This window comes from Pinus tabuliformis, chromosome 2_1 (genome assembly GCF_031772625.1).
Source record: "Pinus tabuliformis cultivar Carrire ecotype Pingquan chromosome 2_1, CPIR1, whole genome shotgun sequence".
In the NCBI taxonomy this organism is placed as follows: Eukaryota; Viridiplantae; Streptophyta; class Pinopsida; order Pinales; family Pinaceae; genus Pinus; species Pinus tabuliformis.
Window position 1 is genome coordinate 683,568,866 of NC_142299.1, and position 72,089 is coordinate 683,640,954.

At 38.3% G+C, this 72,089-nt stretch overlaps 1 protein-coding gene and 1 pseudogene across 1 annotated transcript; one reads left to right on the forward strand and one right to left on the reverse strand.

Moving 5' to 3' along the window:
* Positions 1-917: 917 nt before the first annotated feature.
* On the reverse strand, positions 918-33,078 carry LOC149202448 (protein STICHEL-like 3; annotated as a pseudogene).
* Positions 33,079-50,373: 17,295 nt separating this feature from the next.
* Positions 50,374-54,543, forward strand: LOC149202449 (uncharacterized). Its single transcript, XM_089401592.1, has 2 exons — positions 50,374-51,737; positions 52,485-54,543. Exons 1-2 carry the CDS (start codon positions 50,374-50,376, stop codon positions 54,541-54,543), a joined length of 3,423 nt encoding a protein of 1,140 aa, XP_089257718.1.
* Positions 54,544-72,089: the final 17,546 nt, after the last annotated feature.

The following is a 72,089-nucleotide window of genomic DNA, read 5'->3' on the forward strand; positions in this document are numbered from 1 at the left end:
CCAAAATAAAACACATCACCTATAAAAGTCGAGCCTTTTAGGGGTGGTTTTTGCAAACTGCCCCCAAAAAGCGGCCACTTGTGGGGGCGAAGTGGCCGCTTTGGAACCCACCTTGAAAAGTGACTTTTAGGGGCAATTCTTTAACTCTCCCCCCCCCCCTCCCCCCCAAAAAAAAAACACTCTAAAAGTCAAGCCTTTTAGGGGTAGTTTTTGAAGAGATTTGAATCCCCCTCATAAGAACTTTTGTGGGGATTAGGAAGCCCCCCTCATAGTAACTTTCAGAGGCATTAGGAGCCCCCCTCGTAGCAACTTATAAGGGGGTTTAGAACCCCCTTCTAGCACATTTGGGGACATTAGGAGCCCCCTTGTAGCAACTTACAAGGGGGGTTTAGAACCCCCTTCGTACCAAATTTTTGGTGTGTTAAGAGCCCCCTCATAACAACTTACGAGGGGGCTTTATAACCCCCTTTATAGTAACTGTCAATGTCAGTTACAAAACCCCCTTCTTGAATGTAAGTGCAAGTCCTAGGCGCCTTTGACGGGATAGACACCCCTGCAAGGCTCGGCAAAAAAGTCTGATCGAATGCTCCAAGTTAGCTACACTAATTGAGGCAAACTTGCCACATTAGGATAAAAGAAAGCTAGTAACATACAAAAAGAAAAATGAAACTAACAATATTAAGAAGCTTTGAACTGAATTTGTATACAATTAAGACAACGCTCAAGGAAATACATACACACTGAAGAAATATTGGAGGCTTTAATATTATGATTCTTAACTTATACAACTTAGTCCCCATTACATATCTCTAATTAATATGCAACAGATAATATTCCTACCATAAGGTACCCTTATCATACAATTAAGACAATGCTCAAGGAAATGCATGCACATTATACATGGGTTGGTTAGATTAGTGTTCAAAACAAAATTATGGCTGATATTCTGTGCTTTACACACAAGTTCATCAAAGCAAGTTCTCTAATAATCCTACCAAGAGCTCAAGCGTACTTGGACTGGTGTGGACAAATTGCCTTCTGCGTGCCTTACAGAGCCCATCAGAATAAATGGACGGATATAATGGCAAGTCTTTATCACCAGTCATTGTGGTGTCCATGCAATCACCCAGTGATAGCGAGATTTTATTTCCTGCCAGAACTGGTAAAGGCTGACTCTTAGTCACCCTACCAAAAATAGTGGGATGAACTAGATTCCCTCAATATCTTGGCAGGAATACTCTCTTTCATGCTAGAAACAGTAATTTAAAGAATAGGAGAGCCTTTTGCACATTGCATAGCCTCAGAATGCTTATCCAGATTGTTCCATTTAATACCCATTGTTTCTTGGTCTACATTTTCCTTTTCCCTACAGGTGAATGACACTAGTACATGAAGAAGAATTATGAAATGCATGCAATGGATCTGGAGCAAGTTGAAGCATGGCAGCTGTCAGCCATGCTTTTCTATCATTTGATAATAGAAGCTGTTTCTCAGCCGCAGACAGAGTTCTGAGAGCCTGACGCAACCGATCCATCTCTCCTTTAGATACTGCCAACATAAACAAGACTAATATCACTATAAAGTCAATATGCTTTGATGTTTAAAAGAGAAAGCAATATAGTTGTAAGCACAACAACATAAATGCAAAGTACTTTGCCTTTTAGGGAGCAACTGTATATACCCAATGCACTCCATCTAATGAATATGGTGTAAGGTAATGTGGTTGTCTATATCTGTTATATAGGTTGAAGCATTGATATGAAACCCAACAGAATAAATACTTGTCATTAAAAAATCACTCACATATCTGTTTATGACAAAACATTCTTTTGTTTCTTTCTCGATGCAGCTTGTAACTTCCTGCAAGAATATCAGTTATTAATGTCACAAGCGGTGACATGAAGCATAATGGTTCCACCCCTGCTTCTATGAGTTCCCTTAAACTCTTCACTGTATTTACAGTATCTGCAGACAAAGCTAAATCAAGCAACTCTACCAACTTCTCATCTGGAATCATCCCAACCTGAATGGCAGCAGCACATACACCTTGTTAGAGGTCCAGTTGTCATGGAAAAGTTCTTTTAAATGTATATAAAATCTTTCTTTGCAAACTAAAAATAAAAGTATAATTCAGTATCCATTCAAAACCAAAAGGTGTTGGCAGCTCAAACAAACAAGCTCGAGGTGAAAGTACCGAAAATCAAGGAAATTTATCTACGGTTAATAAATATGCGATAGAACCCTTTTTATTTGCAATATCATATATATCATCATTAAGTGGAGAAAACATGTATTTGATTAGGGTATTGTAATCAAGCCAACTTTTGTAATACCATAACCACCATAACTTACACTTCTGTTGTCTTACTGATAAATTAAATGTGCTCAGTCAACTCTCCAGGTTTCTTTCAGAGAAGATTGCCAAGTAACTATACGAACCACCAGATTTCTAAAAGGGTACCTTGGTCTCATAGGGGTACAGATTTCTTTTGAATACAAATTCAAATTCTCAGCAGGAAACAAGAGTAAATCTGAAAAAGAACACCAGATAGAGGATGTCTAATTGCAATAGACTGAAAAATGGGTAAATACAGCAAGATAAATGATGGTAGACAATCAGTCAACTAGAATCCAATCAAGGATAGCATCTTTTGTCAATCTGACAAAGAACCTTATATTATTATTGCTTCCAAACTATAATTTTTTGTAAGAGTATGTACTCCCCTGTTTCCTCATAATTTGCTCCAAATTTTAAATTCTTAATCAGATAAATGCTGATGGGCACACACAAATCTGCTGTTATGCTGAAATATATTGGCTGAAACTGCTAAGATAAGCTCAGGAATTTTTTCTAACATGTGAAAAATATATACAGGGCCAAACACAACAGTTGAATTTTCCCAAATGTCTGAAATCTGAAATGAGATTTGAATTCTATAATCGAATCTGGAAATTTTGATGAGGAAGACAGCACTGAAATATTCCCAGAAAACTGTCAAACAGAAACTTAATATTGGCTTTAAATAAGTTTCAGTGTGGTTTCTCGAGGTATGGACACCAACTCAAGTCCAAGAATCTCCAACAGCAGTATGGATGCTGCAGTTGGCCAAGTTGTCCAGCTCTCTTATATTAACTGCAACAGTCAGTTCTCAAAAACATGTTCTGTAACCTGTTATAAGGCTTAAAAGTTAAAAGCCTATTTAAAGCTTTCATTTTCATTTTTGCCCTATGGTATCCCTTCTAACTCCATTCTGGGATTCCATAATTCATTTACAACATCTATTTTCACCTGGGAGCGACAGCATCATCTTTAAGCATCATGACACCACAGTGGACTTGAGGCTCCCAATGTACTCTCCTTTCTCTTATAACAGTTAACTGCAAAATGTGTTACGAGTTGGCCTTCAGCAAAAGTAAAGATAGGTTAGCTCAAAGGTTGAAGCTGTATGCTTTGAGCAAACTTAGAGGGAAGGAGGTAGAAAGGTGGATAATTAGCTAGCCTGATATTTACATTAAAATTAGTGAGAAGCACATAACAGCATGTCGGCAAAGTCTATATATTTATATCATTTATTCATGCATACAATTTAGTTAGTGTGTCCAACAAATTAGCCAATAGGAGATGGCCTGAAAACAAAGAGTCATAATCATGAACGGTTTACCCATACAAAGTAGAAATAAATGGATAATGCAACAAGAAATAACTGGTATCTTCAAATTGCTCACTGAATTTACCTTTTGTAAAAAAAATTGTTGGATTTAAACTGCCACTGGCAATGAAGGTGCTAAAGATCTAATGGCAGACAGCAACCTAACTTTGGAACAACCTTTGGATGCATATCACATACATTCCAAGGCTGAAAAAAAAAACATTTTTTTGTCTTGGACGGGCATTGACATCAATTTGAAACCACCATATTCACTATGAATTCTGATTTGCTAGGAAAGGCAATGTCAACTTTCAATGATCAAAAAATTCAATGAATATTTGCATGGATTGGAGATGCAGCTTTTAAAGGTGGATAATATGTAAAATGATTCTTCCTTTGTCAACTTGCTTTTAGTCATCAGAATGACATCTGTATTCAATTCTCAAAACTGTAGGTCAGATATTTTTTATATAAAACATTATGCTGAGACCTAAATTTATCATTTAGCAGAAGAACGATGAAGAAATGGGAACCAACAAAAAATTCCACTTCAGATTGCCATTCCAGCTTTGTAATCTAAACTAAGTTTTAATTGTTCAAAATAGTAGCGAAAAAGGTCCTTCTTTGACTTGTACCTTAGTATGCACAAGTTTCTAAGCATGCCAAGTTCCTAAAAGTTAGGATGAACTCCTAAAAATTAGGGCGAGTTCCTAGAAGTTAGGACAGTTCATGAAGCAGTTTGACTGATATGCAGGAGTGGAAGGCTCATTTGTCTTCTAGCATGAGTTATCTTTGGAAAAAGACCAGTGATTGAGTCTCAAGTTCTAAATTGAGACTAGATGGGTTGCATGAATTAGTTGGACTAGTTAACTCATCAATCACTAGTTAGACTTTCCAAAAATACAACTTGCCAGATTTAGCCTATTCGAAAAGCTTATGAGGAGGACCAAGGCACAATTATTCAATTGTTTTGTGAGCACGAGTTGGTGAGACAAAGCAATAGAGAGCACATGTTTGTCTATGAGAGCTTGTGAGAGGAAGAGTGATCCGGATTTAAACAGGAACGCAACAAATTACAGAGATAACCATATACACAAAGATGCAGCGGAAATAATACTTCATTTCATTAATGGAAAATACTGAAATATGCTTACAACCAGAAATGGAAATAAACCAGCTAGGGCGATGGTAGCTTATCTCTGAGAAGAGATGTGGTGGCTACATGCCTCTGAACTGTTCCGAACTGAGTTACAATGAGGCTCGAAGGCCTATTTATTGTTGAGAAACAATGGAAAACCCTTCACATTCCAAAACCTAACCCTAGAAGATGAAACGCCAAATTGTGGGCCCCGTTTGGGTAAATTGGTACATCAATTTCCCGGGGTCGTAACTTTGGCATACGATCTCCGTTTGACGCGCACGATAGCTCGTTAGAAAGATCTATCCGAGTACTACCATGTTGCCCTAGATTCCCAAAAAAACGTCGTTTAGGGCCTCAAAACGGCTCTGGAAGTTCAGGACCCAAAAAACTGCTAAAAATAGTAAACTGTGCTACAATTTAGGAAACTGAAAGAGCTGTAAGAGATAGTTGTGGGGGTCCAAATGGGATAGGTGGGTGGCCACCAACATCCACCTGGATCATTCCTCCCCCCTTAGGAAGCAATGGTCCCCATTGCGTTGAGTTCCTCCTTGAGATGAGGAAGCTTCTGCTGAGCTGGGTCTCTGGTGAGTTGTTTTGCACTCTCTGATGTGACCAGAAATGGTGGGAAGCATGGTCGACGACGGTCCACATTGAACACTCGGTGCAAGCCAAGGAATGGAGGAATGCTGTGCTTCGAAGCATTGTTGCCCGTAGCCTTGGTACTGGTGTAAGGACCATGTCGGAGTTGCCTGAGTTTCTGATGGGTTCTGGTAAGGCGTTCTCTCTGCAGATGTAACCAAACTTTGTCGCCCACCTGAAACTTGTGTGGTACCCCTGTGGGTGAGGAGAAGTTGTTCCTGTGTTCTGTCATGACCGTATCCCTTTGCTGCTGCTGCTGCGTGGAGGAACCCTTTGCAGGGGTCATGGATGTAGCAACGATCTTCCCCTTACTTTGGGAGTGAACCAGACAAATGAATTTCCTGGTCTGTGATATGAGCTTGTTGCCTTTCTTGGTAGTAATCAAAGATGTGGCGGTAGGTGGGGCTACCTCCGGTATCCTGTATAATGAATTATTCAAAGAAATAATGACAGCACGAGGCCTGGACTCATACACAGCATGTCGCCTCCACAAGTATGGCTGGCCTAATAATACATCACAAACATCCAGAGGTGTAACATCACATAATACCTCGTCGGTGAAGGGCTTGATGTTGTAGGGAAGGCGGCACTGCTGGCGAACTTTGAGATCTCGTCCTTCATGAAGCCACCCAATACTGTATGGCTGCGGGTGTGGTGTAGTCGGTAGGCCCAACCGCTTCACGACCTTTGCTGAAACTAGGTTCTTTTGGCTACCACTGTCGACAATGAATCGCAGCGGTGAACCCTTCACCCACATCTGTGAGTGGAAAAGACGCTCCCCCTCCTCTGGATCTTCTGGCTCATTTTTCTTGATCTTGGCGGTGGCAACAGTGGCACTGGGATCCGCATCAATGATCTGCTTCCCTTTTCCATTCCCCTTGTCAGGTTCTGGCTCAGGGTCGGAACATGCACCTAATTCAGAAGCCTTCAATTCGACCACCAACGACTGCTTGGTTCGGCACTCACTTGTGTTATGAGTGGGACTCTTGTGGAACTCACACCACTTCCCTGTGTCCTTCTTTGGCTTCGTGGTGTTGTTCTTTTCTTGCGGCTTCGAGGGGTTGTCTTGGGTCACCCCGCCTTGGCTTGGTCCTTTGGGCTTCGGATTTGCAGATCCAAAGTCTCGCTTCTTCTGTTTGAACTTTTGCTCGATTTTGACAGCGTATCGGTATGTTGTGCCGAGTGAGGGGATGTTCAAGAACCCCATCTCTTCCTGGATGTATTTGTGTAGGCAGTCGCGGTATTTGAGTACCAGATGCAGCTCAGAATCTTTGATACCCAACTGTGTGCGAAGGGTATGAAAAATGTTTGTGAACTCCGGCACATCTTGGTCTCGGCCCTGCCGCAGTGTGGTCCATTTGATGTATTTGTCCTCGTAGCTTCCGACAGGGTAGTATTGCTCCTTGATGGCATCCCGGAAGTCATTCCAAGTGGGTGCGGCTGAAAATAGTGAGCCTGTACTTTCATCCTTCTGCTCGCAGTAGGTTTCCCACCAGTCCTTGACGTGGGGGGCTGCTTTGAGAAGAGCGAAAACAATCTTTTCCCGACTTGAAAATTCGTGAACAGAAAAATACCCATCTAGCAGATTTAACCATTTATCTACGGCATCTGCGTCTATTTGACCCTCGAATATGGGGATTTCAAAATTAACTTGTACCTTGAAGGGTGTGGCATTTCCAGAGTCGCTGTTGGAAGTCGATGCGTCGCCTCTGGGTAGCCGCTGAAGAATCTGCGCAAAGCTATCCATCATCGCGTTCCTTTGCCGCTCGAGCGCTTCTTCGAGCAAGATTTTGATAGGATCTCCTGCCCCCTCGTCTTTCTTCTCATCCGCCATGGGAGGCCGTCGGGATTTGCGAGGCTGGTCTTGCAAAGGTTCGACCAGTTCAAGCCCTAACTCCTTATATCCCGACCTCGTTGGGGACATGCAAAGAAAAACAGAGAAAAAGCAGACCGCTCTGATACCACTGATCCGGATTTAAACAGGAACGCAACAAATTACAGAGATAACCATATACACAAAGACGCAGCGGAAATAATACTTCATTTCATTAATGGAAAATACTGAAATATGCTTACAACCAGAAAAGGAAATAAACCAGCTAGGGCGATGGTAGCTTATCTCTTAGAAGAGATGTGGTGGCTACATGCCTCTAAACTATTCTGAACTGAGTTACAATGAGGCTCGAAGGCCTATTTATTGTTGAGAAACAATGGAAAACCCTTCACATTCCAAAACCTAACCCTAGAAAATGAAACGCCAAATTGTGGGCCCCGCTTGGGTAAATTGGTACATCAATTTCCCGGGGTCGTAACTTTGGCATACGATCTCCGTTTGACGCGCACGATAGCTCGTTAGAAAGATCTATCCGAGTACTACCACTTTGGGAGGCAACATGGGTCCATGGTCCATGGACCCATGTTGCCCCAAATTCCCAAAAAAAACGTCGTTTAGGGCCTCAAAACGGCTCCGGAAGTTCAGGACCCAAAAAACTGCTAAAAATAGTAAATTGTGCTACAATTTAGGAAACTGAAAGAGCTGTAAGAGATAGTTGTGGGGGTCCAAATGGGATAGGTGGGTGGCCACCAACATCCACCTGGATCAAAGAGTGAAGAGTGTGCAAGAGAAGCTTGTGCACGGAATGATAGAGGAGAATTCCTTGAGGAATGCGCTAGAATTTAGGAGTAATTCCTAAATAATACGAGCCTCTATTGTGCCAGGATTTTGGAGAAATCAGCCCAAGAAAATAGGAGCTCAGCAAGGCAAGGAAAGGAAGAAGTGGGTTGAACATTCTTGCAAGGTGTTTCAAGCTTGTCGGAAAATCAAGTTTTTTGTAGATTAATATTGATTCTCCTTTACATGATAAGTAATTGTGATATTTGTTGACATTTTATTATTTTGTTTTTACTTCTTCATCAAGCAAATATCAAAACATGAAGATCACAAAGCACAAAGAACACAAGATATAGGCTCCATGCCAGGGCAAAAACCCCACAACTAGGCAAAACCCAAACAATCCTCTTCTTATAGAATCAAATCAAAATGAGACTTCCAAGACCCAAAGACCCAGACCTCCTCCAAGCATCAAGTCAGCCCTTCCAAAACTTTCTTCAATCAAGTCAAAGTTTCACCAAGTCAAAGATGGTCAATTTGCTCCAAGTCAAGATTTCCGTCTTGCAACTATCTACAACTCGTCCTTCAAACTTCGGCCCTGCAATTGCAGGTCTGCAACTCATCCTTCAGTCTTCAGCCCTACAACAACTGCAGAAACCCTAGCCTATTCCCACATGTGAGCAAAATAAGTCAACAATTCGGGTATCTTTCTTCTTCCTCAAGATTCTCTTCTCTTCTAGGCCTTTGCTCTACTTTTCTTCTTGTCATATACACAGATCGAACTTACTTATGTTCTCTCCAAATAAGGACGAAGTCTGCCCTATATATAGCCATCTAGAAGAGCGAAAGTGTGCGGCCCCCAACAGAACCGACTTATCAAGGTAGGGCCGACTTGGTGTTTGGAGGACACAATGACACAAAAAATAATATTTTCATTTTGTTACAAAGTGTCCAAATGGGACTTTAATGAATGATAAATATTCTTCTACAACAATCCCTAAAGCATGAAGAACATGCTTAACCTAGACTTGAGCATGAAACCCATTGCTTAAACAAATAAAAAATATTTTTCTTCATTTACATAAAATACAAATTAATATGAAGACTGAACCTAGTTACTTTTCCAACACTCCCTCTTAACTAGGGAGGTATTCATAATGACTCAACAGGTCTATCTCAAGTTGAAATATTCTCATAAGAAGGGATCCAGATTGATAAGCATCAATGATCATCATAGTCAGCATTGTCACATTACCAAGGCCTTGACAGGTACATTCTATCTCTCACAAGATTAGAGTAAAATGCTAGGAGGCATTCCATGTGACACCACGCCGCCTCACAGAGGTACATACTCCACCTAGGATACCCAGAGTATATCTTTCACCAAACAATTTCCCTCAAGGAAATGTCTATCCATCAAACCATTCTTATCCAAGTCCATGTACTTGACTTAGGATCTTCATCCTAATCCATCACAGTACATGACTCAAGAATGTTAGTCCAAGATGCTTATGCAATCCACCATTCTCCTTATCCATATCCATATACTTGACATAGGATATCAGTCCTAATCTGTCACAGTGCCTGACACAAGGAGAACCATGCTAATTCAAACCATCATTCTCCATATCGTGATGCATGCACTAGACTTACGGTGGTTAGTCCTAGCTTAATACATGACACAGGAAGAACCAACGTCCAACGTTACTCCCTCTCAACCTAAGAGTAGAAGTCCATGCTCACTCCCTCTCAAACAAGGATAATTCATCAACAAGCCTATGCTTGTGTCGGCTTCCCCTACATCAACTACCTGCAATTGTTGTAGCTTCTTCAACTAGCCCTCTTATCACTGAGTTTGCTCATCTTGCAACTTCCTGAACTAGGGCTCCAAATCTGCCTCCTAATAGTCCACTATACTTGAGGTCTTCACCAACTGCATCCAGAACTGTGTCCAACACTACTTCTTGCATTGCTTCTTGTCTTGAAGATAATACATCGCACCGTTCTGATAATCACAATACTAGGTTAGCCAATCCATTGTTTCATCAACTTGGCTAGCAACGCAGCTCTATAGTCTCAAATAATCCTGCCCCCTAGCGTTATTTTCATCTTTTCAAAGTAGCCAACTCTTAGGGTCTTTAAATAAATCTTCTAGCCAATCTAGCCTCTAAGATGATTGTCCTCAAGGTTTTTGGACACAACCCTCAAATTGACAGTCCTTAGGGCACCAATCAAATTGCTTTCCAGTATCTCCAAGATTTCTATCATAATGTCTTCCAAACACAACCGACTTGATAGTGAATGTCCACTACTTAATTGTCCTTAGGTTTTTCATAAATCTTCCCACACAATAGCCAACTCTTGCACTTACTTTACGAAGAGATTCTTCAAATCTGCCCTCTAAACATCTTTTAGACTTTACAGAAAGACTGCTTCTTAGGACTTCTCTAGAAGTTAATGAACATATAGCCCACTTGATGTGACAAGTCTGCCACTTGTCCATAACACTTAAGCCTTATCAATTAGCGACTTACAGTCCTCCAATCATTGTACATAGGTTGCTTCTATAATTGTCCAAAATCAGATCTTTCTTCCTTCACTATGCAAGTCCTACCTAGCTGCCCATCTGCTCTTACTACAGTACATTCTCCGAGGTTGAATATGGCCCACTTGAAGATCGGGATTCCCTCAAAACAATGTGATCATACCTCTCTTCATTTAGGGTCTCGACCTCCCATTCAATGCACTTGTTCACAGAGTTTAGGACAACGCATCATTTGAATGAGCCCTCAACTAGGGCACAACAAAGACACCTTCTTGTTGCCCTTCTAGTAGCCTTAAGATGCTCCAACAATAATTGTCCTAAACTAGGACCTTATATCTACAGTGAAGCATAAAGGTATGTGATTTGGTATCCTCAAGATGTCTTGTTGCTTATCAATCCATCTCAACCATACCAATCTTCTTCAAAGGTCCCTTCTCCAGTTGCAGCCTTCTTTCCTCTTCAAGCTCCTTCCCTTCATTGGTTACTAGACTTCTTCTAGCACCTGTTTAGGCCTTACGGCCCCCTTCAAGCCTAAGGTACAAGGTTCGGCCCTCTTTCCCTAGACAGAATTCGACCTAATTTCAAAGAGATATGCCCATAAAAATCTCGCACAATATTGCCCAAAACTTCCTCAAACACTTGGCCTGCTCCTTATTTGAATCTGCCCAACCAATCACAGAATAACCAAGACGTGGTCTCCTTTTTCTCCTTCGCTGAGCTCCAAATGCCCGTAGCCTATTTTAGAGGTATCCTCCTTATGTTTGTTGCACATTGGATGTTTCATTGCAAGAACAAGTCCTCCATGAACATGACTTAAGTTCAACCTTCTCATGGACTACATCTTCTTGAGGTTTGCTTTGTCATACTTGTATCACAATAATGGGAAATATGACACTATAATGGTGTCATCGATCTTAGAGATACACCGATAAGTAATTTACAAAGGATTTGCTCTTCATTGATTAGCTCTGGTTAGTATTTGAAGACTTGTTTCCAATCGATGACAACTCAGAAATTTTTCGAATGCTTTGAATAAGTGTTGAGGTTGCCTTGATGTCATCATGGATGCTTGTTCAAACTTCTCCTTTTAGATTCCCCCTTTGTTATGCTTGTGGCTTGCCATAGAGATGTATATTCAATGAATTGTCTCCATAGTAAGGTCAGAAGATCTGGTTATATATATGATTTTTCCTTCACTGAATTTCATCAAGCCACTACAAATTTGGATGAGTGCTTTAGAACCTCCTATTTCAATTGTATCTTAGAGGAGGTGACTTGAAAGACTTTTGCATTTGTTGTCATGTGATGAAGAAAGTTTTCCGCAGAAAATTATATTTTGATCTTTCTATTATATATGCTTAGGAGTAAATGTCACAATTCTCTGTATGGATACATTTTAATACATCAAGTACCTTCTTGAATTCAGAAAACTTCATTTAATAGATCGCCAACAGTTTGTATCTGATCTCCTTGAAGGATGACTTCAAACTTCCAAGACTAAACCAATAGTAAGTGATATGAACTCGAACTCCACAAGGATTTCAAAGAAGACTTCAAACATAGTTGCCAATAGAAAGTGATCATCAATTCTCCTTTTACCGACCTTAGCTCTAAAACCATGTTGGAAAATCAAGAATTTTGTAGATTAATATTGATTCTCCTTTACATGATAATTACTTGTGATATTTGTTGGCATTTTATTATTTTGTTTTTACTTCTTCATCAAGCAATTATCAAAACATGAAGATCAAAAGCACAAAGAACACAAGATATAGGCTCCACGCCGGGGAAAAACCCCACAGCTAGGGAAAACCCAAGCAATCCTCTTCTTATAGAATCAGATCAAAACAAGACCTCCAAGACTCAAAGACCTAGACCTCCTCCAAGCACCAAGTCAGCCCTTCCAAAACTTTCTCCAATCAAGTAAACGATGGTCAACTTTCTCCAAGTCAAAATTTTGGTCTTGCAACTATCTGCAACTCATCCTTAAAATCTTCAGCCCTACAGTTGCAGGTTTGCAACTCATCCTTGAATCTTCGACCCTGCAACAGCTGCAGAAACCCTAGCCTATTCCCACATGTGAGCAAAATAAGTCAACAATTCAGGTATCTTTCTTCTTCCTCGAGATTCTCTTCTCTTTTAGGCCTTCGCTCTACTTTTCTTCTTGTCATATGCACACATCAAACTTACTTATGCTCGCTCCAAACAAGGACGAAGTCTGCCCTATATATAGCCATCTAGAAGAGCGAAAATGTGCAGCCCCCAACAGAACCAACTTATCATGGCAGAGCCAACTTGGTGTTTGGAGGACACAATGACACAAAAATTAATATTTGTATTTTGTTACAAAGTGTCCAAATGGGACATTAATGAATGAAAAATATTTTTCTACAACAATCCCTAAAGCATGAAGAACATGCTTAACCTAGACTTGAGCATGAAACCCAAGCTTGAACAAACAAAATTCATTTTTCTTCATTTACATAAAAATACAAATTAATATGAAGACCAAACCTAGTTACTTTTCCAACAAAGATAAGGACTAGCAGGGAGAATAAGTTGTTTTCTCTAATGAAATAAGACTATGTTGTAAGCAATCCATTGCTCTAAATTTTTATCAATATGTTGTAGCCGCTACAACACCCTCCAAAATTTTGGCTTGCATCCAAATTTCAGAGCCTTCCTTTATTTTTCCTTTGATTGTTGCAAACACTCGAGCTCACCCCATGAGCTCTTGTGAAGTCTTTTCCAAGTTTTGCTTGTTTGACCGGAGGTCGTCTTTTGGCATGTTGATTGCTATGTCATGCTTGCAATCTTATTTTGGCGAGTTTGAAGGTTTGTCTTTGTGTGTTTGGGTTGTCTTCACTCTGTAAACAATCACCGTACTCACACACAAAGTTGTAAGCATTATTGTGCAAATGTCGTCACAATCGTCCGAAGGTCTATCACAAGTGTCACGCTTGTTGCTCTCAGCTCTAAGACAGTCTCATCAAGGGCATGTTTTGTCTTGTTGTCATGGTGGTCTATGTTGTCCCGTCATCAAGTATGTTAAGTGTATGATCACAATGTCAGTCTGCACAAGTTCACTTGCTTTTGACACTTAGCCATTTTCCTAAAAATTTGACCGACCGAACAACCCTCTTTGACCGGACCCTGACAGAGCTGCATTGCACAGTCTCAACCTTCAGTGACCATGCTCTACTACTCGGAACTGCGTAGTGTTTCAGATTGTCCTCCAAGACAGCGGCATTGTGCAACCCTGGAGGTGAGCAGTCAGTCTGCCTCCCAGAATTGCGCAAAGACTGCCTCCATGACCAAACTCAACTACGCATTTCTCAAGCACAGTCATCATGCATCCTTGCCTGCCGGAAGCTTGCACTGCTCTTAGACCTGGGTCTGCACTTTTCTCCAAAACTGAACAGACATGCCCAACTGACCCTTGTTGCCTTGCTCTACATTACCTTCAGAAATTGCGCAGACATGTCTAGCAGTTCCCCTGTTGCCTGTCCTACATTGTTCCCAGAAATTGCACAGAAGTGCCCAACAGCCCCTCTGCAGCTCTGCTTTTTCTTCCCTCAGGAAACTACGCAGAACTGCCCAACAGTCCCTTTGCAGCTCCGCTCTGTCTTCCCTCTGGAAACTATGTAGAACTGCCCAACAGTCCCTCTGCATCTCCGCTATGTCTTCCCTCTGGAAACTGCACAGAGGTACCCCCCCCAGGGTCCCACCTTGCAGCTGACACTGGTGACTTTCACTGCGCAATTCTGCCTCCTAGTGGTCACTACGCAATTTTTCCTGACAATGCAGGTTGTCCTCCCGGAATTCCTCATTCCAGCCTGAGTTGCGTTGTGCGTTGTCTTAGTGAGTTGTCCTCCCTCCCTGTCACCCAAAGCACGAGAACATTGCATCATGCTAGACTAGGAGGTTTTGGATTTGATGTTGTCCCATCATGAGTGAATTGCAGGAATAGGTACACTGATAGCTCATGGCGAGACGACGAACGGGATGAAGAAGGAATGCATATGCTAGAAGACTTGCTTGCAGTTGGACAGATGTACCAAACACATCAAGCAACAAGAAAAGGAACATATGCATTGAACCATCATGCAAGACCAAGACCATAGAAGACCCCATTGCACTATGCCATGCGGAGGAGAAGACAAAGCACACCAAGAGTACATACATCACTCAACAGCGCAGCAACTTGACATGGACGCCACAGTCAGGTAGTACATGTCAGCATTGTCATGTCGAGTTGTGTCATGAGTTGCCTTGGCCACATCACTACCATGGGCCATATCCGTTGTAACTCAATGTAATGTAAAGTGAAATCCAATGGACGAACATAAGAAGTTGAAGAGTCATGTCAGTTGAAAAGTCATAGGAAGTTGAATGGTCATGAGGGTAGTCCAAGAGTCACAAGGGTCAAGCATCACCCTTGGTTATATATATCCCCTCATTGTATGAGCAAAGGACTTTTCACCTTGGCTCCTCCCACATAGCCTTGAGAGTCTGTAGTTTGTTCTTTGAGGAGCGAGGAGCGAGGAGTGGCTCCAATGTCCCACTACTATGACTAGTGATGTATGGTGTACAAATGTGTCTTGGGACTTTTGCTTAATTCAGAAGACCGTTAAGGCCAGCACGTTTTCACACATGTTTTGTAGATGTTTGTAAGACTACTCTATAAACATTTGTAAGGCATGTTTGTTTGACATGTACTAAGATAGTTGAACTACTTTGGTTATTTTAGTACTTAAATTGTTGAAGATGTGTTGTATTGTTTATCACTATTGTCTCGTCCGTGTGGATTACTCCACAGGACATTAGACAGACCATCCTTGTTTACTAGTTATAACGATCGTCACGTTCGTGTGGACTACTTTGCTAGATGGTGTACGTGTTTTCCCTTGCACCTCGATTTTAACGACTGTCGCGTCCGCTGGATGCTGGACAAACCCCTTTTGGTTCGCATGTGTCTCTTCCTGGGTGGTACTACTACCTCTCATTTAGAGGCTCACTTTACTCTCCCCCTTTGTAGTAAGAGAACCTTGACACAGTTACATTACACACTCACCAAGCACACGTACCTTACTGTTTGAAGATACCAACGTAACACTCTCATGTGCTGACAGCTAGAGCCAAGGCAGATCTCTAAGTATATGGAAACCGAGCCTTCATACCAGATGGGACTCCTACACCAAACAGTGTGAGGTCTAGTTGGGACTTCACATTAGGGAGATCCCCTTTATTGGCAGGTCGAGCACAGTCAACACAATAAAATTCTCAATCAAGCATAGGGTTTTCCCAGTTGGGTTCCTATGCGACTATGTTATTTCTGTTCCTATTCCGCTACAAATAAGTAGAGAAAATTTGTATCCTAATGAAAAGAAACTAGCTTTCAGTTTGTTCATTAGAGCAGTTGCATATTTTCAAGGATTTTCTACATGGTATTAGAGCAAGGTACAAAATAAAGACCAACACAAGTTCTGGGCATATTTCCTCTGTGTAGCAGGTTGCATAAGTTTTGGTTTTAAGAAGAGGTCCAAGGCCTATAAGCAATGTATTGAAGGGTTGTAAGGCCTAGTTTCTTTGTTCTTTCAAGACAAAAGTATACGTCTTGAAGAGGTAAGGGATTTTCATTCCAAGTTGATCGTTGCAAAGTGATGGAGGGATGTCAATTAGGGAAATTGGAAGCATATTATCATACCCTAGTTCAGTCATCTTGTCCTGACGATGAACCACACTTGTTGGTTCGAAACACGTCCACAAATGAATTTTGATGTGATTATCACCAAAAACCTATCTCAAAAAACTTGATATGGATCATAGAAGCCTCAATTGAACATCTAAAGGTTGTTAGAAGATTGATATGTGGGCAATCCTTGATGCCCTAGTTGAGACTTATCTCCTATGCAAGAATAGTTCCATAAGACAGTCTCTATGCAGTCTAGTTCAAAGATGAAAAGAGGCCAAGACCTAGTTCATATTGTGGAAAGAACAGTGGGTGTTGGGACTGTAGGTTGAAATGTCTTGAAATGGAGATTAGTGGGCAAAATCAAGGAAACGATGAAGGTTTGTTGATAGGTGATGAAAAGTAGTGCTTAGCAACCCTAGATCAGTTAAGGTGTTGACTGTGTATGGGTAGTTTTGGAGGCCTAAGAAGAGTGACAAAGGAGTTGATGTGTCACAGTGAAAGGTCAGGTTTGCAAGCCCTAGGATTGTCATTCTTGGAGCAGCCAAGAGACAACAAGAGGGCAGTTTGTTGAAGCCCTAATTCAATGAATGCAAGGAGGCATCTCACTGATAAGAGGGCAGTTTGACAAAGACCCTAAAAACGTGATCCTTTGGAGTAGCAAAGGACATTTTTAGTGGGTAGCTTGGAAGTCCCGAAGAGCTAATGATCTTGAAGGAGCAGGAGAGCAGATAGTGGGTAATTTGAGTAGCCTATGTTCAATATTCTTAGAGCAGCCAAGAGAGAATGATAGTGGCAGATTTGACAACTAGAGATGCAAGCATTCTAAAGTAGTAGAAGTTGAAGTGACTAGTAGAAGAGGAGGCAAAGTACCTACCAGATGTGTTTTAGGAGCATCCTTCCACATGACAAGGAGTAAGAAGTATTTTAGCCACCTGAGGGAGAAGGACATGCAGTTTCAAATTGAGCTTAGCTAGGAGATGATGACATGTATGAGACTCAAGGAGTTAGTACTATCAGTTTTCAAAGGGATTCAGGTAATCCTCTTCATCTCAGAGATGTTCTCTATGTTCTGGGATTGAGGCAGTATCTTGTTTCAGCAGCTACCCTTGAGGAAAACAGATACGATATCATCTTCAGCAAAGGTAAGGCATACCTCCAACACTTAGCTTCCGGATGTAAGAGCAGATAGGTGTGAGGGTGAAGAATCTCTACAATTTGCAGGTAGAGACAAATGCAACTTTGAGTAGCAAGGCAGGGAGAGCTCAGAGTAGAAAAGTGGTGGTCGAGCGAGAGCAGGAGAGAACTCTCAAGATGGAGCCTCAGTCGATATCCCAATTTGAGTCTAAGCTAGTTGGCAGTTGGACTGACCAACAGAATTATTTGGAGCATAGCCTAGGGCAAGTGGAGGCAACGACTCGGTCAGAGCCTCCCAGTATAGGGAGAGTTTGAGCCAAGTGGGCAAAGGATTTGTTTAAGGGAGATCAGGAGAGAATTGGATCTTCCAATATCACCTTCAGTGAACGGAAGCAACCACAGAGGTGCATAGGGTACCTAGCACTTATGACTGGAGTGGAGGACTCGCAGATGGTGGGAAAGAATGGGTCTTCAGATCAGGTTTTGCGAAGGAAAGTAGGGAAGTCTTCTAGTTCAGAAGGAGCAGTTGTAGTAGCAGAGAACGTAGTCTTGGGGACAAATCCAAGTTAAGGTTCTTCCAGAAGCACCTTCCTCACTAAGAGAGACTATTGAAAATAGTAGCAAGAACGGTCCTTCTTTAACTTGTGCCTTAGTCAAAGAGACCAAGAAACAATTTTCCTTAGCATGCATGAGTTCCTAAAATTTAGGACAAATTCCTAAAAAATAGGCCAAGTTCCTAGAAATTAGGATAGTTCATGAAGCAGTATGACTGATATGCAAGAGTGGAAGGCTCAGTTGTTGTCTTCCAGTGCGAGTTATCTTTGGAAAAAGACTAGTGATTGAGTCTCAAGTTCTAAATTGAGACTAGACAAGTTGCATTAGTTAGTTGGACTAGTTAACTTATCAATCACTCATTAGACTTTCCAAAACTACAACTTGCCAGATTTAGCCTATTCGAAAAGCTTATAAGGAAGACCAAGGCATAGAATTATTCAATTGTTTTTGTGAAAATTTCGTCTATCACAGCAATTGGAAATTATTTTCCTAATTATTAATTTATTTAACAATTTATTTGAAGTTTGCTACAACAAATACCAAATTATTCACACTGTGATTTTCACAAATAAATACTGCGGAAGAAAAATAGCGCTTGAATCTGAGAAAATCTAGCACACAAAAACAATAAAAATAACAATTATTTTTGGACAAATGTTCCCGAAAAAACCCAATGAGGTAAAATTTATGCAGCAACTAAGGGTTTTATTATTATGCAGCAGTGAAATCTAACTACAATAATCTGGATGCCAAAACTGGCTATCCTACAAAGAAAAATATTGGCAAAAATCTAGTGAGGAATTTTCCTCACCCCATAGGAAAATTTGGCACTAAAGACTTGCCTCTGAAACCCTCTACATCTTTCTTTGCGTAACCCTTTGCATGGGCTCCGCGCAGGCACAAATCCGTATGGCCTAGATCTCACACTAAGTTGCCTCTTCTGCTTGCCACTGACTCTGGAAACGTTTCTCTCGGACTCTGCTCCAGAACTCTGAAATGAATTCCCGAATCTGCAAATCGAACTGCGTCTAGAGGCTACTACACAATCCCTGCATCAGCCTCACGGTGGCTCTTCTACCTCTCTGCAAATGCACTCACTGGATCTGAAAATATTCCTCCAACCTCACAGTCTCTGCCTCTCACTGTCTTTGCTTCAATCTCTTGCTCTCCGGCAACTATTGTTGTTCTCTGGAAATTGATTTGCCAAGGAAATCAAATTGTTGAAGTGTATTCTCCAAGTTCCCATCGACTTCTTATTATAATCCTCTGTTGGGACTCCAACAGCCAAGATTAAATCTTAATCAAGGGCTAGGATCATATTCAAGTCGATCTATGTGAGTTTCTATACTATTATCACCTTGACTTAATTAATTCTGATTAATTAACCATATTCCCTAAATTTAGACTTAGGAAATCCTTAAAAATCAGATAATAATCTAATTAAGTCATTTCTAGGCAGAATTTCTATAAACAATCTATGGGTTATGGAGATCCCATGTATTCTAGCCTCTCCACCAAGTTTCGTGGCTAGAACACATCCGATGCTACAAAAACTAACACTCCCTCCTAGCGAGGATTGTGTTCTAGTGTTGCACACCCTGCCACAACAACCTATCTCTGTACCACCCTTTGTCACATTGTTGATGTCTAGCCATATTGCCCATCAACCACTGCGCAACTTTGATGCTGCAACTATGTTGCTGCTGACACTACCAACTTTGCATTTGCACTATAACTCCCTCTCATCTACAGTTGTTGCAGCTACAATAACTGCAACTGAGAATCATCCAGAATACTGAATCAATTGTGTTCAGTATGATGCCTCTGTCTCTCGAGTCTCTGACTGGTACTAACTACTACACTGTCACTAAAGAATTTGTGTTGCTTCCAACTATGCGCAACCATCTACTCTGCTACCAACACTACACTGTGCTCCTCAGCACCTAACTACTACTAGTCTGCAACTGTCACTCTGGATCTCCCTGCATCATTGACACTGATCCATCCTGCTACTAAATAGTGTGGGCCCCCATAGCAAGGTGATGATTGATGAGGTGGACTCCTCAAGGATACTGCCCAAATTTGTAGCTATTTGGGGCTACAACACCAAATCACCCCACCTCACTCCTAGAGGTATGTCTGCGAACATAGCAAACTCTTCCTCTATCCTAAAGGAAAGCTTGTCTATTTTTGTGGATGCTGCCTCCTAGTCCTTCTTCTTTGACTTGTCCTTCTTCCTAAGAGTACACTACATGCTGTAGTGGCCAAGCTCACAACACCTAAAGCACTTGACCTTCGACGTGTCCTTTTTCTTCTTCTGCTCCCCCTGTCCCTGACTAAGACCCTTTGATGTGAGGGCCACATTGTCCTCCTCCTTCACACCCTTGGATCTGTTGCTACTGCAGCCACTGATGGAGCTCTTTAGCAAAGCTCGCCTCAATTCCTCCTACCGCAAGTTGGACCACATCCTATCCCATCTTGGTAGCGTGTATCTGCCCAATATACTTTGGACAAAGACTTGTCAATCCTCTGAGACACTCTTCAGTGCCAAACGTACTAGCTTTGATTGTTGAGGCGCTGCCCCAATAGTCGCAAGCCGATCTCGAACTTCCTGAATTCTAGTGAGGAAGGGATCTACGCCTTCCATTTTCTACATCCTGATGCATCTCATCTTTGTTGAAGAATCTAGGGAAAATAATGGCTTAGTGATTCTTCTTCAAACTTATCGATAACGTTTGTGTTGTCTTTCTCTTCTATGTGCTTATATTCGTTATGTTAGTGTGTTCTTCAAATAGTTATCAAAATAGAAGATCAACAGTAGAACATGTACAAAGTATATTGGCTCCAAGCCGAGGCAAAACCTCTCCTCTTGAGAGTAAAACCCTTGAATCTCTTCTTATAGATGTTTAGTGTATGAACACCAAGACCCTTGACAAATCTTTGACTAAACCTTCAATATACTCGTCACTATCCCTTGCACTATCTGACCTTTGTTTCACAGTCTTTAGCTTTTACTGCACTCCTTTAGATTTCATCCTCCTTATGCATTCGTCTTCTTAACACATTTCTCTGCTTCTCGGCTACCACAATTCTTCACTTGACAGTGTGTTGAGATCTTCGTTCTGCTGGGAGTGATACAACAGTCTTACACCTAGAGAGTATATATCATCCGTGTTTGTGAGATAGACATCACCGAGAGACAGTCCTTATTATGATGGTTTCTTCATTTGGATAGACTGTGTTCTGCTCTTCACCGAGAGATAGACTTCACCGAGAGACATACTTGTTATCTGAGCTTCTCTGAGTTACTGCGGTTCTGTGTCTTCCTTCTTCGTTATTTCTTCTTCAGAGATGATCCGAAGTTCTGGGCTTGTAATACCACATCATGCATTATGTATATGAGTCAGTGTTGACATCAAATGAGCATCACCCGATGCAATGAGTGCTAAGTGAACTATTCAAAAATCATGAGAAATTAGTCAACTACGACTACCTCTCATGGAAATGGTCATAGATGAATGACTTACTTAATGCAGTTGAATCCCAAAATGATATCTAATATAACGCACTGCAGAAACCCCTTAATACTTAAATTCAAAGAGAGTGAAGGGAACTCTACTTGAATGGTTCATGAGGCACAATACTTGCTAAGGTTTTGTAAATGGGGTAGCAAGCTAAGTGTGCTTGATTGTGGGGAAAACTCCACAGTTAAGCGTGCTTGAGCCAGAGGCGATCTAGGATGGGTGACCTCACGGGAAGTCCTGGTTATCGGGTGCAATCCCCGGAAATGATGATTGATGCTATGTAATTCATTTCACTAGTTTCAATCCCACTTCTTCACCCCTGTGAGCATCACCCGATGCAATGAGTGCTAAGTGAACTATTAAAAAATCATGAGAAATTAGTCTGTTACGACTACCTCTCATGGAAATGGTCATAGATGAATGACTTACTTAATGCAGTTGAATCCCAAAATGATATTTACTCACCCGATGCAATGAGTGCTAAGTGAACTATTCAAAAATCATGAGAAATTAGTCGATTACGACTACCTCTCATGGAAATGGTCATAGATGAATGACTTAATTAATGCAGTTGAATACCAAAATGATATCTGCTCACCCGATGCAATGAGTGCTAAGTGAACTATTCAAAAATCATGAGAAATTAGTCAGTTACAACTACCTCTCATGGAAATAGTCATAGATGAATGACTTACTTAATACAGTTGAATCCCAAAATGATATCTAATATAATGCACTGTGGAAACCCCTTAATACTTAAATTCAAAAAGAGTGAAGGGAACTCTACTTGAATGGTTCATGAGGCACAATACTTGCTAAGGTTTTGCAAATGGGGTAGCAAGCTAAGTGGTCTTGATTGTGGGGAAAAACTCCACAATTAAGCACGCTTGAGCCAGAGGCGATCTGGGATGGGTGACCTCTCGGGAAGTCCTGGTTACCAGGTGCAAGCCCCGAAAGTGATGATTGACGCTATGTGATTCATTTCACTAGTTTCAATCACACTTCTTCACCCCTGTGAGCATCACCCGATGCAATGAGTGCTAAGTGAACTATTAAAAAATCATGAGAAATTAGTCAGTTACGACTACCTCTCATGGAAATGATCATAGATGAATGACTTACTTAATGCAGTTGAATCCCTAAAATGATATCTAATATAATGCACTGCGGAAACCCCTTAATACTTAAATTCAAAAAGAGTAAAGGGAACTCTACTTGAATGGTTCATGAGGCACAATACTTGCTAAGGTTTTGCAAATGGGGTAGCAAGCTAAGTGGGCTTGATTATGGGGAAAACTCCACAGTTAAGCGCGCTTGAGGCAAAGGCGATCTTGGATGGGTGACCTCCCGGGAAGTCTTGGTTACCGGGTGCAAGCCTCTGAAGTGATGATTGACGCTATGTGATTCATTTCACTAGTTTCAATCCCACTTCTTCACCCTTGTGAGCATCACCCGATGCAATGAGTGCTAAGTGAACTATTAAAAAATCATGAGAAATTAGTTAGTTACAACTACCTCTCATGGAAATGGTCATAGATGAATGACTTACTTAATGCAGTTGAATCCCAAAATGATATCTAATATAATTCACTACGGAAACCCCTTAATACTTAGATTCAAAAATAGTGAAGGGAACTCTACTTGAATGGTTCATGAGGCACAATACTTGCTAAGGTTTTGCAAATGTGGTAGCAAGCTAAGTGGGCTTGATTGTGGGGAAAACTCCACAGTTAAGCACGCTTTGCGAGAGGCGATCTGGGATGGCTGACCTCCCGGGAAGTCCTTGTTACCGGGTGCAAGTCCCAGAAGTGATGATTGACACTATGTGATTCATTTCACTAGTTTCAATCCCACTTCTTCACCCCTGTGAGCATCACCCGATGCAATAAGTGCTAAGTGAACTATTAAAAAATCATGAGAAATTAGTCAATTACGACTACCTCTCATGGAAATGGTCATAGATGAATGACTTACTTAATGCAGTTGAATCCCAAAATGATATCTAATATAATGCATTGCGGAAACCCCTTAATACTTCAATTCAAAAAGAGTGAAGGGAACTCTACTTGAATGGTTCGTGAGGCACAATACTTGCTAAGGTTTTGCAAATGGAGTAGTAAGTTAAGTGGGCTTGATTGTGGGGAAAACTCCACAGTTAAGCGCGCTTGCACCAAGGGCGATCTGGGATGGGTGACCACCCAGGAAGTCCTAGTTACCGGGTGCAAGCCCCGGAAGTAATGATTGATGCTATGTGATTCATTTCACTAGTTTCAATCCCACTTCTTCACCCCTGTGAGCATCACCCGATGCAATGAGTACTAAGTGAACTATTCAAAAATCATGAGAACTTAGTCAGTTACGACTACCTCTCATGGAAATGGTCATAGATGAATGACTTAATGCAGTTGAATCCCAAAATTATATCTAATGAGCTGGGTTGACTTAAGGAGATCATTTTTTTTCATTTAGGCTGACTTGCAAGGGATAGTGACACTTATTCATTTGAAGCGTAGATATTTTTGACATGACTTCCATAATATTTATGTTAAGACACAAAATCCTAAAGATGTCAAGAAGATGTCCTTGACCTATGGTACACACATCTTGCTCATGAAACCCATGATGCAAGGAATAATAAATGTTTCTTTTCATAATATTATATTTACAAGTCATAATGAAAACTGAACCTAGTTACGTTTTCTTCAACGCTCCCTCTTAACTAGGGAGGTATTCATTAAATGGTACAAGGCTATTCATCACTAAAGAGATCTCATAAAAAGAGTTAGACTAGTAATCCATCTGTATAACATCATGATAACCAACATTGTCACATAGTGAGGCCTTGACTAACAGCTATATCTCTTAATAGATCATAGAACAATGTTGGCGAGACCAATAATGATAGACACCTTCATCATTGTCTCTCAAGGTACATACCCACCTGAGTGTTCACCGAGTATGACCTTCTAGGACTATTCTTATCTTGGGTCCCTAGCCCTCAAAGAATATCAATCCTCTTGCCTACTCTTATATTGGATGCCCTACACATCCTCAAAGAGCATCGGATGCCAGATGATTACTCAATCCTCCATCCTTTCTTCCAAAATGAAGACAAGGATGATGTGTCTATCTCTCCCTCTCAACTAGGGAAGATATGTCAACCAAGCCAAGCTTATTTCTGAAATACATAAGCTTTTTATTGGGTAGAGACTTCGTCAAAATGTCTGCAGTTTGATCATCTGTGGGGATATACTCCAGCTTCAGCACACCATCCTGTACCAACTTTTGAATGTAATGGTATTTGTTGTTTATGTGCTTTGTTTTCCCATGAAATACTGGGTCCTCAGATAGTCTTATACAACTGGTATTATCACAATGTATGATGGTAGGGTCCAATGGCCCTGCTACCAAAGCGAATAACACCTTTCTCAACTAGACTGCTTCCCTGCTTACTTCACAAGCTACAACGTACTCGACTTTAGCACTACTTAAGGCCACTGTCTCTTGCTTTTTGCTCATCCAAGAGACCATAGAGGATCCTAGGTTAAAACATCCTCCTGTAGTGCTTCTTCCATCCTTCTCGCTTCCTCCCCAGTTGGAATCAGTGAATCCTTCTAGATTTACACTTCTTCCCTTTTCATATTTCAGGCAATAATGGATGGTTCCTTGTAGATATCTTAATATGTGTTTTGCAGCTATCCAATGATCATGTCTCGGTTCTATTTGAAATTGACTGAGAATGTTTACTGCAAAACATATATCTGGCCAAGTATTTACTAGATACATCAGAGATCCTACTAGTTGTCTATACTTGGTAGGATTTACTGGACTGGATTCAGAGTTTCTTAACATCTTCAAGTTTGTGATCATCGGAGTGGTCATGGGTTTGCATTCCATCATATCAAATTTCTTTAGTAATTTGATCACATACTTCCCTTGTCCCAAGTAGATTTCATTTGGCTCTTGCCAAACTTCTAGACCCAAATAGTAGTGCATGAGTCCTAAATCCTTCATGTCAAATTTTGTTGTTAGCAATTTCTTACATTCTTGAATTCTTTCTTCGATCCCAGTGATTAGAAGATCGTCTACATATAGAAGTATGATGACAGGTTCATCATTTTCTATTTTGATGTAAAGGTTTGGATCAGAGGTAATTTTCTTGAAACCCAATCTTTGCAAGTATGCATCCATTCTGGCATATCATCCTCTAGGAGCTTGCTTGAGGCCATAGAGTACCTTCTTTAATCTGTCATTTTCCTTTACTTCACATCAGAGTGGTTGTTCAATGTAGACATCTATGGTGCCATTCAAAAATGTTGTTTTGACATCCATTTGATGTACCTTCCATTTCATGGATGCTCCCAGAGACATCATAGCTCAGATTGTGGTGTACTGTGGGAGCAAATGTTTCTTCACAGTCAATGCCTTCTTCCTGAGAGAAGCCTCGAGCCACGAATCTTTCCTTGAGTTTTTCAATGCTTTCATCGGTAGCATGCTTGATTTTATATAACCATTTAGAGATTACCACTGACTTGTCATCTGGTTTTGGGAGAATTTCCCAAACTCCATTCTTCATGATAGATTGGTATTCCTCATTCATTGCATCTTTCCATTCTTGATGTTTGGCTACTTCTTCAAAGGTAGAAGGTTCTTCTCCAATGACCTTTGATATGTATGTTGCATATGCTGAGTATATTTTTGGTTTCTTGCTTTCCCTGAAAGTTCGATTTGCCGTGTGACCTTCTGCTTCTTGAAGAGTGGATGTTAACCAATAAGGTCTTTTCCTTCCTTCATGGATGGTGATAGGTTCACTAGGACCTTCTTCTTCATGGTGAGAGATTTCTTCTTCATTAGAAGCTTCCTCTTCAAACATAGGAATATCCTCCTCATTATAATCAGATGGGAGATCCTTGGATTTCTTGAAGGCAATGCTTTCATCAAAGATTGCATCTCTACTTACTTCTATTTGGTGTCCTTCCTTTATGTAGATTTTGTAGGCTTTGGAAGAGTTGTTATATCCAACAAAGATTTCGTTCTTGCTTGTGGGATCTCACTTCTTCCTTTTGTCCTTGGGAATGTGGAGATATACTAGACATCCAAATATCCGCAGATGATCAATATTAGGCTTCTTTCCAGTAAAGACTTCTTTATGAGTTATATTGCCAAGGGACCTATGGGGACTTCTATTCTTTCGTTCAGCTACTCCATTTTGTTCAGGATTATAGGGAACAATGAGCTCCCTCTTAATCCCAACCTCTTTACAGAAAGCAATAAGTTCTTTGGAAGTGTATTCACCTCCATTATCTGATCTTGGGATCTTTATCTTTCTTTCTGTAAGATTTTCTACCTCTATCTTGAATTCTTGAAATTTTGTGAATACAGAAAGAAATAAGTTCTTTGGAAGTGTATTCACCTCCATTATGGATCTTTATCTTTCTTTCTATAATATTTTCTACTTCTATCTTGAATTCTTGAAATTTTGTGAATACTTCATCCTTTGTTTTAAGTAGATACACCCAAGTTTTTCTTGAATGATTATCAATGAATGTAACATAGTATAGATGACCTCCAAGAGATTTGGACATAGGCCCACATACATCAGAGTGAATGAGATCTAGAATCTCTTGAGCTCTAGATGTGTTGTTTGCAAATGGTTTCTTTGTACTCTTTCCTAGGGCATAGCCTTTGCAGACTCCTTCATGCTCTTCTTTAAGATTTGGAATCCCATTTACAATGGAATTTAGGGTTGATAGAATTTTGTAATGGAGATGGCCTAATCTTCTATTTAATAATTCACATGGGCTTATTTCCATGTGGACAAGTGCTTGATTTTGAGGGGATGAGGGTTTGTATAGTCTATCTTCTCTAACTCCAATGACTCTAGCTTTTTCAAATGCTTGAATCTTTGGTCCAAACTACTAATTTACCATCAATAAAAGCAACTCTATCTCCCTTTTCTTCTAGAGATGAAACAAAAATTAGATTTTTGTACAAACCTGGAACATATAATATGTTGTTGAGATGAATGTTACCTCCACCTTCCAACGCAATTGATGTTGATCCAATTCCTTTGATGAGATAGCTTTTGTTGTCACCAAGCTCCACTGAGTATGAAGATTTTCCTTTAGATAAGGTCTTGAGTTGCTTGTGATACCCGGTCATATGTCTTGAAGCTCCACTGTCTATTACCCATATGTTTTCATCTTGGAATGTTCTTGAGAGAGCTGAGAACAATCTTGAATCTTTTGGATCTTGAGAAGAGAAGAATTTACTCCATACTGTTTTGAAGTATTGCTTGATTGGTCCAGCTAAAGATGAGCACTTCTTTACCAGTTTTTCTATGGTATAGTTGATCTCCTTCCTGCCCTCTTTGAACCATAGCTCTGATACCATGTTGAAGAATCTAGGGCAAATAATGGCTTAGTGATTCTTCTTCAAACTTATTGATAACGTTTGTGTTGTCTTTCTCTTCTATATGCTTATCTTCGTTATGTTAGTGTGTTCTTCAAACAATTATCAAAATAGAAGATCAACAATAGAACATGTACACAGTATGTTGGCTCCAAGCCAGGGAAAAACCTCTCCTCTTGAGAGTAAAACCCTTGAATCTCTTCTTATAGATGTTTAGTGTATGAATACCAAGACCCTTGACAAATCTTTGACTAAAGATTACCTTCAATATACTTGTCACTATCCCTTGCACTGTCCGACCTTTGTTTCACAGTCTTTAGCTTTTACTGCACTCCTTCAGATTTCAGCCTCCTTATGCATTTGTCTTCTTAACACAGTTCTCTGCTTCTCGGCTACCACAATTCTTCACTTGACAGTGTGTTGAGATCTTCGTTATGTTGGGAGTGATACAACAATCTTACACCTAGAGAGTATAGATCATCCGTGTTTGTGAGACAGACTTCACCGAGAGACAGTCCTTACTGTGATGATTTCTTCTATTGGATAGACTGTGTTCTGCACTTCACCGAGAGACAGACTTGTTATCCGAGCTTCTCCGAGTTACTGCGGTTCTGTGTCTTCCTTCTTCACTATTTCTTCTTCAGAGATGATCTGAAGTTCTGGGCTTGTAATGCCACATCATGCGTTATGTATATGAGTCAGCGTTGACATATATTAGGCCGACATGTGAGCCATGAGTTGGGCCGACTTAAGGAGATCACTGTTTTTCATTTAGGCCAACTTGCAAGGGATAGTGACACTTATTCATTTGAAGCGTAGATCTTTTTGACATGACTTCCATAATATTTATGTTAAGACACAAAATCATAAAGACATTAAGAAGATGTCCTTGACCTATGGTACACACATCTTGCTCATGAAACCAATGATGCAAGGAATAATAAATGTTTCTTTTCATAATATTATATTTACAAGTCATAATGAAAACTAAACCTAGTTACATTTTCTTGAACAATCTTCTCTTCTAGGAACATCTTATGTTGCTCCGAAGTACCCTGGTATAGCGTGGAGAGAGCATCCCACATCCTTTTGGTCGTTCCCTTGGCCGCTATATGTGAGACTTTATGATCCTGAACTCCATCTAGGATCATTCACTTTGCCTTTGCCATTTCCTTCTTGTACTCCTTCAGTTGATCTGCATCCTAAGGAACTGCTACCACATTGTCTATGTAGGCTTTCAAGCTATATTCATATAGAAGGAAGGACATCCTAGCCTTTCAAATGACATAGCTAGAAGAACCCTCCCTGATCTCTAAGCCCAGCTATGGCCATCTCTGATCTGATCTGGAAACTCCCTCTTCCTTTGCTCAACCGGTGCTCTGCTACTCGCACTCCCTCCTGGAATGTGCAGTTCTGCTATCTGCTATTACCGATCTGCAACTGGGAAAATCAGATTTCTTGGCTAGAAACCCTCTGAGAGAAATCTCCCTCTGTGTGTACAATTTCTCTTCCACCCGATGTTGATTCTGCAACTACAAAACCCTTTGCATCCAACTAGAAATCTGCTCAGCAAAAATCTGAGTTGTCGCTGCTCCCTTTGACAGCTGAAATCACCTCCTGGGCAAATTGAATTTTTCTGCCAATCCTGTAGTGAAAAATCAAACTCTTTCCCTAGCAATTTGAACTGCCAATCTAGGTGTTGCGCAACCTCTGAGATTTTCGGCCTGCTGCTCCCTATGACTAGCGAAATTCTATCCTCCGCTTCTGAGCTTCCCATCTGATCACTCATGCTCTGATACCATGTAAAAATTTCATCTATCACAGCAACTAGAAACTATTTTCATAATTGTTAATTTATTTGCAATCTACTACAACAAATACCAAATAATTCACACTGTGATTTTCACAAATAAATATTGCAGAAGAAAAATAGCATTGGAATCTGAGAAAATCTAGCACACACACAATAAAAATGACACATTTATTTTTGGACAAATGTCCATAGATAAACCCAATGCGGGAAAATTGGTGCAGAGACTAAGGGTTTTATTATTATGCAGCAGTGAAATCTGAGTACAATAATCTAGATGTTGAAAGTGGCTACCCTGTAGAGAAAAATACTAACAACAATCTAGTGAGGAATTTTCCTCACCCCACAGGCAAATCCGGCACTAAAGACTGGCCTCGAAACCCTCTGCACCTTGCCCTGTGTCACCCTCTACATGGGCTCTGAGCAAGCACAAATTTGTATGGCCTGGATCTCACACTGAGCTACCTCTTTTTCTTGCCATTGACTCTGGAAACGTTTCTCCCGGACTCTGCAAAATTCTTTTTCCTCCAAAACTCTGAAATGACTTCCCGAATCTGCAAATCGAACTACCTCTAGAGGCTACTATGCAGTGCCTACATCAACCTCGTTATGGCTCTTCTGCCTCTCTACAAATGCACTCACTGGATCTGGAAATCTTCCTCTAGCCTCATTTTTTGCCCCTCACTGTATCTGCTTCGATCTCTAGCTCTCCATCAACTGTTGTTGCTCTTTGGAAATTGATCTGCCAAGGAAATCGAACTACTGAAGTGTATTCTCCAAGTGCCCATCGACTTCTTCTTATAATCCTCTATTGGGACTCCAACGGCCAAGATTAAATCTTAATCAAGGGCTAGGATCATCTTGAAGTCGATCCGTGTGAGTTTCTAGACTATTCTCACCTTGACTTAATTAATTCTGATTAATTAACCATATTCCCTAAGTTTAGACTTAGGAAATATTTAAAAATCGGCTAATAATCTAATTAAGTCATTTCTAGGTCGAATTTCGAGAAACGATTTCTGGGTTATGGATATCTCAAGTATTCTAGTCTCTTCACCAATTTTTGTGGCTAGAACACATTTGATGCTATAAAAACTAATAGTTTTGTGAGCATGAGTTGGTGAGACAAAGTAATAGAGAGAACAGGGTTGTGTGTGTGAGCTTGTGAGAGGAAGAGTGTGCAAGAGAAGCTTGTGCGCGGATTGATAGAGGATAATTCCTTTAGGAATGCAGTAGAATTTAAGAGTAATTCCTAAATAATAGCAGCCTCTATTGTGCTAGGATTTAAGAGAAATCAGCACAAGGAAATGGGAACTCAGCCAGCCAATGAAACGAAGAAGCAGGATCAGCATTCTTGCAAGGTGTTTCAAGCTAAGGACTAGCAGGGAGAATAAATTGTTTTCTCTATTGAAACAGGATTGTGTTGTAAGTGATCCACGGCTCTAAATTTCTATCAACAAAATTCTCAATCAAGCAGAGGGTTTTCCTAGTTGGGTTCCCTAGAAAAAAAATGATATTGTGTGACTGTGTTATTTCAGATCCTATTCCACTGCAAATAAGTAGAGAAAATTTGTGTCCTAATGAAAAGAAACTAGCTTTCAGATTGTTCATTAGAGCAGTTGCAGATTTTCAAGGATTTTCTACATTTATCTAGCAGGGTAACTTTAAAAAAAGACATCACAATCATTACTAGTTCCTTTACTAAATCTTCATTAAAGGGAAAAAAAACCATATACTTGGAAGATTGCAAAACATATTTACTAGTTCCTAGACCAAAGAAAGAGATATTCTTCGCCCCAAAAGACTCAATTGATCAAGTGTCATTTCAGCATCACGCATAGATCCATTTGACCTTGATGCAATGAGATTTAATGCATCATTATCTATTTCTGGCCCTTCCTGCAATGCAATTGACTGCAAATTTTTCACCATATCAATTTCTTTTAATTTGGGAAATAAAAATTTCTCGCACCTGAATAGAATAGTATGGGGTAGGCATTCTATATTTGAAGTAATGAGAATAAAGACTATATTCCAAAGTATTTCATCAGTGCTTTTGAGAATTTATTCCAGTCATCACTTGCCAAAGTATCACAGTTGTCAACTATAAAGACTCCATAATGAGAGGATGGCGAATAGGTAACCACATTGTCAAGGGCTATCTGAAAACTCTAAAATGTCGGGGAGCCAATGCCACCACTTTATTTTACTTCAGAATTCTTACCAAGGCTTTGAGCTAAACATGAACAACAGAGTCCACAAGGTTGTGACAGATCCAGAGAATGGGAGTTCATGGCCGCTGAAAATATTCTAGTACATGATGTTTTACCTGTTCCTTAAGGAGCATGGAACGCATAAACTGGGGCAATCTTTCCCCTCACTATAGCATTCATGAAAGCTTGAGCAGTTAAATTTTTCCCGACCAATTCTTCAAATGTCTTTGGATCATACTTCTGAGACAAGCTCCTACACCTATCTTGAGCTCTCAAAACACCATTGCCCATAGTATCTTGTCCATGTCCAAAATGACTGATCAATCTGGTTTCGTAAACCATGTCAATATTTTGTCTGAGACAAATTTTATGGTCAGCATAGAGATATAGCTCACCTAAAAGCATTCCTCATTGTTTATCTGTATCTGCACTTTCCTAAGACCCAACTGATTCCATTAGTAGGGGAAGCAACTCAGAATCAGAATCTAAAGAAGAAATAGAATGATCAGATGTTTCTAATGCAGCGGAAAACTCCCCTTGAGAACTGGAATAGCTTTGTGATGCAAGACCTTCAATTTGCCGTGGCAGAATCTAAAATCCCACAAGAGAGGCTCCTACCTGCCAAATCCAATATACTTTTGCCTCTATCATGTATTCTAGACCAATTGCAAGGAATCACACAACCCTTTTTGGGAATATCAATGACTGTTGATTTCCCACTTCCGGCTTGAAGTCTATCCTTTTGTGAACCTGTGAAATCTTTGTTACTAATCCCACCACGACTACCAGAGTTCAAAGCAACTGAAACTGATAAATGCTCACACTCACAGTGCCTTCCTGCTTCTGTGTGAATGGACCTCTTAATGCCTTCTAGCTTGTGCTTTTTTGACCTGTCCAATTCCCCTCCTGGATAATTTGGGTGATAATGTGAGTCAAAGCAAGAAGTTGAACAATCGTTATCATCAATTTGTGAGCCTGTCTCTGCTTCTTCATCACGGATTCTATCTTTCCTTATACAGTCATTATTTTGAAAGAGGTGCAAAGAACAAACCTTGAGATTTTTTGCTGCTCTGTTTTTCAACTTACCATCCAAACTATTTGATATATTTTCTTTAGTATCCCTGTTATTGCCTCTTGGAGGTAATGTCATTTAATATGTATTACGTTCCATTCTCCCTTGAGAATGAAATGCGTCACTTGACAACCTACCTTTTCTGCACAAATCCTTTGCTTTAGGCTTCTTTCAAAGCTCAGAATCACTTCTCCGATTTTTATGAGTCAAACCCTTCTTCCTCCCATTTCTTTTCAATTCTATGTGTCCTAACCTACTATCTGCTTGACCATACCCAATCAATTTCCTCCTTCTCCTTTTTCATCTATCAGCTTCTATTGAACCTTTCTTACCGCTTCTTCCTACTACACCTCTTGTTTTCCTAGATGTCTCACTTTGAGAAAGAAGAGATGCAGTCAGAGGAGTAGGACTTCTCTGTTAGTTTGACAACGAATTAGTAACTTTGGGTAAAATGTAACTAGATAGTTTTATACAGTTTTATATCGAAATATTAGTTATGTAACGATGATCGATGATATAAAACTAACAAATACCCATGAAATGTAATGTGCGGAGAACCATTGTTGAATAACAAATTCCAATCCATTCAGTTTCTTGTCTTGGTTATTCTGTTGAGCTTTCTTGTTTTCTTCATTATTTCAGTTATTCGTACAACAATTGGTATCAGAGCTCCGAGGGCGGTGAGCCTGGGCGTGAAAGAAAGCGGGTGTGCATTGAAGGCGTGAGTCCAAGTTTTTTTTGCTGTGTGAAGACCAGCGAGGCGTGGCTGTGCGTTGAAGGCGTGAGAGGTTGTGTAAAGACCTGTGTGAGGCACAAAGCCTGCGTGAAGATCCGAGGCCAGTTCTTCTGCGTGCAAAACCCTCTGCCTGCGTGTTGCTGCGTGAGAGCTTGCGTAAGGCCAGTTTTTTCTGCCTGAGCGTAAGTGAATCTGCCAGTTTTCTACCTGAGCATGAGTGAATCAGCCAGTTTTCTGCCTGAGCGTGAGCGTGAATCTGCCTCTGCCTGAGCGTGAATCCCTGGTTTGGGTCAGTGCGTGAAGAGCCAGACTGCTCCGTGAAGAGATTGCTACGTAGCGTGAGGCGTTTTTCAGACTACTCCGTGAAGAGATTGCTGCGTAGCGGGAGGCGTTTTTTTTTAAAGAGCCTGTAGACGTGTTGTCCCTGCGTGAAAAACCAGACTGCTGGTGCTGTCCTTGCGTGAAGAGCCAGACTCCTACGTTATCTGCCTGCTGGCCTGCATAAAGTTGCAGAGGACTTGTGACAGAGGACGTGCTGTCCCTGCGTGAAAAAACCAGACTGCTGGTGCTGTCCCTGTGTGAAGAACCAGACTCCTGCATTATCTGCCTGCTGGCCTGCATAAAGTTGCAGAGGACTTGTGACAGAACCTCTTTGGAAACGAAAGGAATCCGAAAACCCGAAGAACGAAGCGAATCAGGTCGATTCAGGTATGATAGACGAAGTTTTATCTGCTGAAGAATTATGTATGATAGATGAAACTTCACCTGAATGTAATGTCTCTCAGAGTTTTGATAGCTGGCTGTTAGACTCTGGTGCTTCGCATCACATGTGCCCACATAGAAATTGGTTTACCTCGTATGAAAATGTAAACGGTAGTTCTGTGTTTATAGGTAACAATGTGTCATGTCAGACTGTTGGGATGAGAGATATCAGGATTAAGATGTATGATAACACTGTTAGGACATTAACTAGTGTTAGACATGTACCTGATTTGAAGAAAAAATTAAACTCTTTGGATTCAGATGGTTATAAGTTTACAGGTCAGGATGGCGTCTTTAAAGTCTTTAAAGGTGCCCTTGTGGTTATGAAAGCAGAAAAGGTCGGAAATCTTTACAGGTTAAAAGGAAGTACTTAGGTCAGTGAAGCAGCGGTTCCGTCAGAAAAGGAAGAAGCAGGTACTCGTCTGTGGCATCAGCGATTGGGTCATATGAGCGAGAAAGGTCTTCATATACTGATGAAACGTAAATCTCTTCCCGGTCTGAAATCCTTGAATTTAGATTTCTGTAAACATTGTGTGTATGGAAAACAGTGTAAACAGAGATTTAAAGTTGGAAATCATAATAGTAAAGATGTTTTAGACTACATTCATTCTGATCTGTGGGGGCCTTCCCCTGTTGTGTCATATGGAGGTGCATTGTATTTTTTAACGTTGATTGATGATTACTCTCGTAAAGTTTGGGTCTATATGCTAAAAAGGAAAGCTGATGTATTAAATGTCTTTAAACAATTTAAAGTAATGGTAGAGAAAAGAACAGGCAAATCTATTAAATGTCTAAGAACTGACAATGGTGGTGAGTTCACTTCTGTTGAATTTGAACAATACTGTAAGGATAAGGGCATTGTTAGACACAAAACTGTTGTTTATACTCCTCAGTAAAATGGTGTTGCTGAGCGTATGAATCGGACTCCTATGGAAAGAGCCAGAAGCATGATCAGCAATGCTAACTTGCAAAAGGAGTTGTGGGCAGAAGCAGTATCTACTGCTTGTTATTTAGTTAACAGATCACTTTCAGTAGCAATTGATTGTAAAATTCCTGAAGAAGTTTGGACAGGTCAGTCTTGTGACTATTCACATTTGAGGATATTTGGCTATGATGCTTATTCTCTTATTCTGAAAAATCAGCGTTCAAAATTAGATCCAAAGTCGAAATGTTATGTCTTTGTTGGGTATGACTATGCAGTGAAAGGATATAGGTTGTGGGATCCTACATTGCGGAAGATAGTCATTAGTAGAGATGTAACATTTGATGAATCCTCTCTGTTAAAATCAAATGTTGAAAGAATTGAACAGGAACAGGTATTGCCGAATCAACGAGTTCAGTTGGAGGCTAGACCTTTCGGTGACAGTCGAAAGGAAGGAGAGACTTCTGGAGAAAAAGTTGTTAAAGACACAAAGGAAGCCATTGAAGCTTCTGAACCAGTGCAAGTTTCTGAACCAGTTCAGCAACCAGTCGCTCTGAGAAGGTCTACAAGGGAAAGGAAAACTCCCAAAAGGTATGAAGATTCTGCTTCATCTTTTGCTTTGATTACTGAAGATGGGGAACCTTCTTATTATCAGGAAGCAGTAGATGATACAGATAGCGAGAAATGGAAAGCAGCTATGGAAGAAGAAATGGACTCCTTAGCCAAGAACAATACCTGGGATCTTGTAGAGCTTCCTGAAGGGAGAAGTGTTGTTGGATGAAAATGGGTCTTCAAGCTGAAACGGAAAGTTGATGGAAGTATCGAAAGGTATAAGGCGAGACTGGTAGCAAAAGGGTATTCTCAGGTTGAAGGTATAGACTTTCATGAGATTTTTTCTCCAGTTGTAAAACTTGTTTCTATACGTACTGTGTTGGCACTAACTGCGTTGCTTAATCTTGAGTTAGAACAGTTAGATGTTAAAACAGCTTTTCTACATGGTGATTTGAACGAAGAGATATATATGGAACAACCAGAAGGTTTTGTACGAGGTCGCAGCAGAAGATTAGTTTGCAAGCTCAGGAAATAATTGTATGGTCTGAGGCAGTCTCCCAGACAATGGTACAAGAAGTTTGATTCCTTCATGGTGAGCCAGAACTTTATAAGAAGTGAGTATGATCATTTTGTGTACTTCAAAAGTTTCAATGGCATATTCATTATCTTAGCTTTGTATGTTGACAATATGCTTATTGCAAGCAAAAGCATGGAAGAGATCAATAGGTTAAAGGCTCAACTCTCTAGGACGTTTGATATGAAGGATCTTGGAGCAACAAAACATATCTTGGGCATGGAGATACACAGAGACAGGAAAAATGGTAAGCTTTGGTTATCACAGCAGAAGTATGTGGAGAAGGTACTTGAAAAGTTCTCTATGAATAATGTGAAACCTGTTAATGTTCCACTAGCTTCCCATTTTAAGCTTTCTTCGTTTTTGAGTCCTAGAGCTGATGACGAAAAGCAGTATATGTCTCATGTACCATATGCAAACGCTGTAGGCAACTTAATGTATGCGATGGTATCTACAAGACCTGACATTTCACATGCAGTTGGAGTTGTCAGTAGGGTCATGGCAAATCCAGGTAAAGAACATTGGCAAGCAGTGAAATGGGTGCTTCAATATCTAAGAGGCACAAGTGACCATTGCATCGTCTTTAATGGTAGTGAAGGATCAGTCTGCGGATATGTAGATGCTGACTATGCAGGTGATTTGGACAAAAGAAGATCTACTACAGGTTATGTCTTTACTCTTGCAGGTGGAGCAATTAGTTGGATGTCAAAGCTTCAAGAAACAGTTGTGTTGTCCACTACCGAAGCTGAATATATAGCTGCTTCAGATGCCAGTAAAAAAGCAATCTGGTTAAAGGGTCTGCTCGATGAGATTGGAAGGACGCAAGAGAAAGTGAATGTACTTTGTGACAGTCAAAACGCTATTCACTTGGCTACAAATCCTGCTTATCATAGCAGAACCAAGCACATTGATGTAAGGTATCATTTTCTGAGACATGTGATCGATGGCGGAAAAGTAGCTCTTCAAAAGGTCCATACGCGAGAGAATTGTGCAGACATGTTCACAAAGCCATTTACAATAGAGAAGTTGCGGTGATGTTTAGCTTCTCTTGGCTTGCAGAAAAGATGATGAATGGGCATGGGCAAGAGATTAGGAAAATTGTTGTCAAGGTGGAGTTTGTTAGTTTGACAACGAATTAGTAACTTTGGGTAAAATGTAACTAGACAGTTTTATACCGAAATATTAGTTATGTAACGATGGTCGATGATATAAAACTAACAAATGCCCATGAAATGTAATGTGCAGAGAATCATTGTTGAATAACAAATTCCAATCCATTCAGTTTCTTGTCTTGGTTATTCTGTTGAGCTTTCTTGTTTTCTTCATTATTTCAGTTATTCGTACAACATTCTCGGCCCTTTCCTAAAATCACCACCCATAAGCTTCATACCTCGAAGATCTTTCTTCTTAAATGCACCTTCGTTTTCTAGCTTCTTCATCAATGATCCTACGATAGGAGAATTCGTTGATGGACTTGCAGAAGGGTCACCGAAACATAACATAGGAAAAGGCCAAGGTTGCTGGATATAAACCGACAAACCTATAAATTACAGTTCTCATGTCAGAACTTGAATTTTCTGATCTTCAAACATCTAAGTTTCACTTAAATGTGTGACTAAGCTGGGTATTTTTCGCAAAAGCAAAAGCTGAAAAAATTATTTGTCCCACATGGGGCACCAGAATCGACAGCATTTAGAGGCGGCTTTGAGTTTGAAACCTGTATGACATCTTTGAATAATGCCATCCCTCAGCCACACATTTGTTCCCTAGGTAAATGGTCGATCTCCACTCCTTCGAAGGAAATCTTTGAACATGCAAATTCTCAAGATGTGCATTGTCTCCTTGTCACCTTCCTTCTCACAATCTCGTTAGTTGAAAAATCAAAATTCCTCTTCGTTTTAAATATGTTCTATATAGGACAGCTTTAAGTTTTGATCTTGATTTTGTGGGTATTAACACTGTCTGTGGTGGTGATTAAAAGTTAAAATATATATTTAAAAAAACACACACACAAACAGATGAAATCTAAAAAATAGAGATTAATTCTAACATATCATATATTGCAACATCATTGACATATGAGATTGTCATCTGGTCTACATTCATAGGTTTCACAGTAGGAAGAACATCAAGACTGAAAACAAAATAGAAAAATGTTGATAACGACATTTAAGAAAATAGAAAATGTTGCCATTCAAGAAAATAAGTTGAAAGTTCCTTAAAACTCACTAAGGGGCCATCAAGAAACTCAAAAATACCAATAACAACAGAGATAATATTAGCACCAAGAAATATAGAGATAAGCCTTGACCTAGTGGAAGATGAAGTAGCTAGTGCAAATTGATCCAGTGACAAGCATTGGAGGATGGTTTGGCCATGGCCATTACAAAGAAAAGTGGGTTTTTGGGTGCCCAGCTCACAATAAGGTTGGCCACAATCTCACACCACCCATCATTCTGAATAAGAGGCCTAGGAGAGAAGATATCACATCACAACCCCCCCCTTTAATGCTGAACACGAGCCATATGGTAAAGAAACCTACCTAGAACATCATATGTCCAATACCAACACGGTTCAACAAGAAGTCAAAGGTGGCTTAGGAGAGTAGGTATCACATCACACCTTCCCCTCTTAATGTTGAACATGGGCCATATGGTAAACAAACCTCCCTAGAACATCATATGTCCAATACATTCCACAACCCGACAATGGTGGCCTATGGCAAAAGTATAGAAGAAATATCTACTAAAGTAGACCAGAACTAAGAATCTATGTTACCAGATCCACGGGGGTCAACAAAAGGAAACACGGATCCCCGCATCCAAATCGGATCTGGATCCAGATTTGCTTGCATTCGTGTATGATCCGCTAGGGTGTCATTTCAGTGTCAAGTGGAACCTCGCCCTGTGTTTAGGAGCTGATTTAATTGGTTTGGTGGCAGATTCAGTGGTTTTGGAGACGGAAAGGGCGTTGACAGCGCACTGCGGGGGGTTGCATGGTCAAGCAACGTGAGACATCACGTGATTGGGGCGGCAACACATCACAGGAGGTAGTGTGGTCGGGGTGTCACCGGCACGTCACACGTGGGAAACACAACGATTTCATTTCATTTCATTGGTCGGGGCAGTGGGTAGCACAACGATGGTGACACCCGCTGGAGGGGGCTTAGGCATGGGCGGCAAGTTGTTTTATTACGTTTTTTTAATTTATATTAATATTGTCCATGCAATTTTAATTAATTTTTTATTACATTCAATATATAGTATTATTAATATTTCATTTACATTAATTTATTTATAATGTTAATTATAAATCAATATTAATATATTAATATATTTAATCTATATTTATAATATTAATGTTATTATAAATTAAATATTATTAATATTTATTTTATAGTTTTATATATTAATTAATTAATGTTTAATTTTAGATTAAAAAACATATATTGCTACTTGTGTATGGTTTTAATTTATATCTAATTATAAAGACCCATCACTAAAGTGAAGGAACAAATATCAATAAAGACCCAAAATCTCTTTTGTGGTAGTATGTGGAAATTTTTGGCAAAAATGTTGGGGGTGGTTCATACAAATGGAGATGTAGTGAATGCAATAGCATTCCAAATGGCTCATACAATAGGTTTAAGGCCCATCTCACTGGGCAAACTAAAATAGGTGTGCTGGTATGCACCTACTTGATATTATCATATTAGTAGAGTGACCACTCATGAGGCACTCATTTTTGTATTACTGCTATCATTTTTGTATGAGGCAACATGCATCATTTCAGTGTTTAGATTCATAAATTATCTAATGATTTAATTCTAATGTTGTGACTTAGTAATGGTTTTGATTTAGAACTATGTTTTTTAAAATATAAAAAATATTATAATATTTTTTTGTACCTGCGGTATCCTCACTATATCCGGATCCTGGCTTTTCAAAAAACCAACAGATCCATATCCAGATCCGTATCCGTATCTTGGTAACTTAGCTAAGAATATAAGTTCCATTAAAGATGGTGAGTTGGCACATAGCTGCCCCACATGAACAAGTAGTCATACATCCATGAATGTCATTATGAACCAACCAATCAGACATCTCATCACAACATACTAAAGTATTCACAATAAAACCACCAACATTTCCACCACCATACACAAATGTGGCAGGGACAGTAATGAGACCATCATGTCCTCAAACAAGTAAACCCAACAAAGCAAATGCACCATCATATGTGTACTGTAAGAATAATCCACACAATCCAACAACAATGTAGAAGTCTTCATAAAAGGTACATCAATGGGAGGAGGTACATCAATCTATAATAGTGAAAGATCCATTATAATAGTCTAAGAACCATCCATAGAAGAAACTTCAAAGAAGGGCAGTGGAAATGATCCAAGTAATCTGTGAAGTGAAACTTCATCAAATATGACATCGATATTGTATGGATCATATAGACAATATAACAGAATATAAGCCCACATACTTGATCCAAAAATGATGAAATGCAAAATTGATGAAGTTGAACTTTGATCAAGGGTTTGGCACAATGGATTATAGTCATGTGCAAAGTGCAGGGCTCAATGTGTACTATAAATGGTGTTAGCAATATCATCTAGAAGACCTCTGTTGCACATTATTACTCCAGGAATCTCTTCAAACCCCTAAATTCAAGCCTACCAAGGCTCAAAGACACAGCTCTCCATATGACAGATATCTTATAGAGAGTTCTTTATTAAATCTGCCCAAAAAATATTTTAGCCTTGTTGAGGCCAATAGTCATTTTGGGTCCAGCAAGAAAAAGAATCCCCTTTATAAACCAATAAAAGGAAATAGTACCAGCCTTCCAAGAAATCTGCGGTGATGTTTTATGTGGTGAGTAACCCCTAGCAAAAAACACAGCCCGAGTAAGAAATTATGCTGCAAAAACAAACTAGAAGATATGTTGGATTTAAGGAGCAAGAAACACCCAAGGAAGGAGAGTGATCTCTTGTAAAGAGGGATGAATATGCTTTGAGATGCTCACGAAGCCCTGGAAGAGAAGTGTGCCCATTATAAGAGAGTGAAACCATTGAAAAATAAAGATCCAAATTCACAGCCCCATAGGCGATGATGAGAGAACTTTAAATAACTCTGAATAGAATGCTGAAAACAGAGATGTTGATGCAAAAATTTATAAGCACAGACAGCAATAGAAAAACCCCAGTGCTGGGCACCAAATTAATGGACATGATTTATTTACTTACTGCAACAAAAAATGAGCATAAAACAGCCCTAATAAGAGACCTTCCAGCCAAACACTATAAAACCAGCCCTGAAACTCCCCAAACTTGGTCTCCTTCCATATGCCACAAGGGCTGATTGCAAAATTAGTACCAAAATCAGCCAAGAAAAAAGCCATAACGGAGGTAGTGAATTAGATAGGGAAAGGTTCACACCAGCTCTGATATCACGCTGGAATCACACAAAAATAGGGATAGAATAGAACAAAAATGATGGTAGCCCTAACAAAATCACTTGCCTTAACAAGATCACTCAGGATGATAACATACAAGTGAGGTTGAGTTGTGTACTCATACACAACTCCAGTAGGATGTCCTTGACAGTAACCTAGTAAACAATAATTTATCACATCAATGCCCAATTGCATTAACAATACGATAAGAGTTCGCTGTAACCGAATCGGAAGATTGCACCATTCTCAACATATGGACAATTGGCTAGTTCCATGCCAGCAGCTGCCCAGTTTGAAAACGCCCTGTGTTAGGCACATTAATTTATACCAATAAGTTTACCAAGGATTCCATCCATGAATGTAAGGAAGCAATCCTATGGTTTCTCAGCAAGGTTTTCCTTGGCAGATAAAAAAAATAAATGTTATAATAAAATAAACTAGCGTAAACCCTGAGGGTTAGCTCAATTGGTCAAGGCTTCATTGCTAAAGCACCTTGCCATTGGGAGGTCACGGGTTCAATTCTCCCTGATGCCCATGGGGTTAGGCTCATATTAGTATGGTCGGGGGTGTGGTCCCTCCGGGTGTACCTACCCTAATTTTCCACTGAACAAAAATAAATAAATAAATAAACCAACATAAATTTATCTTAACTCCAATATTTTAAGCATAGAAGTTTGGGCCCCGGTTTCTTTGTTAAAAGATTTGTGCTGGTAGATTTTAACTCTTAAGCCATCAGAGGTATGTCCCAATTCAACTATATTTGTGCTGGTAGATTTTAACTTTTCAGCCACCAGAGGTATGTCCCAGTTCAACTAAAAAATGCTAGCATTTTGGAGAAGGCGCCTTCTTTATAGGCACAAAAGTTCATATTCAGTCTACTATATTCCAAGGCCCCCAAGTCCCATTTTTACTTGTACACACACATCGAAAATATGGTTATGAATTGTGGTTGGTTGGGTGTGGTCCACCCACCTACCCTGATTTTACAAAAAAAAAAAAAAAAAAACAACAACATAAATTCATCTTAACTCCAATATTTTAAGCACAAAAGTTTGGGCACTAGTTTCTTTGTTAAAAGATTTGGAGAAAGAAAAATACACCATCGAATTCACATAAAATGTAGTAGCAGTTGAAAAAATGACCGATGCCTCAATCTTTATATATGTGTTTGTGTTGAACTCGTCATGGGAATGGGGTACACATATGGGAGATGAGTTTTTAGGGCGGCAAGTTCGACAATGAAATTTTATATTTATTAAAATATTAAAATTAAAATAAAATTTAGTGATTCAACATAAACATGAATGATAAATTAAAATATAAAAATTATAACTATTACTAATTTTGAAATTCAAATTACAAAATAAAATACTAATACTAATACTATCTAATCATTATTACGCATCACAAAAACAAATCTCATCATCATTGCCCATTGTCAAGAACTTAAGAAGTATTATTAGTCTGCTACAACCTACAATCTACTATTGTCTACATAATCATTCTATGATGCATGATGAATCATTTCAAAATTTAAATAGCAGCTAAAGCCTAAAAGTAAAATTTAATAAAACTGTAAACATGAACAAGTCATTAAAATTTAATTATAAATCTGAAATTAAGAGTCTAGAAAACCATGGATTATAAATTTATAAATTATAGACTATAGTCCAAAATGGAAAAATAATACATAGTCACTAGTGTAGGTGCCAAATGGAAAAATCAAAATGTCTCAAGACAACAAAAAAGGAAGTATGAGTCAATATCCATAGTAGCATGAAGGTTGAAGCTACTCAAAAATTCATATCTTTTGCATCAAGCCTATTTGAAAATGCTTGAGCCTCACTTTCTTCTCTCATGTCATCATCAATGCTTAAGACTACATCTCAATGTCATCTAATGGTACATTAACCAATCTTGTATGGATCGATGGCCCATCATCATCATCATCAATCTAGCAAGCATCGTAAGGATCTACATTCCACTGTGTTGTAGTCCCTGTAAATATTTTGTTATCTTCCTTGTAAGAAGGCGAAGACTGTTGTGCCCATAAACTATTTTCTCCGCTCTTTTAGAGGTAAGCCTATTCCTCTTAATAGAGTGTATAAAATTAAATGTAGACCAATTCCTTCTGCATTTGAAGAACTAGCAACCTGAGATAGTAAATGCATAGCAAGAGAGTGTATTTCTAGTGCATTGTCCCCATACATCCTCCACCATCCACTAGGACTTCTTTGTGCCATACCCAATAAATCTTCCTTTGCAACTTTAGAGAAAGTGGGGCTGCTAAGCAAAGAAAAATAAAAAATTTGTTCTTGAAATATGGTTGCTTGCTCTGGTGTATACATTATACATCTTTTCTATGGCATCAACAAAGCCTTGTTTCACTTCAAAGTCATCTATTGTTGAAACTCTACCTTCCCTCCCCACATACCACTTTGGATTAAGTGCATAAGAAGCTATATGAAGAGTTGTGTTTAGCCTATTCCATCTCTTTTCTATCAACTTTTGGAGTTCATTAAATAACCCCAAAGAGGGCTCCCTTTGACGAATGATGGACTTGATCTTTCCAATCATGTTATCAATTGACTCATATATTTCCCCAAGGCAAGAGCAATTTGAATATGCATACCTGATTAGCTCTACTATTGGAATGGTGAAAGAGACAATGTATTTCACATCAACCCAAATTTCATCATTCAACACCAACCGCCTTACCTTTTTTCCCTAATCTGTTTTGGATTCCCCCCACGCAGGCCACTCAGAAATTATAACAATGGCCTTTAGGGCATGTTGCACCTCTAGCATACAGTCAAGAAAGATATAGTAGGTGTGATACCTTGTATCTGTTGGTTTCAAGAACCTTTTTGTAAAAATTCTATAAATAGCTAACGAGGCATGGTGGTTGCAAATGAACATTTGCACCTCTCTTGCATCCAAAATAATGTGGGTGATCCAAGACATTTTACCAATGTCTTTGAGTGCATTATTTAAATCGTGCACACAACAAATAGTTCAAAATAGATGTGTGTCCATGCTTTGAATCATCAACCTTGCAGACCTACAAATTGGTGCAGCACCTGTGATAACTTGAACTATGTTTATAGGACCAATCTCCTCAATTGCATCCTTTAATACCTCATATTGAAAGGTTGCATCCTTCATCTTTTCGGTACAATCATTTTCCCTTAAGAAATATGGTCCAATTGGAGAGATGACAATGACGTTCAACAAAAGTCTTTGTTGAATATTTGTCCAACCATCTATAATGATTGAACACCCATATTCAACCCATGATTTTTTAAGGCCTTCCATCACCCCTTGCATTTTGTGACCCCTCTATCTAGCAATGTTGTCTTCAATTTATTGTAATGAGAGGGTTAAAATAATGGACCAACAACAATGACTTTCTTCATCATCTCTTTGTACTAAGGGAAGGGGTGGCATTAAATGATATTCCATTGGCAAAGAAGAATTCAACCACTACATTCTCTGCCTCATTAACGATGGTTTTCAATTTCTAGGCAGTCTTTCCCATGTCCTTGTCTACCAGTTGTAATGCAAAATCTATATGTGCAACCTACAACATTCACCAATTGGGATTTTCCATTCTCACCACAAATGGTATTCCCTTCTATGGATCTTTGACCAAAATACCAAACCTGGTTCGTGTTAATAATTGCTTAGGGATAGAGATTTTTGTTATCTCGACAATGCAACAATTACAATAAATAACCAAAAAATGGGAACCTGGTACTCTTGTCATGTCAATGAGGTAGTTCCTGAAACCTCCTTCTTTAACTAAGATCCATAATTCTACTTACACATAACCCGTTCTTGGTATTGTTGCCCATAGCTTCGAAAACCTTTAGCTATTATGCAACAACCATATATGTAAATTTCATTTTGGAAACACAATGTACACATAACACAATTATCTAATAAAGTGAAATGCAATTAGCAAAGAATGTGATAGTTTCACATCAAGATAAGCACTTGGATCTGACCATTTTTCACTGGAATTCATTTTGTATTAAAGCAAGACACCAAAAGTACACCTACTTTGCTGAGCTTCTGTTGCGCTGCTCCCTCTACCGCTAACAGATTTCACTTTGGAAATCTTACCTCCCCGTCGACTCACTCGGAGAGATATTTACCACGAAAATCTAGCCCTCCTCGCCAGAACTGCGCAAACCCTCATGGGATTCGAATTTTTGTCTCTCCAGGAATTTTGAACTCCCTTCTTCCTCCAACGCTGGGTCTTCTAGCTCTGTTCTTCTTGCTTCACATGCAACTCTGATACCATGTGAAAATTCCTAAACCCGGAATCCCTATTGCAGCAAATTGATGTTACTTCTCCTACTTGTTAATCAATACAAGTTATTTACTGTGTCCTATGGTAAATATCAAAGTAAATACAACTACAACATTCACTATTTAAAATAATATGCCGAAACAAGAAACTAAACAGGAAAAAGATACAACACAATGACACCATTATTTTTGGACAAATGTCCCCTAAAAAACCCAATACGGGAAAATCGATGCAGCAATTATGAGGGTTTTTATTATTAAGCAGTAGTTATTTCTAAATACAAATTATGGATGCCTTGCTTGGTATCCAGTACAAAGAATATCACTTAGTGAAGAAATTAGTGAGATTACCTCACTCTACACTGCAAGTCCCGACTGATCCGATCACTGAAACAACGAGTCCCCGACTACCTCTGCATTGTCCCTATGCAATCACTGTGTGGGCCTGCGTCACTCCCTCTGAGGAACTACATCACTTCCTCTACTAGATCTATTTTCTCTTAGGAGCCTCAACTTCAACCCTCCCGACTCAGAACATCGAATTCCCAGCTAAATTTCGGACTTCTGCACTGAAGACACTACGCTACTCTGCGTCACCCTCACTGGGCACTGCGTTACCTTCTTTGCATCTTTCTTTGCCTCTCTGCAGTGTATTCTTGGCTCAGGAGAAGATTCTCCAACAAAAAACTATCTCTGCCCCTCTCTACTTGATCACCACGAAATCACTACGCTACTCTAGCCTCAGCAATTCGATCTAACTCATCAACTCTTTATGTGTCTTCTCCAAGTGCCCATCAAGTCTTCTTTTATAATCTTCTCGTTGATTAATCAACGGCCCAGATTAAATTCTAATCAATGGCTAGGATCATATTGACTTGATCTCTGCCTTCTTCTAGAAATTTCACCAACAGTTTATATTAATACCCTTTTACTGTTTCAATTTCCTAATTTTATAATTAGGGTCCCAAAACGATTTCTGGGTAGTGGAGAATGCATGTGTCTAAACCTCCATAGAAAATTTAAGACTTAGAGCACATTTGATGCTACCAGAAATCAACACGCTTTCAATGGGCTCTAAGCTCTCTATGCTCGGCCCCTAGCCCCACGCCGTTGGTCTTTTGAAGTCTGGCCAAGTGCCAACTTGTAACCAGAGCTCCTCCTCATCGAGACTTTTTGGGAAAGGATTAACACTGAAGTTACTAGGGTTTCAACCCTCCAAAGAACTCCCATCCGATATCCGGTTCAAATATGATCGGCTCCCAAACTTCGACACTCCCCTATAAAACTCAACTTCCTCCTTGGCTTTGAAACTTTGGCTTTTTGGCTTGTGGCCTCCTCTTCAGACTTTCAACCTCTAAGATTTGTTCTCCTTTTAACATTTTTGCACTCATTTGACATCATTTGGAAAAATTTGAATAAGGTGCAGTTGGTGACAACAAAACCTTTAAATGTTAAAACTAATTAGAACTGAATTTAAGTCATGTATGAAATATTTTTTTTATTAATAAAAAATCTTTATAAACATAATCTAAATATAGTATAGAATTTAATGTATAATGAAAATGTTTTAAATTACAAATTTGGAATATGGCTTTTAAATGTATCTAAGATTTTAAAAGTTTAGCTGAATTTTTATCTTTTTAAAAGTAAAATAATATTAAAAATAATGGAATGTGATTAAAATAAATTATTTTAAATAATTATTATACTAATAAAATAAAATTAAATATGTAAAGAAATTTAATTCACAATAAAGAATGTTTTGAAGATCATTCCTCTTAAACATTTTAGCTTTAAGTAACCTAATTTTGTAGGAAAGATTGCAATAGATGTTGTCTTGCACAATAGACTATATAAATAGCCCAACAAGTTGGTAAACACCAAATTTAAGTAATCTAATCTAATTTTGTTGGAAAGATTGCAATCCATGTTGTCTTGCACAACAAACAATATAAATAACCCAACAAGTTAACAAGCAATATAAATAATCCAACAAGTTGGTAAACATGACATTTATCCTAATGAGTTTTGATATTTACATTTAATGTTTTAAATTCATAAATTCAATATTTTTTCAAATATTTTTTTTTTTTAATTAAAATAATTTGCATTCTTATAATTTTTGAAAATATATACTAATTTGAATTGTAATATATATATATATATATATATATATAGAGGGCTCTGATGGGGATCGCGCGCCGCGTCCGCGAAGGTCTAGGATAACCTAGCTGCAGGAACCGCAGGATCATAGGCTGCCTCATCTGATCGGCCAGCACAGAAGCGGACTACGGGGTTTGGGTTTGTTCAGCTCCCGAAGACGGTTATCGGCGGTTTGACCGGGATGGAAGACATCGGTATTACGGACCTCGTGGATTACTCCGAGGATCCACTAGAGGGGCATAAAATATTCGGAAACCCTAATGAGGCGTCCCCGGGTTTCTATACACCAGCTGTTGAAGTGGCCTCCACACAGGACACCTTACCTGTGGTCTCCCTGCCTGATCCACTCTCCTCATCGTATGGCCTGGAAGCTCCGCCTCTCTCGCCTGGGACTGCCCTTCTACTTTCCTCTCTCTCACCAGACTCCTTGGCATTCGACCCGCTCCCATCGCCGCGATTCGATCCATCATTAGCTCAAGCAGAGACTCGGGAGACAGCAGAAAAACCCCAACAAGAAGCTGGGATTAGGCCTTCCGGTTGTTTCAGCACTCCGGCCCTCAATGTACAGCCTTCAAAACCCTCCTCCCCGGTTAGGGTTTCAAATCCCCTTGTAGATCACCCGACGGCGCCTCGCACGAAGAAGCGGAAATCGAAGTGCATCAGAGCGACGGCAAAAGACATCACCATAGCCTTCGGTGACCCCACCGACTTTGAGGATACTATGGCACTGGCTCGGACGGTCCTGGTTGGACATGTGCGGGGGCGTACCTTCTCGGCGGAAAGATTGACGCTATGGGTTAAAGAAATTTGGGGTGCTCTTTTCTCAGAATTGCCAGAGGTACAAGAACTTCCAAGGGGATGGTTCTCACTCCACTTTGCGAACGAGGCCTTCACGGACACAGTACTGGCACAGTACTGGCACATAGAAATGGCACCTGTGCTATTGAAACGATGGAGCCCCCTATTCGATCCTGAGCGCGAACAGATTGGAGCAGGCCCACTGTGGGTGCGACTGCCGGGGCTGCCTTTACAATATTGGACTGAGGAAGCATTTATCAGAATTGGGAACGCACTGGGCACGTATTTGGACCATGATCGTTCGTATAAGGATACAAAGAAAAGAACCCTAGCTAGAATTCTGGTGCACCTGGACACTCGGGATGGCTTGGAAGAAAAAATCACACTAAAATGGGGAAAATTTAGCAGAACACAGATTCTGGATTATGAAGGCGTTCCATTCCGCTGCAACCGATGTCACCAAGTGGGTCACCTATTCAAGGAATGCCCATTGAACAAAAGTCAGGAAGGATCTCCAATAATCTCGCCCGCGGCATCCAGAGGTGTCTCCCCAACCATCCCCCGTCCTCCACAAAGCAGCGCGGTACCTCAAGGCGCCCCAGAGAAAGCAGATTTGCTCAAGACAGCCCCGCCCTCGCCTCCACTGACTAGGGCTCGGGCAGCAGCAGCGGCAGCGCAAGCTTCGGGTACCTCACTTATCCCTCCCTCTAACTCTTTAGATCTCTCATCTGTATATGTGAATTCATTTGCATGTACCATGGCACAGTGCTCTATCCCTCTGCCCCCTCTGATCCCATCTACTGCTCCGCCCTCATTGCCCCTCACATCTTCGCCCTCCTCGTTTTCATCTTCCAGATCGACTCCATCCCATCCATACTCCCTTCGCCCTAGATCCTCACAATTGGAGGTCTCTGATTCACAATTCGGGTTGGGTTTAGTCCCTCTCGGCCCTGGTTTCCTATCTACTCGGGGTCGCAAATCAAATCTCAATAAAGCCATCAGGCATGCAGGCGCGGAAGTGGCTGCTGGGCGCCAAGCCACCATCGATGGGGTCCTTAGAGCAACAAAACCCCCAAAGATTGGCCCCCCATGAAGTGCCTCTCCTTTAACTGCCGGGGCCTGGCTAGTTCCCCAAAGAAACTAGCCCTCAAACGACTTTTTGAGGTCGAATCACCTGATATCATTCTTCTACAAGAAACCCTCGGCCCTGCAGAGTCCACTACTCACTCCCTCACCTCTCTGTCGGCAAGATGGAATTTCCTAGCTACTGATGCTATTGGCAGATCGGGGGGGCTGGCGATTGGGTATAATCCCAAATCTATCAGATTGGACTCCTCTTGGGGAGGCCATGGCTTTATGGGAGTGGACATATTCTCTATAGACCTTGGCCTCACCCTTCGCATCGTCAATATATATGGACCCTGTCAACAGCGGGAAAATTTTTGGAGACACCTACTCAACTGTAACCTATTGACACTTGATCGTATCATCTTGGGAGGAGACTTGAACTTTTCTCTGGGGTTCAGGGAGTCATGGGGTTCAATGGCCCAAGTAGATTCCATCACAGACTTCATGAGGAGCTTATTGGAGCAGCACGATTTCATTGACATCCCTATGCAGAAGCCCCTCCCCACATGGAGAAATAGAAGGGTAGGGACCGCTGCTCTGGCTCGCAGGCTGGATCGTTTCCTGCTGAAAGGCCCTCTGATTCAACAGTTACATTTCTATAAACAGTGGGTGGGTAATGGGGGTATATCCGACCACTCCCCTATTATAATGGATATTCTGGGCCCTCATCAGAAGCCAAAAGCTCCATTTAAGTTTAATCACACGTGGCTTCAGGACCAGAGCTTCTCAAAATTGGTCACAGATTTCTGGAGAGCACATCCCATTGACAGAGAATCTTCGATGGCTAGGGGATTCGTTAAAAACCTTACTGAACTTAAACACATTGTGATCAACTGGGCCAAAGATAAGAAGACAAGAGAAGATGTGCAGCTCACAACAGTGGAAGAAGAATTGAAAGCTCTTCTGGATGAGCGAAATCTGGGATTCATATCGCAAGAAGATAAGGCTCGTCTGGTGGAATTGGAAAACCAGAAGAATAACATACTCAAGAGTAGGGAGGAGTCTCTCAGACTGCGCAGCAGGGCTACTTGGCTTAAAGCCGGAGATGAAAACACAAGATTTTTCCACAATTTCGCCAAAGGAAGGAAAGTGGCGAACACCATTTGGAACCTCCCCCTACCTGAAGGCGGACTGGCGGATTCCTTTAACAAACTTTCTCAACTCGGTACTGCACACTTCAGAGGATTATACAAGAGCCCTGCAGGCACAAATCTGGCCGAAATCATCAATGTGGCCTCTCACTTCCCTAGATTTGTAGATGAAGAGGATTCTGAAGGACTATCAGCACCCGTCACTATGGAAGAACTGGAAAGTACACTCAAATGGTTTCAAAGGGAAAAGAGCCCTGGGCCGGATGGCTGGACAATAGAGTTCTACATCGCCTTTTTTGACCTCTTGGGAGGAGATATCCTTAAGGTGGTAGAGGAAAGCAGAACTTCGGGCAGTCTCTATAATGCTATCAACTCCACCTTCATCGCCCTCATTCCCAAATCCGACTCCCCATCCTCCTTTGATGACTTCCGCCCCATATCCCTGTGCAATGTACTCTATAAAATTATCTCTAAGATCATTGCCAATAGGATCAAGCCCATCCTGTCTAGACATATCGCCCCTCAACAATTTGCTTTCCTGGAAGATAGGCAGATCCATGAAGCCATTGGCTCCGCCCAAGAAGCGATTCATTCCATTTGGACCAAACACCTTAAGTGTATTCTGCTGAAGATAGACCTTTCCAAGGCATTTGACCGAGTCAGTTGGCTTTTTATCAAAATGATTCTTATTCATATCGGTTTCCCCCACGCCCTCATCAATTGGATCATGGCCTGCATTACATCTCCCACCTTCAGTATCTTGATCAATGGATCTGCCTCACACTTCTTTCACTCCGAAAGAGGGCTGCGACAGGGCTGTCCTCTTTCGCCTCTCCTCTTCCTATTGGTCATGGAAGCCCTAAGCCGGCTTATCATCTCAGCAAAAAGGGAAGGGACTATCAGAGGCCTCAAAATCACTGATGAATGCTACCTCACTCACCTATTGTTTGTAGACGATGTCCTAATCTTATTGGATGGCAGCATTCAGGACACATCTACCTTCATCCGCATTCTAGGTCTCTTCTCACATGCAACAGGTATGGAAGTAAATCGGTTGAAATCTACTATCACTCTGGTTGGTACTTCAGCAAACGAAAACCATATGGCAAGGCAGGCATTCCCATACACTCCTCAGCCATTGGACAGGGGGCTAAAATATCTTGGATATTGGTTAAAGCCGACATGCCAAAAGATTGCAGACTGGGTTTGGCTGGTAGCAAAAGTGGAAAAAAGACTATCATGCTGGAGCCATAGATATCTATCCAGGGCTGGGAGATTAACCCTGATCAAATCAGTACTCGAAGCAACGCCGGTATTATGGATGGCATTGGCCTGGATCCCTAGAAACATCCTGGCAAAACTACAACAATTATGCAATCGATACTTATGGGCAGGCAACCAAGACAAGCGTATCTTTGCCTGGATAGGCTGGAATAAGATAGCTTTACCAAAGAAATGGGGAGGCTGGGGGTTAAAGGAGCTCCCTATCTTTGCCAAAGCCCTGGCAGGGAAAATGGGCTGGGCTCTACTGACGACTCAAAGCTTATGGACTAGACTTACCTACCACAAATACATTTGGCCTCTCAGCATCATCGATTGGGTTAGACTCCCAGTATGGAACAAAATAGGCATATCATCTATCTGGAAGGCCCTATTACACTCTCTGCCACTAATCAGAGACAACTTGGTATGGCGTATCAGAGACGGGAATAGAGCAAGGATTGGGCTCGATCCTTGGGCCGGCAGTGGAGGGAGGCATATACTCCCTCGAGAGCTGGTGGAATATCTCTCAGCACAAGATATCAAAGTAATCTCGCAGATCGCGGATCATGATCACTCTGATATATTCCACCAGGCATGGAAATCCGCGCACCAGCTAAACCTCCCCAGAAGATGGCACCCAGCTTGGAGAGAATACAGAGAGGCCCTGATTGAATCACATATTCGAATTACAGAGGGGCAGGACGAACTCGTATGGAACCTGGCTGAATGCGGTCTATACACCCCCAAGGCGGGCTACCTCCAGCTAATCTCTCACAAGAAGCCCGAAGTCCTAGCTAGCTGGTGGCAGAATATTTGGAAACATTCCGCATCACCGCGATCAAAGCTCTTCACCTGGTGTATCTTGCGAAATAAAATACCCACCGGAGAACAGCTCATGAAAAGGGCACAGTATGGTCCTACCTGGTGCGTTCTTTGCAAAGAAGCCTCAGAGTCAACAGAACATATATTCCTGAGATGTCGTTCGACTCTGAACCTTTGGAAAAACCTTAAGAACTTCACGAATTACTCGGGTGAATGGAACGGAACAGACCTCATTAACGCATGGACAGAATGGGATAAGAGAAATAAAGGTTCAAAGAATATCAATCTGCCCATAATCGTAAACTGGTCCATATGGAAATCTAGAAATCGGTTAATATTTGAGGACAAGCCGATTCACTGGCCATTGATTGAGGCTGGTATCATCACTGCCCTGAGAGAGCTACCAGACCCGCCCCCTCCAAAATCTCGACATCCTACCCCTCCCCCTCACATCGATCAAAGCATACCTTGGGCCTACTTCGACGGAGCCGCAAACATGCAGAGCTGTGGGGGCGGCATCATTATCCATTTATCTGAGCATCATCTATACAAAATAAAGGCTGGACTGGGTGCCGGAACCAACAACTTCGCAGAACTCATCACACTGCGCCACTTACTTCATTTTGCACTGAGTCACCACTGCACTAGTATCAACATATTCGGGGATTCTCAGATCATCATAAATTGGATCAATGGCACATCCACATGTCACATACACACACTCAGCATTATATTGAATGAAGTTCTCGAACTCAAATCAGCATTTAACAATATCACTGTTTCACACATCTACAGGGAACATAACAAAGGCGCTGATAAATTATCCAAGGAGGCAGCGATGATGGACAAAGGCATCTGGGAGATCACCGAGATCAAAGACCAACAGGAACAAAAATTTTACCACCGTCCTTACATAGACCCGGAATATCCAACCACGGGTCATCTAACAGTTTAAAGGAATGTGCACGTCCATGACAGCAGTATATATATTGACATTTTTGTAAATTTTTGTTTTATTTTCAGCTAGATAGATGCCGAAAAGGCACACTGTAAACAGCACCATACAGAATACCCTGCGTGGTAAATATATACAGCAACCCAAACTGATAATTTTTGAAAAAGATCAGATACAACAGAATGACTATGGCATATGCTTCAATGCATCTACATATGTAAATTTTCATATTAATGAAATTTACGGATTTTTCCAGTGGAAAAAAATATATATATATATATATATATAATATATATATATATATATATACATATATATATATATATATATATATATATATATATACAGATATATATATATATATATATATATATATATATATATATATATATATATATACATATATATATATATATATATTAAATTCTTTTATTAAATGGGCAGATATATTCATCAACCTCAAATTAAATGTTTCTTACAATACATTTCATAAATGAAGAATGATGTATCACAAGGCGTGTTATATATGTTAAGTCACTTTCTTCATTCCACAACTTTATATATTAGATGGTAAAATTTCTGAAACAAAAAATAGTTACTATGAAATCCTTTTATTGTACACATATACATTGTGCTTCTTGGCGAGACCTGAAACATCGACTTCAATCTCTCGGTGGGTGGATCTGCAATTCGCTTATAAACCGTTTGCTTTTTGTTGAGGATAAGTGCTCAACTCGCTTATAAACAGTGCACCTTTTGTTGAGGATAAGTGCTCTCTCTTTGTTGCCTCAGTGATTTTATCAATCTCTTGGTGGTTCCACAGTGTTGAGGATCACTCATAATCGGTTCGCCTTTGTATCTTTGTTCTCTCAGTGGTTCTGCCATTCGCCCTCTGTTGAGGATCCAATTCGGGGCACGTGGGTCTGCAGTCCGGCTTGCTGATATCAGGTGCACACATTCCTTATCTCTTTCTAATAGATATTTACTCATATATTTTCAAGTATGAATAATTCACCACAACTACCAAAGATTGCCAAAGGTAGACCTAAAATAGTTACTCTACAAAGCCTCTATGAGTATATAGAGTCTTGTTGTGGTAAAAATACAACCCCCCATTTTGATTTGTTCACTTCAAATAATGGGGACCCTTTCTATAAAAAATTTGGCTAAACATCTTTTAGGATTTTTATTTAGTTGATTATCCTACGCTTTTGTTAATTTTTCATTTTCTTTGGGTTCTTGTTTTGATTGCTTTGTTAAAATCGATTTTTTATAAATTTCTCATTGGCGCTTGTTTTGCCTCATTTGGTCAACTGGTTTGTAAGCGACACTCCTTTGAAGTCTAATCATTTATGTCGTATGGGTTAAACAATGCGTAAAATGTATAATATTCCATTTTTGTAATTAAATTAGCGCAATAATTAATTTATTTTAAAAGTTAACCCCTAGTTAGTTATTATTAATATTTCTTTTTTTTTAGCGCCAAATCATTAAGCAGCGAGATTTTATCCAATTTCCAAATTTATTACTAATATCAAAAACCCAGAATTTCAAAATGGTTGTAACTTAGAAATTAATGTTAAATTTTAAATTAATTAATATATAAAATATAATTAAAAAATAAATAAATAATGGGATGGGGATTTATATCAGCACATTTCATTGCATACCCCCGATCGTCGATACCTCCATACCCCGATCGCTGATAAGCATAAGGGAACGAGCCATTAAACAATGTAATGTTATAGGTTTTGTTTTACAAGTTTTATTCAAAATTCACTCATTTGTTGAGTGGTAGGTTAGTTATGAATGAGTGGAGTGGTAAGTTAGTTTAAGTTTAATATATTTAAATAGTTAATTAATATTTAATATATTAGATTTTAAATTAATTAATATATAAAATATAATTAATTAAATTTAATTAAAATTTAATTATTATTTAGATTAATATTAATTAGTTTATAAATAGTTAATTATATTAATTAGTTAGATTAAGATTAATTAATAATAATTTATAAATTAATTAGTTTAGTTTATAATTAATAATTAAATTAGAATTAATTATTAGATAATTAAACTTCTAATTTATGATTAAATTTTTAATTAAAACATTGATTTTTTTTTAACCTAGCAACAAAAATTCCAGAATTGTGCAAGAATTAATTCATCTACTTTGGAAGTTCATAGATTGAGTTTTACTTGGCCAAATGAGACCCAGGACAGCTCATTGGAAAGATAAAATTAAGGAGAACATTTCTGAGGAGGTTTCACTAATAGATTTGGTCATTTATTAGGTCAAAAATCAGGCAGAAGATCAAGCTATGAATTTTTAAAACAAAATCAATTTTTTGAGTTTTGTTTTCTACATTTTCATTTGTCCATGCATCTTTTAAATGCAAATCCATTCATCAATGATATCCTTGGCCAATTAAACCATCCCATGCATCAATAGAGAGCTTATATTTTATTTTCAATTATTTATTTAATTGAATTTGATTGGATTTGTTTTAATGCTAGAAATGATATTTTGAATTTATTGTTGCATCTTAATTCATTTTGATTTCTTTTTGCAGGAAAAACAGTAGAAGGGATATGGAGAAAAATATCTCAATCAATGAGAAGACTCCAGCAATTAAAGATTGAAATTTTTGAGCAAATAAAATTGAATTGGGCAAATTTTTCTTCAACAAACTCTCCTCTCAAAATACTTTTGGAAATATTATAAATGTTAGATTGCAGAATGTAATAAGGGCTGCTCTCCTCTGTGATTTTTAACTTCTAAAAACACTTCTGTAATAGGAATTTAGAGTTGTAGGAGGGAGAAGAGAAAATCTCAAATCTGGGGATTTTTGAGGATTTTTCCTTTGTATCTTAAATTATGTATGATGGGCAGAGTTTGCACTATTGTGGCTCTAGTTTTGAAAGCAGATGTTCAAGCAATGTAAAGGACTGTTGGAAACCAAGGACAGAGAAATAGAAGCAATAAATTGGTATTTCTAATATTATTGTTTCAAATATCAGTTTCATTTTTATGGTAACATGAATGTGTCATTTTATTCATGTTTGACCACTTTTGTCAATATGGGTAATTTATCTCAATGTTGTTATTATGTATCTCTATTCTTATGGATTAAATTCTGATTTCTGAGTAACTACTTACTTAGAAATCTGTCGTATAAAACTGATTTATTAAATAGTAATATGTTGTGAACTATTTCTGCATATTATTATTTAATTATTGGATTTACTGATTTGACAATCAATATCATTTTTGTGAATTTCTTCCTGAGTGTTGTTGACTGATTATTTCAGTTAATAGGTCTCAATAGGATGTGTTTTGGTATCCATAATGTCAGTTAATTGAACTACTTCATTAACTTGATATTCATTATAAACAAGACATATTTAAATCCCAATACTTTAAATATCTTACTCTTGGTTGGGTTAGATCTATATCTGCCTAAGTAATATAGGATTAAGATTAGTTTATTTTGCTTGCATTATAGAATAAATTTGCATTTAGAGTAATTTATACATTCTTTTAAGTCCTCTTCTCAAAGAGGCAAAATTTTAATTGTGGCTTGGTTGAACCCAAATCAGCTTAAGGGTCATTCTCTTGCCTGATCAGCAAGAAGAAATGATCTGATATACCTGTCTATTGGTAGTTAAAGATACATCATAAACCAATAGTGATAGGGAGAGGGTAATTAGACCTAGTTAAACCAGTCAGAGCCACCACACCAAACGAAAAAGGAGTTGCTTTAAGGTCCAGACCGGGTAGTTATCCCCTATTGTTGTTGCAACGATTTTCGAGGCATCAACATTTTTGGCGCTAGAAGGAGGGCTAAGACTTGTTGTCTATTGGAGTCTTTTCAATTTTAACATTTTATTTAATCACGATAGCTCCTTTTAAACTTCCAATTTGGAGTTGTATCCATGGACGTGCATCTTCCAATACTCCACCCGAAGTGGTAAAACTCTTGTCTCAGGTAAAGTTCAATGATAAGAGAAATTCTTCTGCTTTTAATCATGTTTTTCAGTTTATTCAAAATGTTTCAAATTATGATTTTCAAGGAATTGATGAAGGCATTTTATGCAGAATTTTTACTCTCACAATTGTGGCAAAAGCCAGAAACTGGTGTAAAACTCTTTCAATTGCCTCAATTCACAGCTGGGATCAATTTGTTACAATTTTCATTTATAAATTTGACAGCTATGATTATGATCAGGTATGTAATGAAATTGAATATCTACGAAAGTTTGAAAATGAGTTTGTTAGAGATTTTAATATTCGATTTCATTTGAATTGTTTAAAATTTAAAGTCAAAGATAGACCTACTGAAGAAGAACCACTAGATTGGTTTGAATACATTTGTTCTCTTCCTCTCATTCCCAATCCATATGAAATTATTTCAAGCTTTGTTCCATTCCCTTCCAACATAAATGAGAATTCCAATATGGAGGTGAAAATAAATTATGATGAAATGGTCTCACAAAGCTTAGAAAATATTTCTAATCAAATGCAAAAAACAACAACAATTTTGGAGAAAGAGCTGCATTGGAATCTGAAAGTTACTCTGCGGTGAATTCAGAAAATTAGATCGCAAATCAGCAAGTGCAAGCAACAATTAAAATAAATAATAAAATGCAAACTGCTATACAAATTTCTGAATTTTTCCATGATGAACAAATGCCGAAATCAGAACAGCAAAGCAACGTTCTTCAAGAAAGCATGAGTACACAAAGGAATGATTTAGAATCTGAAATTTACAATCAGCATAATGTACAAGAGTTCTCAAACCGAGACATTTTTAATTGCATTATTTCAAATTCACATTTTTCCCTTTATCCTGATATTTTTAATGATGACAATTTTTCCCCTCTTGGTATTAATGATATTTCAGAAATTAAAAAGGATGATTTAAATGAATTACCAATAAGTTTTTATCAAGATAGAAAAACGATTATTGATTATTCTTTTTCCATTAATGAACATGAAATTCTTGTTCCTCATTGTTTGGATATATTGGATGAGATTGAAGGGAATTTCAGAGAATATTGTGAAGTCATTTATGATAATTACTCTAACATTGAGGATGTTGATTACTATCTTCATGATAAAATTCAAATAACATCTGCGAATGAAGAACATTTTAGTTTAGAAATTATTCCAACCAATCCTCATTCTAAAGCTGAAAATTATCTTCATGATTTCACTATTCGAGAAAACATTCTAATTTATGATTCATATCATAATCAAGCTCTCGTTCCTACTCATAATCATAATTCTCTTTCTAATTCACAAGTTGGAATTGGCAATTATTCAAATTCCATAATTCTTGTCAATCTTTATGAAAAAAATTATTTCAAAACAATCCCAATTGTGCTGTAACATTAGTTGTACAAATAGTGATTTCATTTTATTTTTGTTTCCTCACTTATTTTATTTAAATTTAGATTTATTTTCTTATTTTTATTTTCAGATTTTTGATATTTTACGCTGGCATATTGAGCACTTTGTTATCAAACACTCAATTGATGCATTGCCCTAGTGGGAAATTGAAATTTCATATTATAACCATGAACATCAAAAGTTTTTAATATTTCAATTTCAATCAATGCTAATGTTTTATCAAAAGCTTCTATCTCTTCAACGACAATGTCAACAAGAGAATGTATTTTTACAATCTGGCCAGCGATCTAATCCAATTAATAATTTTCCATTTTATTTGAAAGGTTTCCATCTATTTTACATTAACCTATTTGGAAAATATTTGGAAATTTTTTCCTTCAAAGAAGATTGTTAATAGTTTAACATTCGTAAATAACACTAACAATTTTTTCCAGGCTTTTGAATCTAAAACTTCATATCCACAATTTGGCCTGTCATCTTTTCTTTTGAAGATTTCCCAATCATTAATAGAAATCCATCCATATTTCTATGATCCAATTAGTCTTCAATTGGAAAGGAAATTTCAAGAGAATGATATTTTAATTAAGTTGCTAACAATAACTGTAAATTCTATTTACAAATTTATCTTCCTTAGTTTAGTTAAATTTGTATTTTTATTACTAACATTTGAACTGTACATAATTGCAGGAATAAAAATGAGAAAATTGTTACATTGGAAATATGACTATACCTAGTTATTTTCATGTATATGAATATAATAAGAGTAGAATTAATATAGTTAATTTCTTTTCAACAGTTCTGTAGATATAAATAAAACAAGCAATCTGCCCTTCTCATATCATATACATGTTTAGGAAAATATTTCCCTCTAATCAGAAAATTTCTAATTCTTACTTCCCATTTTTAAATAAAAAATTTCTTGCAGCAATACCTCTATCCTTGAATACATCTCTGCCTATTTCGAATAATGTCTTGAAAGAATTTAATTGAGTATGCCCCTAACACACATTTAAATCTGTGTTAATATTCTTCCAAAATTAGTGGCTTTATTCCATTCTGATCTTTAGTTGCAATATGCATAATATTTATTTACTAAAGGCATTATTGAACAGTCACTATAACAATACAGATCCTTCTCAAGTTATTCCGAATGAGCAGAGATAATAAATTGTTGTTTCAATTCTAAAGAGAAGATTATTTTCATATTTATTTCTGGTAAATTTTGTATTTCCTGAACATGAATAAGCAAATTTTATTTAGGCTAATTGTTCACTGCGATTTAGCATAAATAATGAGATGATTTTGAACAAAGACAAAATTTTGATAAATCCAACGAAGGATTTGAAGATTCATGAGGTAAAATCTACAGACAATTTCCTTTAAAGTACACATTCACAAGTTCATTCTCAACTATTATTAGTTTTTCTTTTCCTTAGTTTATTTTTTATTTTTATTTTGTTTTATTTTGCAGGTTTTATCTGTTTTCAAAACTTGAAGTAAGCAGCAAACCCATTTCAAACTTGCAACAGGTTCAGGGAATTTTTATTTGTGATTCATTAGAATTTGAGCATTTTTTTAATTTTGCTTTCATTCATCATTTCAATTTGATTTTCATATTGTTGATACTACGGTGAATACATATTCGCAATACTACCATCCCGTTCATCTTCGTCAATAATTTCATTCCGATATCACATCATCCATATCACAACCATTTGTATCATAAGATTTCATCGGAAGTAGCTCTTAGCATTTTTGATAACAAATTGTTCATAAAAGATCTCCGATGTATTACCTCACTCATATGTCATATCGCATTTCACATATTGGAGGTTTGCAGTTGAAGTATACTTCCATTATCGTAAATCGTCAATATCCGATAATCAACTTTACCAATATTGCAACGACCACATAATTCTGGACCCGATATGAAATTCAAATCAAATTCATAAAAAATATTGTGTCCGCTCAATCGCAATAATGGTAGGAGCATAACTTTAAAAGGGTCGATGTCTCGGATCCGATATGTTATTAAATTTTAATCATAAAGTTGTCGGGTCCACTCTTCATTGCATATCGACGTATCAAGAATTGTTACCTCATGTGCTTAAGATTGTCGATCGCCGATTAGCCACATCATCCATCGCATCGCCAATATCGCAATCACTTCATCGCATTTTTATTTATGCTCACATCACAATTCCAAATCTGCGATGTGCGTTGTGCGATGTGGGAAGCACAATGTAAATATTCCTCAATCTTCAATATAATATTTCTTCAATGATGCGATCGCTCCATCTCATTGCATGTTTTCATATTGGCAATGCATGCCTCTAAGCCATTAACATTTAATTGATATATGGCATAGCAACAAAGTGAAGTCTTACAGATTAAACTTGAAGCATAGTAAAGAAACATGTGATGCAAATCATCCGATACGGCGATGTGTTATTTTAAAAGCAAGCTTGGGTAACCACTATGGTAAGAAAGCAGTTAATGACCAATTTGCGGCATATTTAAATCATTTCGTTTTATCATATATTTTAGTTTTAAATATATAATTCCATAATTAAATATGGAATTCAAGACCTCTCTATCTTCATATTTAAATTTTATTATCTTGGATTTGGTCTTGATTCTAAACAATTTATAAAATCGTGGAGTTTATATGAAACTTATAATATTTTGAGAAACATTCATTATTGCAAATTCTCATTCTCATTTCTGATGCATTTGTGTTAATTTCAATTCCCTTGAACACTAAGCATTCCATTTTTACATTTTACTGCTTGCTTTAGTTTAAATAAAATAAATAATGATTTTGGGTTATAGGATTTTGGTTAGTTTGCCTTCTTCATGTTTTAATGTTAACTAAAAAAAGAAATCAGCTAGTATTGGAGAAACTGATACATTTCAGGTAAGATCAAATGCAATTATCCAATGGTAAGATCCATGTACCCACTTTCATTAATTTCCATTTCATTACTTTAGTTTTGTTTTTAAAGTATGCTAATATAAAAAATTTGTTTTGCAGTTTTCCATTTGAAGCTTTCAATCCTCTACTGGATCATATTTTCGAAGTCCTACACTCTTCTCCTGGATTTATTTCAATAAGCAGTGATAATCTTTGTCGAAACAGCTACACCAGAAAGTTTTTGTACCTTTAGTTTGTTTCTTTAAGCATTCTTTTTATTAGAAAATGATTAAGATAATGCTTTGAAACAAGAAGATTGATATCAGACAGAAAGTTTTCATTGTGACTGAATTTTATCGTCACTACTATCCAAAAAGCCTAAAACACTTACAACCCTGCAAGGTATGATTTTTCTAAATCTCAACATAAGAAGGAATGATTACACGATTATTTTCTTTTTTCTTCATATTGTTGAGACATCGGTATAAACATTCTTGTTTGAGTTTATCTTTCAAAACTTGGATTTTCCTTTCCAATTTTCAAATTTCTTCATTTTTATTTTTGTTTGCCGATTTATTTTCTCACTTTGGCTTAAGAATTCTTTTCATTTGGTTTTCAGTTTTGATTTTGGTGACTTTGCCATGATTTATATGGAAGACCTTCTTATTACTTAACAATAGTTGGCATACATGGGGAAAAATTGTTAATAGTCACCTATTAGCTTCTTTTTTTTTTTAATCTCTTAATAAAATTTGTTTTTCTTATTATAAAGGTAGACATACTTAAGGAAGAGATTACAAAACAAGAGAAGTTGACAAAGTATCTTAAAAATAAATAAATAAATAAATAAAAATTATGTTTTATCAAAATTGTAATCATTTTGAGATTTCGATATTTTATTAAGATCTTTCAAAGTTCTATTACCAGTCAAGAAAAGTTATTTTTAACCAAGTAAAGACACTTTGTAGCAAAGCACCATTAACTCTGAAATTATCATTCTTAACTCCTAAGGAGTCAATGATTCTCTGTGTCCCAAAGAGTCTTATTTTTCTAGAGTATAATCCAGAAATATATTTAAACTTAAAAGATAAGAGGTCTCATCATGAGCCTGCTTACCATGATCATAGGGGAAAAATAGGCTGACATTACCAACACTACTAAAGAAACCAAGGTAATGGCTTATAATTGCAAACAATTATAAGACAAGGGGTCTCATCACGAGCCAACTTGTTTAGTCCAATTATAACCAGTGAATGGCATTGTCAACTATATGGCTACCAAACCAGGACAATGTCTTTTAAGAACTAAATAACTAGCATTTGCACCTTATGTTGCAAAGGAAATGTCGTAAGGCATAGAGTGGGGAAGAATAGCATAGAGTGGGGAAGAATAGGTAATCAAATCCGTCAAAATTAAGATTAAATTGATCTATTAATTTTTCATTTACATACACTGAATGCAGCGTGGGATAAGAATCTCAAGTTATCATTCAGATAAATTTCTATAGTCCATGTTCTATTTTAAATATTTTACTCTTTTGTCATAACTGGAAGAATCTCAAGTTATCATTGAGATAAATAAATCTCTATAGTACATACTCGTTATATATATATATATGAATGGAGATCTCTACTATGATTTATATTACTTTCTATAGTCCATGCATATTTTACTCTTTTGTCATAACTGGAAGAATCTCAAGTTATCATTGAGATAAATAAATCTCTATAGTACATACTCATTATATATATATATATATATATATATATATATATATATATGAATGAAGATCTCTGCTATGATTTATATTACTGTGGCAATGCCATTTTTCTCTCGCAAAGTTGCATCCATTGGTTTTTTTTAAGACATTAAAAGAATCTAGCTGCTATGGTTTGTTATGATCGATGGGTTATCTTTCATATTATATTGTAGATGATGTTAGATACATTAAATCATTTTGAAATAAACACGGACATGCCGTTGGCATTGATTAGCGGCATATGCTACAATAACTTATCTTCATTGAAAAAGAGGTTGATGTATTCATTGAGAATCTCTCACACTAAAACTTCTTGAAACATGGCTTGAAACACCATGTGTTATTGATGTTTTCATAGAAGTTGCAACAATGAATGTTGAAGGCAACATGGATGTTGTAGAAAATAAAAATGTTAATGAAATTTCCATGCAATAGTGTCCTTGAGAGACAAAATATTTTTATGATTTATTTTGGAACAAATTGATGAAGAGCAAGCTATGGAAGGTGACATGTGGTAGTCGTTTACATACAAGCCAATTTTTGAAGAAATAGAGGACATGCATGGACAACTTGGAACAATCGAACAGTTGCACCAGCCAATAAAGGCACTGAAATCTAAAGCTTACAACAAAAAGACAAAGCTAAAGCAATGAAGAAAAGAAAATTAAATCCAACTGATGTAAAAAAAAAAAAATTGTAAGCATAGCTTAGACTCAGACCAGAAAATATCTTAGTTAAACGTTTTGTTTTTTGTAATTAAAGGGGAGTGTTGCATAAAATAATTTCAACCACCCATTTAAATAGGAGACAAATGTTTGTTGGAAATCTTCGAAAATTTTATATCGGAACGATCTCAAAACATACAGGTAATGACTCATTTTCTTCGGTCAAGGATAATGTGCATTTGCATGGAGTGAACAAAACAATTACAAGTGATGAGTATATTTATTTTCAAAGTGATTGGTACATTTTTTCCCATTTGCAAATCGATGGTACAACAAACATGGTAAATAAAGTTCTCAAAACATGTTGCAAATAAATTCTAGAGAGCATATAGACAAAATGAAATTTAACTGGTGTCAACAAAGTACAAGAAAACCACCCCTCCTTATCGTCCAGAGTTGTGAACTTAGTGGAATTACCAATATGAATAGGTCAGCAAAGGTGTCAAATAGTTCAAGCACAATAAATAGGTAGCCTTTCATAAAAATAAAAAGGTATTCCCATTAAAGTAAGTGATGGTACATCTAAGAGGAGGGATTTCCTAAAGGTTTTTGCAACAAAGTAAAGTCAAAAACAAAAGAGATAAGTTAAAACTTAAAAGCAAAAGAAATTTGAACCATGTAAAATTCTAATGACAAGGCAATCATCGATATACATCACTTAAAATTTCAATGTTTCAAACATTTATATATCTAACACAATGTCAAATGATGAACCAAGGCAACGTTGAATGACCAATTACACGTCCATCAATTTATAAACTCTATTTAGTCAAGTGGAAAGGTTTACCAGATTCATGCCACACTGACAAATAGAAAAAAAATGATGAAACACAATGAGAGCAGTTTAACATAAATTGATAAACCAAAAAATGAAGATATGAAAATTGAAAAACCTGAAAAGCTAAATTTGTGAATGCTTGCTTTACGAGTAGAAGAATGTAGAGCCTCAGGGGTTAGTTCAAGATGAACCAGACATGAGATCTTTTCCCAAATTTGAGAGGTTACAAGTTCGACTTTCTTGATCCTCTTTATATTACGCTCCAGAATCACTCTAGAATCAGGATCAACGTTTACCTCATTTACCATTCACAGATCATAGGAAAGTACTTAGAACTTAGAAGGTTTTCCGCGAAGTATTTTCTTTTGAAAAAAAAGGATAAAAAGATGTAAAACTTCAAAAAAACCTGCAACTAGATCACCAAACATGTATCAACCTGCAAACTTAGCTGACAACATGCAACATTGTGCGAATTGTATACTCAAGTCCATGAGAGCCAAAAGTTGAAGTGTTTGGAAAGTGTTGAAGAGTTTAGAAAGTGTTACCATTTTAGTATTTTTAGGATGTATCCTCCATATAAACCCAAAAATCCAAATTATAAATCACACGTTTTATTAAAATTAAGTGCTAAGTTCTCCCTAAGGATGGTCAAAATGACATTTATTAAGCAAAGAAGCCATAGAAGCACTGGAAGTAATGGTAAATGTATAAAGCATGCATACATATGTTTTCCAGAGTCCAGACTCCACCCTATGTTAGAGGCTTACCAGAATTTGATCACCACAGAGTCATTAATTGGTCAAGTTTATGAGGTACAAGGTTCATGTATCTCCCCATTCAAAGTGAGTACTATGGCGCAGGATAGATCTTCAATCCCTAGCCGAAGGATGAATAAATCTACCATCACTGACAGGGAAGGCATGTAAAACCATATTAAAACTGCCATCACCGAGGGGAAAAGAACTCCAACCTTGCCTTTAGGTGATAGCAATCAAAAAAGATGTAAACAGTAGTAATTTTGATATCACTGAGGGGAATATGTGCAAACAATATTAACTACTATCACCAAAGGGAAAAGAACTCCAGACCTTGCCTTTAGGTGCCAGCAAGCAAACATATTCAGATTTCCAACCAGCTCATCCCTGGTGCGTCACCAGTGTAAAGACAGACTTCCAAATTCCTACCAAAGCATCAATCAGTTTCCAAATAAGATTCAACAGTATTTGGGTATTTATTCAGTTTTAAGAAACCAACAAGGCTGGTAGGCAGTAGTGTTCTTTTCCTAGTATGTACAATCATTATTGGACAAACCTAAGCTTGGTCGTATTGGGTTTTAGGACTAAACTTCTGGCTAATTGTTATCATAATGAGATTATAATGGGTAAATTGGACTGTATCGGAAACCTCAAAATAGACTGCCGTAATCTTCACCATTGGTGCTTGATAATATAAATACTGACCTTAGATTTGATGTGTAGGAGGTGCATGATAATATAAACATCGTTGCAAAATTCCTAATTAAAGTTCAGAAATTAGTCTGAAATTAGAAGATCTAAACAAATCTAGACCTTTTGTTTGTCAGCTGTGTTTGCGATATATGGAAACGTACTGAATAGTACACATTTAAAACAAGAGAACACAGTAAAAATACACATTTTTGTGACAAATGGAACCGTACTGAATGGTACACATTTAAGACAACAGAACACAGTAAAAATAAGAGAAGTTGCGATTACTTAAGGAATCAGCAAACATGTCACTTGGCAGAATCAAACAATGGTGGGGCAAGAACAACACTCAACTTTAACAGACCCCGCAAACTTCCATTTGACAACTCTGCTCTAAAATTTAGGATTAACTTAAAATTTCGTTGTTCGCATATAACTAGCTATCCTGCGACTAGTAGCAGATAGATTAATACTTTTTCCCTTGGCCAATTGGATTCCCCCATTCTCCAATTGCAGATCAGTCCTCAAAATCTTATGTTAATTTTCTTAATTATGCAACACCTTATATTAAGATTCTTAACCATGATACAAAAGGATTATAGTATTATTTGTGACAAATATTTCAAATTATAGTTTTGCATTCAATCCCAAATAAAAAGCAACAGTAGATTGGGCACTCTCACAAAACGTGAAACCTACACATATATGACAGAGCTATTCATGTTTACTCTATGGTCACTATTCGAATCTGTACTAAGGTGACCTAAAAATTAGGACAAGAATACAAAACATCAAAATATACAAATTTGTTACTTTTGCATATAATTAATAAAATTAATTAAATTTTGGAGTAAGAGAGTAAATTGTTTCTGGTTAGTTGACTAAAACTAAGTTATAAGGAGTTGAGAACTACTAACCATTTGGAAAGACTAAAAGTCTGTACAAAGGAAGCAGGGGTGGCAGTGATCACATTGGATCAATGAAAATTAGGGACTTGATTATGCCTAGAGGCTTGGTCATGCCACAAATGGTGAGAAAGAGGAACTGGCAGTTTATCAAGGCCTTGAACTGCTTAGGGTAGCAGGAATAAAATGTGTTACAGTGGTTCCACCATAGTAATTTGAAATTTGCATTGTCGAATGTCTCCACAAGAAATTTGTCTTGTAGAGTTCAAGCGAGTCTTGCTACACTCATTCATAGGGTTCAAGCAATGATAGGTGATTTTTGGGGAAATAACATGTGTAATAGTGGTGGGGATTCCACCATTGTAATTTGAAATTTGCATTGTCGAATGTCTCCACAAGAAAATGTCTTGATCGACTCATTCATAGAGTTCAAGCAATGATAGGAGATTTTGAAAATTCCTATACACAGTTCTCATCCGAGAAAGAAAAATATTATCAAAATTGAAGTCTTTCAGGCCCTAAGAACTCTCCATTCAATCATAGATTCAAGGGCCAAACCCTCAATTCAATCGCAGATTTCATATAAAGTAATTAATGTGGAAAAAGTCTGCAAAAAATCAGGATTAAATTCTAAAATTGCGATTTTTTCAACAAAACTATTTAATCCTCAGATTTTTTGCAGACTTTTTCAAAAACAAAAAAATCGCTATTTGTTCATTATATGCCCGATTTTATCGGGAATTGACCCAGAAAGTCTGTTGTCTGAAGAGTTGAGACTCGGACAAAACTCAAGATTCAGGAGTTGATTCACTATTTTGATATGTGATGTAGCACTAGACTTCATATACATATTATATATTAGCTTTTTTTTACATGTTTATGTGGAAATGCATTTATTTGATGTTGTGAATACTCTAGATGTTAAAAATAAATGAATATATTTGTGTTTTTTTAATTTTGCCAACTTTTTTAACGAGTTTTTCAACTTTTGGACCCTTGCCGTAATTCCGACTTCGACTTTTTCCACATTGATATGGACCCTTGTCGTAATTCCGGCTTCGACTTTTTCCACATTGATATAAACGTTTCGGGGCCAATATGGGGGTCTCAATTCAAGGGCAGAGTCGGGGACAAATTTGGGGGTCATTTTAAGAAGAGTATTTCATATAAACGGCAGCGAGGGCTGCTCGGCCTTCTCTCCCATCCCATGATATAACCTTACTATATACTCAAGTACGTCGGTCATTTTAAGAAGAGTATTTCATATAAACGGCAGCGAGGGCTGCTCGGCCTTCTCTCCCGTCCCATGATATAACCTTACTATATACACAAGTACGTCTTGTTGCCAGAAGTGCTAGACTGTTAGTTCAAGTACACAAGTGAGAAATGGGAGTTAAAGCCACTGCAGAGACCTTTACTTCAACATTCATACTCACTAACAATAGGATTTATTAACTGTATAATAATGAGGAAGACTATTGCATGTGGTTTTATTGCCCAGTTCTTGGGTGTTGGGTTTATTGTATTAGCTAGCCCTTCAAGTCGGATTCCTATGATATTAGGAGTTTGGGGTTTTTCATTGATGATCTCTGTCAAGCAAGCTAGAAGTCTAGTGAATTCACCAGCCATTACATTATTGATTCAGCCAACAAAGGGCATCAGTTTCAGATTGCACTCTAGGGGTCACAGGTTGAAGAAGAACTATCTCAATGCTGCTATGACTTAGGTGCCATCATGGTTCATTGCCAGTCTAGCAAGGTGTGGTGTCCTGTGTGAATGCGATGTTTATAAGGCTCAATGCAATTGGCAAATGCATCCTGCAAATGGACCAGATGGCAGGGAGATTGGAAATATAAAGCAACGGCAGAAAGTTGTGTTAGGGATCAGTGTGCAATTGAATCTGCCATCCAAATGTTGGCATCTAATGAATGGGAGCATGTTTTTGGAGCTTGTATGCATGCTCACAAGAGGAAATATAAGCGGGTGGAGACAAATTGGGTTTCCTGTATACTTTGGTCACTGAATTACGGAAAATCTTCAGACCTCTTCTCATTTCGGTCCAACTTGTGCGAAGGAGCGACTTCAGAGATTCAGCACCCCTACAAGCCATCTGCAAAGTTTGCCCTGTTCGAGGCCAATAAATAGATTCATTTGATGTGAATATGAGCTCAATCAAGCATGCGGTGCAGACTCTTATGTTGGCACGAATGAAGAAGCCCCTTGAGGGCCAAATTCTCTGTAATCTTTTGTGCTAGTTATGTTGTGGTAGCTTTTTGGTTAAACAAGTATTTTAAGCAATATACACACCAAGTCTATAGGAATAGGTATGAGTAAGCTGGGCATAACAATTTTTCAATAAAAAGATTCTATGAGCAACAGGCTGCAATTGTTTTCATTTTCATCTATAACTGTCATTCTTTTAAATTTAAATTATTAAAAAAAAGGGCGAAATTCTGCTCAGAAATCTCTTAAAGCCGACAAGTTTATGGAGAAAGGTTGTTGATGTGATTAAAGGGGAAAAATGAATAGCCTGGTAGGTTAATCAACGAGTCTCGTTAAAGGATTGTTCTACTTGCGCTCGCTTCAACAAGGTGGCCATATGAAGATGCTTACTTTTCTCATTTTACTTATTGCACAGAAAAAAGTTAATTACAGTTCCAACTACATCATTAAAATCCATTAGAATACATCCATGTTAACCTGGGGAGGATCTGATAAGCACCTATACCAACAAATGAAAAAAAGAGCCCGATGGAGCGGCTAGGGTAATCCTAGCCGTCACCCTTAGCTACTGCAGGAATTTGCAATTTCCGTTTGCTAGCTCAACTGCCGCCTTCCGCTCATTCCAGGACTCCTTTTCCCTGACTGAGGATTTATTATGTTTGCGAGTTTCGTTTTTGTTGATTTGTGTTTTCTGCTGTGTCCTTACTGGTTGATGGTCGAGTTTTAAGAATTCGCCTGCAAATTAGAGTTGTTGATTTAAAGAGTTCTTTGCTGGGTGGTCTTTGACTGCCCCATGGTTCAGTGATTCACCTAAGTAGTTTTGTAAAAGGATCCGGCACAATTCCTTCTCTTAATTTGGAATTTTCTTCTGCGGTCAACGAGAATGTTAAAATTCTCAAGGAAAAAAGGGTTGATGGGTAAGGTTATCCGCCTTTGCCCTAATTATACTTCTATTTTAGAACAGATTTCTAACAATTAGGTAGATCATGAACTCATTGGTACTCTGTACTGTGGAAACAGATATCATGCTTTTATTGTTGAATGTGAGGACAGAGATCTGATCTTCAGATCTGAGCCTTACTTCATAGACTCCAGGAAAATGTTTCTCATCTATTTGACTTTGAATTTTAATCCTAACATAGAAATTTTCTACTCCTGTTGGGATCAAATTGTCATATCTCCCCCCTTTCATATCTTCCCCTTTTTTTTTGGTACGGATTTCTAACAATTAGGTAGATCATGAACTCATTGGTACTCTGTACTGTGGAGATAAATATCATGCTTTTATTGTGATATAATGCTTTTATTGTTGAATGTGAGGACAGAGATTTGATCTTCAAATCTGAGCCTTACTTCATAGACTCCAGGAAAATGTTTCTCA

Coding starts and splice junctions, on each gene's coding strand:
- LOC149202449 (XM_089401592.1), top strand. CDS start 50,374: ATGAAGTGCCTCTCCTTTAACTGCCGGGGCCTGGCTAGTTCCCCAAAG. Junction 51,738..52,484: donor CTGGAAAGTACACTCAAATG/GTTTCAAAGGGA, acceptor ATTGGATGGCAG/CATTCAGGACACATCTACCT.